Source organism: Ornithorhynchus anatinus, chromosome X1 (genome assembly GCF_004115215.2).
Source record: "Ornithorhynchus anatinus isolate Pmale09 chromosome X1, mOrnAna1.pri.v4, whole genome shotgun sequence".
NCBI classification, from domain to species: Eukaryota; Metazoa; Chordata; class Mammalia; order Monotremata; family Ornithorhynchidae; genus Ornithorhynchus; species Ornithorhynchus anatinus.
The window spans coordinates 119,302,132-119,374,220 of NC_041749.1; the positions used below are offsets into that span (position 1 = coordinate 119,302,132).

At 46.1% G+C, this 72,089-nt stretch overlaps 1 protein-coding gene and 1 non-coding gene across 2 annotated transcripts; one reads left to right on the forward strand and one right to left on the reverse strand.

The window, feature by feature from the left end:
• Positions 1 to 19,758: 19,758 nt before the first annotated feature.
• LOC103166189 (E3 SUMO-protein ligase PIAS3-like) lies at positions 19,759 to 37,644 on the reverse strand. The gene is made up of 16 exons (XM_029051156.2): positions 37,496 to 37,644; positions 36,803 to 36,957; positions 35,626 to 35,710; positions 35,323 to 35,364; positions 35,050 to 35,140; positions 34,800 to 34,907; positions 34,594 to 34,699; positions 34,356 to 34,429; positions 34,027 to 34,187; positions 33,801 to 33,934; positions 33,498 to 33,621; positions 33,255 to 33,364; positions 32,957 to 33,003; positions 32,318 to 32,500; positions 31,891 to 32,023; positions 19,759 to 19,823 (listed from the first exon to the last, which is right to left on the reverse strand). Exons 2-16 carry the CDS (start codon positions 36,918 to 36,920, stop codon positions 19,759 to 19,761), a joined length of 1,581 nt encoding a protein of 526 aa, XP_028906989.1. The 5' UTR covers positions 36,921 to 36,957; positions 37,496 to 37,644.
• Positions 37,645 to 50,358: 12,714 nt separating this feature from the next.
• Positions 50,359 to 50,496, forward strand: LOC114806789. Its single transcript, XR_003754851.1, has one exon. It is a non-coding gene; the product is annotated as a small nucleolar RNA SNORA7 (small nucleolar RNA).
• Positions 50,497 to 72,089: the final 21,593 nt, after the last annotated feature.

Consider the following 72,089-nt stretch of genomic DNA (forward strand, 5'->3'; position numbering starts at 1 on the left):
GAGCGGGAGGACAAATGAGGTAGAGAGTCAATCAAATGTGTTTTTTTTTCACCTGGCCTTGAATATAGCTTCTTGTTTGGTACAAGGTGTCACAAGTCACTAGAGGCACATAGCCTTGTCCTGTTAGTACCACCAACTCTGTTATGTTGTACTCTCCCAAGCACTTAGTACAGTGCTCTGCACACAGTAAGTGCTCAACAAATATAAATGATTGATTGATTGAGTTGCTCCACTTAAGAAATTTGACATTCACTCCAGGATATTTGGCCATTCCATGCCTCACTGTTTTCACAAGTAACACTTCTGACCTCTTAATAAGCAGTAGTAACACTAATAGTGGTATTTATTGAGCACCCACTTGGTGTATGCAATAAATAAATTGAGCCTAAGGAGAGTTCCTAAGTGCTAGAGTCGCCTGAAGGGGTGATACAGCTCAGGGTGCTGGGAAATGAATTGGGGGAAGCTTGTTACAGCAGGTGGGATTTAAGAGGGATTTGAAAGTGGGACAAGCTGCTATCTGTCTGATGTGGGCAGATGGAGAGAGTTCTAGGCCAGGGGAATAGCATGAGTGAAGGGATAGAGGTGGAAGGATTGAGAATGAGGTGCAGCTAGAAGGTCACTTGGGAGGAATGAAGACAGCAGGTTGGAGGATAGAGGCTGAAGAGAGCAGACAGGTAAGGCAGAGTCACGTGGTGGAGAGCTTTGAAGCTGACGATGAGGAGTTTCTGTTAGACACAGCGATCCAGTGGAGGGTTTTAAGGAGAAGAGAGATGGGAACCGAATGATGCATCAGGAAGACGATCTGTGCAACGGCAGCATGCAGAAGAGCCTGGAGTGGGGAGAGAAGCTGGGAGTGGTGAGCTAATGCCATAATCTAGCAGTGGCCAGACCAGAACTTGCCAGAACTTGAACCACATTGGCAGCAGTTTGGGTGGAAAGGAAAGGGTAAATCCAGGAGATGTGCAGGAAAAAAAAAAATCCATAGGATTTGGCACCAGGCTGAATGTGAGAATTGACACCAAGGGTGTGGGCTTCTTGGATGGGGAAGATGGTGGTGTTGTCGACTGAGATGGGAAAATCAGGCGGGGAATGGGTATAGGGGGAAAGATGACGTGTTCAGTTTTGGACATGTTGAGTTTGAAGTGCTGGTAGAATATTTACTCCTTTTCTTGGGTTGGTTTTTCTCCTGCACCTCATCCAAGTGTCTCCCAAAGCTGGAATGAGCCCACTTCATTGACTCAGTGAGGGCCCGGTTCTGCTGACAGCGGCAGTAGCTGTTTGGACTGGAAGGGGGCATTGTGGGGCAGGGAACGGGAGTTGCCAGCATTGTATTCTAGTTGAAAGTCAGAGCCTTGATTATTTGGAAGTCCATCTCATTAATCTCGCTGCCAACTCTGCTTATTAATGTATATATTACCTTGTCTACAATTATTCCCTCTGGTGGGGTTGGGGGAGGAACTATTTCTTTAGGCTAAAATTTTAGCTCACAAAAGATTCTCAAATATAAAGCCATGGTTACAGTTAAAGCTTATAGGGCAAATTGTTTAGGACCAAATAATTCAAGGAGTGGAGAAAGAGGGTTCTTCTAGATCCCTGGAGACCATTTCTTAGGTGATCTTTAATGGAAGAACTAGATCCGTGTTGTTATAGTAGTGAAGGAATTTATTGAGCACTTACTGGGCACAGTGCACTGAACTATGTGCTTGGGAAAGTATCACAGAAGCATAGGATGTTTTCCCTACCCACGATAGACCGACACTCTGATGGGGGAGGTTGACAAACTTTGTGATTAACAGGGTAATCAGAATGAATCAAATGGCAATCAATTAAAGTCTTATACCTAAGTGCTGAAGCAGGGTAGACCCATAGGATTGCCCAGGGATTCATCCAGAAGGAGAGCAGAGACTATAGGCCATGATAGGTTCTGTATTCAGCTCTTCCATCTTCCTTTTTGAACATTTTAATGATGGTGCTATCTTGGAAATTCTGAGACATTTCTTCAGTGATCCATATGTGGACAAAGAGCCTATGCAGGCACCTGAACAAAATATCCCCTCCAGTATTGTGCATTTAGCATCTATTTCATCAGGTAATAATAGTAATAACAACAATAAAATGATAATAATAATAATAATGAAATAGGATTTATAAAATGCTTATGGCGCTCAGTGCTGAATTAAGTACAAGATGATGAGCTCAGACACAGTCCTTGGTCCACACAGGGCTAAAAATCTTTGAGTTACAGAGAGCCGATATCTTAATCCCATTTTATGGATGAGGCAACTGAGGCCCAGAGAGGTTAGCTGATTTGCCCAAGGTCACACAGCAGGCCAGTGGCAGAGCTGGGCTAAGAACTAAGTTCTCCAAACTCTCCATACTAAATCTCTCCATTTTCGGTCCTGACCAAGTGCGACTAATCTCTCATCTCCCTACCCTATTCTCCCTCCTTTCTGTGTCATCTATGTATTTGGGTCCACCCTAAGCACTTTTATACTCCCCCACAGACCTTATATACATATCCCTATACTCTGCTGCTTCTCCTACCGGTAAGGGAAGCAGTGTTGTCTAGTGGGAAGAGCAGGGGCTTGGAAGTCAGAGGGCCTGGGTTTAAATCCCAGCTCTGCCATTTATCTGCTGTGTGACCTTGGGCAAGTCATTTAACTTCTCTGTGCCCCAGTTACCCCATCTGTAAAATGGGAATTAAGACTGTGAGTCCCATGTGGGACACGGACTTTGTTCAAACTGATTAGCTTGTATCTACCCCAGTGCTTAATACAGCTGCTGGCACATAGTAAGCCCTTAACAAATACTTTGGGGAAAAAAAGGGATTTTAAAGTTTATCTCCTCCTCTAGACTGTAAGCTCCCTAAGAGCAGAATTATGTCTTTTGTACTCACTCAAGTGCTATTTGCAATGTTGTGCACACAGTAGACTTCACTAAATACCACTGATTAATCAATTGATTGATATTAATCCTCCAACCCCCTTGTGGATTTATGGATTGGGTTATTTATGTCCATCCTCAGAAGTTATACGCATACATATATGTGACTGACCTTCCAGTTGTATTCATTATGATTCTATTGTTTGTGAATACTTCTTTGTTATCCCAGTTGGAGGGTAAACTCCATGTTACATGGAATTCCATGTAAGTTCCATCAGAACCATATATTGTGGTTCTGCTGTTCTCTCCCAGGTGCTTAATGTGGTAATTTGTACTCAGTAAGTGCTCAGTAAGGACCACTCCTTGACAATAGATCTGCATACCTGCATGCTGGCAGTGCAGGCTCATTGCTCTCCATCAGATGGGGAGATGATGAAAATTCTCCTACCTGGACTTTTCAGATCCTCTCATCCAGTCATGGAAGACTAGACTTGTTTTGTTTTGCTGTCTGTCTCCCCCTTTTAGACTGTGAGCCATTGTTGGGCAGGGATTGTCTCTATCTGTTGCCAAATTGTACATTTCAAGCGCTTAGTACAGTGTTCTGCATACAGTAAGCGCTCAATAAATACAATTGAATGAATGAATGAATGAACTAGGAGAGCTGCATGTGAAACTCCTTAGCTAAATGAGCCAGATGACTCACGATGGGCTGAAAGGCCAACATCTTTGGCCAGGTTTTCCTGTCAGTTTGGCAAAATGATAACAATAAACTAAGGAAAGTTCCAAGCTCCAGATCTCAGAATAGCCTCAGCAAACAAGCCAGATTTTCAAGAAAATGCATGAGTTGCTTAATATTTTTATTATCAACTCTCAAGATGTAGTCTTCTCTGTCTTGCTTGGACTCTGACATCAGCCACCTTTTCAGCTCCAACAGACTCTTTCCATAGTGTGTTTGGAAATAGAAAGTGATTTTTTCCCCCAGGTTTGCCCACGGTACTACCCCTTCCATGAGGAAAATCCAAGGAAACAACTATTGTTTTTCAAAGTAGCATCCCCTCTTCCCCACTCTGAAGTAGTGGCCACTCAGCTCAGTGAATCAATCAATCAATAAGATTTATTAAGCACCTATTGTGTGTGGAAGACTGTACCAAGTGCTTGGGAGAGCAGAATGGAGAATAAAGGCATTATCCCTCCCCTCAAAAGGTTTACAATCTAGCCGGGAGACAGACACTAAAATGTATTATAGGTAGGTAGCCTCAGTTACCTCATCTGTAAAATGGGGATTAAGAGTCTGAACCCCATGTGGGACATGGACTGGGTCCAATTTGACTAGCTTGTAACTGTTCCAGTGCTTAGTAAAGTGTCTGGCACATAGTAAGCACTTAACTAATGCCATTAAAAAAGTTGGAAAAAAAACAATAAAAGCTACAAATGGCATGGGAAGCAGCGAGGCCTAGTGGAAAAAACACAGCCCTGGGAACAAAAGGACCTGGGTTTGAATCTCAATTTTGTCACTTGCCTGTTCTGTGACCTTGGGCAAGTCCTTTTACTTCTCTGAGCCTCAGTTTCTTCAACTGTAAAATAGGGATTCAATCCCTGTTCTCCCTCCTACTTAAGACTGTGTGTCCTTTAGCCCTCTAGACTGTCACTCGTTGTGGGCAGGGAATGTGTCTGTTATATTGTTATATAGTAGTCTCGCAAGCGCTAAGTACAGTGCTCTGCACACAGTAAGCGCTCAGTATATATGACTGACTGACATAGGACTGGGACTGTGTCTGACCTGTTTATCTTGTTCCTCCCACAGAGCATAGCACAGTGCTTGACACATAAGCACTTAACAAATACCACAGTTATTATTATTTTTTAAATGAACCCTAATGGTCCAATGAACCCTGCTACCATCACGCTGATTGGAGGGAAAGATATGTCCAAGATAATCATGACATAGCCTGAGAATGATCTGCACCTCCTCTCTGAGGTAACTGGCATGCTAATCTATTCACTGGAGTTTCAAAGGCAGTATAGCATTCAGGCAGATCAATGCAAACATTAGCTCTACAGCTGTTTCAGACAGAAGCTTCCATTTATCCCTTATTAGCCAAGAACAATCCCGTTACCAGAGGGAAAGAGCCTCTGTTTGGCTTTCTTTAAGTAGCTGTCCAACTGACCTGTTTCTCTTTCCCTATCTCTCTCTGTGTCTTTCAGTCTCTCTGGGCTAGGCAGGCCATACAATAAGAGCACTTCTATGAGGACTTCCTGTGGGAAAGACACCTGCCACCAGGAGAGCTTCCAGCAGGGGAGGCTACTTAACTGCCCCCATGTCAAGAGGCAGAGTGGCCTAGTGGAAAGAACTCAGGGCTGGGAGCCAGACACCAGGATTTGAATCCCACCTATGTCACTGACCTGCTTTGTGACTTCAGGCAGGTCACTTTACTTGAGTCAGAGGTCCTGGGTTCTAATTCTGGCTCCACCACTTGTCTGCTGTGTGACCTTGGGCAAGTCACTTAACTTCTCTGTGCCTCTTCCCTCATCTGTAAAATGGGGATTAAGACTGTGAGCCCTTTGTGGGACAACCTGATTACCTTGTATCTTCCCCAGTGCTTAGAACAGTGTTTGGCACATAGTAAGCACTTAACAAATACCTTTATTATTATTCTCTAAACTCTAAGCTCATATTTAGACTGTAAGTTCTTTGTGGGCAGGGAATGTGCCTGCCAACTCTGCTGTATTTTACTCTTCCAAATGCTTAATAAGCTGCTCTGCACACAGGAAATGCTCAATAAATGCCATTGATTGATTGATTCTCTGGGCCTCAGTTTCCTCATCCATAAAATGGGGATAAGAAACTGCTTTCCCTTCTCAGATTGTGATCCCCATGTGGGAGAGGGACTGGCTCTGTTCCAATTGTATTATGTCTACCCCAGTATTTAGCATTTAATAATTGCCATTACCATTCTTGACTCAATAGGAATTAATAGGATTGGGGTTAAATTCTTCAAAGACAACACCGTATCTGATATTTTTTCAGTTCACATGCCCATATAATTGCTCCTCAAGTAGCTCATGTTACACCAGAGAGTTTGGTGTTGGGGAAAGAATGTGCCCTAATTCTTCCATGATACGCGATCCAAATTGAGTAATGAAAGGACATGTCAAAAGGTGATTTTGAAGAGGTCGACTTGCTCTTCCTGGTTTGCACCCCTTGCATCCAACCCCCCTGCCCTCCTGCTCATGCTCCAACCTGCCTCTTCCAGTCTCTGGTCTTCACTCTCACTTTTCCTTTTCACTCTGGCAGAAGAACAACGTGAGGATTTTCCCCATTCAGATGTCTTGGTATGGTGCCTTGAGCCCTTAGAGGAAAGGTGTCATAGAAAATCCCAGAAATAAATAAATAAATAACAAATAATAATGCTGTGTTCATGAATTGTAATATATTGTTGTCTCAAGAGATTGTCTTCCACTGGCTAAGCTGCTTAGACTTGGCAGAAAAGCAGATTTCCAAATGCAAGCTTTATTCCACCAGGAAAAATTAAGATATTAACTCCCAAGGTATTTATTATAACTGTGTTGAATTCCAGATACCTGCTTACCTGACAGAAGAGTGTAAAGAATCCCCTGAAATTACCTATCAGGTTCACAAAGTGAAGAAAGCACACGAACAGAAGTGGGGAGAAGTGGAGGTGGGCCCTGGGAAAGGGCTAATGAACAAAGAAAATAAGGAATACCTAGCTCTCCCATCTAATAATAATAATAATGGCACTTGTTAAGCTCTTACTATTTGTCAAGCACTGTTCTAAGTGCTGGAGTAGATAGAAGGTAATCAGGTTGAATACAGTCCCTGATATTATTTCCCACATGGAGCTCACAGTCTTAATCCCCATTTTACAGATGAGGTAATTGAGGCACAGAGAAGCTAAGTGATTTGCCCAACGTCACACAGCAAGGTGGCAGAGCTGGGATTTGAACCTAGGTCCTTTTCACTCTCAGGCCCGGGCTCTATCCACTAGACCGTGATGCTTCCCAAAGGGAATCAGGTTGGACACAACCCCTGTCCCGATTGGGGCTCACAGTCTTAATCCCTATTTTACAGATGAGGTAACTGAGGCACAGAGAATTTAAGTGACTTGCCTAAGGCCACACAAAAAAACAAGTGGTGGAGTCAGGATTAGAACCTAGAACATTCTGATCCTGGCCTAAGCTCTATCACTTCTTCCATACCCTCCCCTCCCCTCACAACGCCCTGTTTCCACCAAGGATCCTGTTGCCAGACAATCATTCCCCGAATTCCTAGCGATGTTCTGGCAGAGCTGAGTGGGTGGCTCCATGTCCTGGAGAAAGACTCTGTTGGCTTAAGGGTCCCTTGATTTTCAAAATTTTTCCCTTTCCCCAGACCTGCAGGGAAATAGCATATTGAAAAAAATGAATAAGGGAGGCTGTTGAGTTGACTGGCTCCCTGAAATAAATGGCAACCTTGTTTGGAAATAGAGAGGGAACAGTTCTCCTGAATTCTCTCTTTCTGGGTATTTCTAGATATTGAGGTTACCAATTGGTTTGTCCTGAAAGCCCCCGACTGCATCACCAACCCATCTCTTTTGCCCGTATGACCCAGGTTCGCTCAGAGAAAGTTGAATGGTAAGTTCTCACCCTAATGGGGCTGCCACCTTGCTGTGGTTCCATGGACCGGGCATGAGGATAGCCCACTTGGTCTCGGAAACTTTCTGTCTTGAAGAACAAATAACCAAAACATTCCATGTTCATTTCAAAGCATTTTTGTTCCTAATAGTTTCTATTCTGGGTCACATTGTATACTCAGAATGTTTTTCCAAGGCTATTAACTATGTCATGCTGGGCAATTTAATAAAGATAATTAGAAGGAAGTGCTACATTTTGTTTGAACCTAGAAAAGCAGATGTAGAGACGTCTCCTTGCGGGCTTGCCACACAGTTCAGCATTCTAGGTGATTCACATTGTGAGCCCCTAACAACAGATTTGAGAAACAAGGGAGAGAAATCCAGCCATCATTTCTGTACGATCATGGTATTTCACAGTTGGTCTTAGGGCATTTGGAAGCCTGGAAGAGTATACAACTCAACAGATGCCATGACTCACTGCCGGAGATCAATCAGCCCCGTCTTTTAAAGCAATATTTGTGGTATTTATCAAGCGCGTACTATGTGCTAAGCACTGTACTAAGCACTGGGCTAGATACAAGGTAATCAGGTCCTGGGGCTCACAGTCTAAGTAGGAGAGGGAAAACCCATTTTGCAGATGAGGGAACTGAGGCGTTAAGTGACTTGCCCAAGGTCATACAGTAGAGAAATAGTGGACCTGGGATTAGAACCCAGGTCTTCGGATCCCTAGGCCCAAGCTCTTTCCACTAGGCCATGCTGCTTCTCATGTAACATTTCTGGTCACAAAAAAAATGCTGAAGATAAATCGAAAGAGCTAATTTTTGGGTTTGAAGATGAAGTTTCACCCTGTTGAAAACTGGGAGTCGGTTGCTAAGGACAGAGCAGCATGGCACAATGCCTTCAAGAAGGGAATAACTCTCTGAGCAAACAGAAAGGGAGCATTTAATACAGTCCTTGGCACAAAGTAAGTGTTTAACAAATGCCTTCATCATTATTAGTAGTAATATCATTATAGAAAACAGGACCGGGAGATACAAATGTTAAATTCAAAAACACAACAAGGGACAGTCTTTTTGTATGCCCAGTGAGGCCAGGACTGTGGATCCCTCATTGGCCTTTCTGGGGAAACATTCACTCATTGGTGAACTTCACTGTCAATTATCCCTCAAGACTATAAGCGCATTGTGGACAGGTAGCATGTCTACCTACTCTTACATTGTACTCTCCCAAATGCTTGGTACAGTGCTCTGCACACAGTAAGCACTCAAAAAATGCTACTGATTGGTGATTGTCTTCAATTACAAGGCACACACTCTATATTTAGTAATAAAGGTAATAATAATAATAATAATAGTAATAATTGAGGTATTGGTTAAGCACTTACTATGTGCCAGACATCGTACTAACTGTTGGGGTAGATACAAACTAATTGGGTTGGACACAGTCCCTGTTCCACATGGGGCTCACAGTCTCAATCCCCATTTAACAGATGAGGTAACTGAGGCCCAGAGGAGTGAAGTGACCTGCCCAAGGTCACACAGCAGTCAAGTGGCAAAGCCGGTATTAGAACCCATGACCTTCTGACTCCCAGGCCCATGCTCTATCCGACAGGCCAAGCTGCTTCCCTATCTATTTCTTTCTATCTATCTATCTATCTATCTATCTATCTATCTATCTATCTATCTATCTATCTATTATATATACACATCTGTACATGTCCAAGAGCAGTGTTGCCTAGTGGAAAGAATACAAGCCTGGGAGGCAGAGGAACTGGGTTCTAATCTTCTCTGCTATGTGACTTTGGGGAAATCACTTCACTTATCTGTGCTTGTTTCCTCATTTGTAAATGGAGATTAAGACTGTGATTCGCATGTGGGACATGAATTGTGTCCAACCTGATTGGCCTGTATCTACCTCAGTTCTTAACACAATGCCTGGCACATGGTAAGGCCTTGACAAATATAAATTGTGTATATAATATATATGCACACACACATATATATATATATATATATGCACATATACATACACACACACACACACAGGCACACTCACATACACTTTGGCTTAGTGGCTAGAGCATGGGCCTGGGAGTCAGAAGGTCATGGGTTCTAATTCCGGCTCCGCCTCTTGACTGCTTTGTGACCTGGGCAAGTCACTTAATTTCTCAGGCCCTCAGTTACCTCATCTGAAAAATGTGGATTGAGACTGTGAGCCCCACCTGGGACAGGGACTGTGTCCAACCCAATTTGCTAGTATCCACCCCACAGCTTAATACAATGCCTGGCACGTGGTAAGCACTCAGCAAATACCAGAATTATTAATCCCAGCTCCGCCAGATGTCTGGACAGTGACCTTGGGCAAATCTCTTTGCTTCTCTGGTTCTCAGTTACCTCATCTGTAAAATGGGTATTAAGAAAGAGCATGAACCCTAAGTAGGACAAGGACTGTGTCCAGCCTGACTCTCTTGTATCTACCCCAGTACTTAAAACAGTACTTGGCACATAGTAAGCACTTAACAAATATCATAATTATTATATTTTCAGCATCAACGTGGTACAGTCCCCACAAGGATTTGCACTCTAATGGGGGGGACAAACATAAAAACATTTACAATGTTCCCTAGGGCCTAGTACAGTGCTCTGAACAGAGCACATGATAAATAAATTCTGCTGCTGTTGTTCATAATAATTGTGATATTTGTTAAGTGCTTACTATGTGCCAAGGACTGTTCTAAGCACTGGGGTGAGTACAAGATCATCAGTTTGGACAAAGTCCCCATCCCACATGGGGCTCACGGTCTTAATTCCCATTTTACTGATGAGGTAACTGAGGCATAGAAAAATGAAGTGACTTGCCCAAGGTCACGCAACAGACATGTGGCAGAACTGGCATTAGAACCCACATCTTCTGACTCCCAGGCCCTGCTTTTTCCACTAGACCACGCTGTTTCTCATGACAATGATCCTAAACTCTCCACCCCTAACTTTCCTTCTAGTAAGAAACAGTGTGCAAGCTTCTTCATGGGCAGGGATTGTGTCTACTAACTCTACTGTATTGTACTTACCCAAGCACTCAATACAGTGATCTGGATGCAGTAAGCGCTCAATAAATACATTGATTCATTGAATTTGTCATCCATGAATTTATCCCAACTCCTCTTGAACCTACTGAAATTTTCCTATGTGCAACTTCCCATGAGAACAAATTCCATATGCTCACCACCCACTGGGTGAGAAGTGTTTTCCTATGTTTGTTTTGAATGAGTAGGAGGAGTTTCGGGGGGTGAAAATTCAGAGAAGCTTATCTTTGCTGAGACACAGAGATGGGGCAACCCATTTCCGCCAGCATCCTGGGTCCATAGGCATTGGAAGCAGGATGGCCTAATGGAAAGTCAGGGCACCTGGGTTCTAATCCCAGCTCTGCCGCCTGTCTGCTGAGTGACCTTGGGCAACTCCCTTTACTCCTCTGGGCTTCAGTTTCCTCAACTGTAAAATGTTCTCCCTCCCCTGTAGACTAGAAGTTCCACATGGGAAGGGTGTTGAGTCTGACCTGATAATGGACACTTGATATTCGCCCCACCCCCAACCCCACAGCACTTACACTCGTATCTTTATCTTTAATTATATATAATAAATTACTTATTCATATTAATGTCTGTCTCCCCCACTAGATTGTAAGCTAGTTATGAGCAGGGAACGTTTCTGCTAATTCTGTTGTATTATACTCTCCCAAGCACGTAGTACAGTGCTCTGCACACAAAAGACCTCGATAAATATGATTTATTTATTGATTGATTGATTGATTAATCTTGTCTTTACCCCAGTGCATAGTACAATGCTTGACACATAGTAAGCGTTTTACAAATACTACAGTTATGGTTATATTTCTATTATTGGAGCACTGGCTTTTCAGAGATGGTTTCACAATGAGACAATTGCTGGGATCAGAGCTTTCAGATCTGTCCGGAGGTAGAAGTTTCTATCTGGGGTGGGGGATGGGGTGTGTCTGCCCAGTAAAATACCTGGCCTGACCCACGTATGCCCCCAGATCTGATGCTCCTGCATTTTCTGGTTTCTGTCAAATTATGAAATGGGTGACTATGGTGTATTGGACTTGCTATTCATTTCTTGTTTTTACTTTTCTGCTGGTTTTCTCAAGCAAGTGGACCCTTCCCCTTTGTCCCCCCACCACTACCCTCAGTAAGTCACTCTGAGTAGCAAATTTAGTGATGGCTTGCCACATGGGAGAGGGGCTGCATCGCTCCACCACTTGTCTGTTGTGTGACCTTGGGCAAGTCACCTCACTTCTCTGTGTCCCAGTTACCTCATCTGTAAAATGGGGGTTAAGACGACAAGCCCCATGTGGGACAGGGACTGTGTCCAACCTGATTAGCCTGTATCTTCCCCAGTGCTTAGAACAGTGCTCTGCACATAGTAAACGCTTAACAAATATCAACATTATTATTATTATTATCTGTTCTCCCCACCTTTCCTCTCACAGGTTGTACCAGTGACCACAGAAGACCAGGGGAGAGAGTGCAGATGGCTTAGTGCAAACCCTCACCACGGCTACTGAAACAACTCAAGGACATAACCCGCCTACGGTAGGATGCACCTTGCCCCTCTTCACCATTATTGTGGGAGCAGTGCTCACTTTCATTCATTCATTCATTCAATAGTCTCACTTTCATTAATTCATTCATTCAATAGTATTTATTGAGCGCTTACTATGTGCAGAGCACTGTACTAAGCACTTGGAATGAACAAGTCGGCAACAGATAGAGACAGTCCCTGCCATTTGACGGGCTTACAGTCTAATCGGGGGAGATGGACACACAAGAACAATGGCAATTAATAGAGTCAAGGGGAAGAACATCTCATAAAAACAATGGCAACTAAATAGAATCAGGGTGATGTACATCTCATTAAACAAAATAAAATAAATAGGGTGATAAAGATATATACAGTCGAGCGGACGAGTACAGTGCTGAGGGGGTGGGATGGGAGAGGGGGAGGAGGAGAGGGAAAGGGGGGAGAAGAGAGTTTAGCTGCGGAGAGGTGAAGGGGGGGTAGAGGGAGCAGAAGGAAAAAGAGGGGAGCTCAGTCTGGGAAGGCCACTTGGAGGAGGTGAGTTTTAAGTAGGGATTTGAAGAGGGGAAGAGAATTAGATTGTCTGAGGTGAGGAGGAAGGGCATTCCAGGACCGCGGGAGGACGTGGCCCAGGGGTCGACGGCGGGATAGGTGAGACCGAGGGACGGTGAGGAGGTGGGCGGCAGAGGAGCGGAGCATGCGGGGTGGGTGGTAGAAAGAGAGAAGGGAGGAGAGGTAGGAAGGGGCAAGGTGATGGAGAGCCTTGAAGCCTAGAGTGAGGAGTTTTTGTTTGGAACGGAGGTTGATAGGCAACCACTGGAGGTGTTTAAGAAGGGGAGTGACATGCCCAGATCGTTTCTGCAGGAAGATGAGCCGGGCAGCGGAGTGAAGAATAGACTGGAGCGGGGCGAGTGAGGAGGAAGGGAGATCAGAGAGAAGGCTGACACAGTAGTCTAGCCGGGATATAACGAGAGCCTGTAGCAGTAAGGTAGCCATTTGGGTGGAGAGGAAAGGGCAGATCTTGGTGATATTGTAAAGGTGAAACCGGCAGGTCTTGGTAATGGATAGGATGTGTGGGGTGAACGAGAGAGACGAGTCAAGGATGACACCGAGATTGCGGGCCTGAGAGACGGGAAGGATGGTCATGCCATCCATGATGATAAGGAAGTCTGGGAGAGGACCGGGCTTGGGAGGGAAGATGAGGAGCTCAGTCTTGCTCATGTTGAGTTTTAGGTGGCGGGCCGACATCCAGGTGGAGACATCCTGGAGGCAGGAGGAGATGCGAGCCTGAAGGGAGGGGGAGAGGACAGGGGCAGAGATGTAGATCTGCGTGTCATCTGCGTAGAGATGGTAGTCAAAGACTTGAATGGCAGGGGGACGGAGAAATGGTTGCAAATGCGCAGGAGAATTTCTCTCCATGACACTCACAGCCACAGATGCAGTCTTACTGTCAGCAGCATTGTCTTTGAACTGAAGGACAATCCGATTCCAGCTTTGGTTGTTGTCACTGTTAATTTATTGTTCCAACTTTACTGATAGGGTTATTTGTGGGTCCAGGATCAGTTCTCCCCTCCCCCTTTTTAGATTGCATGTTCTCTGGGGGCCAATGACAATGTCTGGTTAGCTATCCTCTTATCTGTCTCTAGCCCTCTCCACATAGGACACATTAATCAAACCTAATTACTCCTCCTTTTAATAATGGGGAAATATTTGGAAATGCCTGTCTAATGAGAGAGCAGCTATTAGGACTAAATGACAACATCATGTCCAATAATTCTGACTTGGGAGGTTGTGACAAAATGCAAAGTTTCGTGGTCTTTTCCCAAAGCAAAACCCACTGATAAACAGCCCTCTGTCCCTGCTTTCCCCAAGAAAATCTTGAAGAGGGAAGGAACAGTTGAAGTGAAAATGAAATGAATGCCTCTTTCCCCAGTGCATTTCAGTGTTTCTTGCACTACCAAATGAGAAATCGAGCAAATTGAATTTTCCTTGGAAAACAAGTTTGAAAATGAAAGTGACAGATTCTTGGTTAGCCACACTTTATTTTATTAAATTTCCAACTGATTATGATAATTTCAGGAATATAAATACTGCCAGTTTGCAGCACCTGGTTGAGACAGCCTCACTCAGTGTTTCACCTTTGATATTTGATTGAGGTTGGCCTGGATTCTACTACATAATACGGTTTAATATTTGGCCCATCTTATCCCATTGAAGGGCCATTGTTTTTTCTTCCTCACTAAAGGGTTATCAAATCTCATCATAAATCAAGGTACTCTAGGTAGCTTCTGGAGTGAGGAAGAGATTCTCTGTTTTTGAGTTTGAGTTCCTTGTTCAATTCTCTTTGAATTTTCAACCAATCGATCGGCCCATGCAATTCATTAATAATAATAACAGTTGTGGCATTTGTTAAAGACTTATTATGTGCCAAGCACTGTACTTAGCACTGGAGTAGATTCAAGAGAATCAGGATGGATACAGTCCCTGTCCCACATGGGGCCAACAATCTAAGTAGGAGGCAGAACAGGTACTGAATCCCTATTTAACAGATGAGGAATCTGGGGCACAGAGAATTGAAGTGACTTGCCCAAGGGGACCCAGCAGGTGAGTGGCAGAGCTGGGACTAGAGCCCAGATCCTTGGACTCTCAGGCCCATGCCCTTTCCACTAAGCCAAACTACTCTGTACTAAGCACTTGGGAGAGTACAATACAATAGAGTTCTTAGACATGATCCCTACACGCAAGGGGCTTGCAATCTACTGGAATAGTTTACAATCTATTGGAGTGTACAGTCTGCTCTTTCCTAATGATCTAATTTTGTTTGGATGAACCCCTTCAGGTTTGTCATTTTTTCATTCTAAATTCAAATGTGATTTCCACATCTGAGACTGGTTTCCATAAGTGTATTAAGCACGAGGTTCACCTTAATCGGTAATACTTAGCATTTGGGAGAGTACACTGGAAGTAAAATCCATGTTCCTGCCCTTGAGAAGTTTACAGGCAGATGGTGATCTTACAGTCGAGTAGACAGTGAGCTCCCCGTGGGCAGGAATTGTGTCTATCAACTCTTTTGTACTGTACTCTCCAAAGTGCTTAGTACAGTGCTCTGCACACCGCAAACACTCAATAAATACCATTGATTCATAGATTAATGCTATTTTGCAGGGTTTCAAAATTTCAACATCTCAAGCTCTAGTCAGCTTTTCAGACCAAGTCTTGGACAATGTATTAAGACTTTTTCTGCATTGATACAACACTTTTCTAGTGTTGTTTCATAGCAAAGGCATTAAACCTCATGTCAAAGTTCAAGCTGGTCACTTTTTTTAATGTAGTCCAATTAATATGAGCTTTTTCCTCATCTATCTATCAAAGAACAAAATCCTGTCATCATTCCTAAATCCTCCTCTAAGATTTCATTGATCCTAGCCTCAGAACAAGATTTTCAAAAATAGTATTACATGAAGATATTGTCTAGGAGAATTTGGCTAATCTCAACACTTCATTTTAGATTAGATCTAGTAGTTTTCAGGCTCCTATCCAGCTCTTGATCAGTCATTTTTATCAATGTTTACCTCTTAATTAAAAGGCAATCGTGGCTTTTGCTTCTTCAGGCTGTATCGCACACAAAATAAACTCCAAATATCTTTCATGATGATTCCATAGTAAAAGTCCAACATTTATTTCCAAAAAGTAAGGTTAGCCATATCCTTCTCTGAAATGGCAAATAACATGCCTATTTTCCTTAGTGGGTAACTATGCCATAATTCATATGATTTAAATACAGAAGTGAGAAGCAGCATGGCCTAGTGGAAAGACCACAGGACCTCGATTTGAAACCCAGAGTCACCACTTGTCTGCTGTGTGACCTTAGGCAAGTCACTTCACTTCTCTGTGCCTCAGTTACCTTATCTGTAAAATGGAGATTTGTGAGCCCCATGTAGGACAGGGACTGTGTTCAACCTGATTAGCTTATAACTACCCCAACATTTAGTATGGTTCCTAGCACATAAGTAAATGCTTAACACTTAGAGAAGCTCCTCATCTTCCCTCCCAAACCCGGTCCTCTCCCAGACTTCTCTATCACCGTGGATGGCACGACCATCCTTCCCGTCTCTCAGGCCCGCAATCTCGGTGTCATCCTTGACTCGTCCCTCTCGTTCACCCCACACATCCTATCCGTTACCAAGACCTGCCGGTTTCACCTCTACAATATCGCCAAGATCCGCCCTTTCCTCTCCACCCAAACGGCTACCTTACTGTTACGGGCTCTCGTTATATCCCGGCTAGACTACTGTGTCAGCCTTCTCTCTGACCTCCCTTCCTCCTCTCTCGCCCCGCTCCGGTCTATTCTTCACTCCGCTGCCCGGCTCATCTTCCTGCAGAAACGATCTGGGCATGTCACTCCCCTTCTTAAACACCTCCAGTGGTTGCCTATCGACCTCCACTCCAAACAAAAACTCCTCACTCTAGGCTTCAAGGCTCTCCATCACCTTGCCCCTTCCTACCTCTCCTCCCTTCTCTCTTTCTACCACCCACCCCGCACGCTCCGCTCCTCTGCCGCCCACCTCCTCACCATCCCTCGGTCTCGCCTATCCCGCCGTCGACCCCTGGGTCACGTCCTCCCGCGGTCCTGGAACGCCCTCCCTCCTCACCTCCGCCAAACTGATTCTCTTTCCCTCTTCAAAACCCTACTTAAAAATCACCTCCTCCAAGAGGCGTTCCCAGACTGAGCTCCTCTTCCCCCTCTACTCCCTCTGCCACCCCCCTTTACCTCTCCGCAGCTAAAGCCTCTTTTCCCCCCATCTCCCTCTGCTCCTCCCCCTCTCCCTTCCCATCCCCACAGCACTGTACTCGTCCGCTCAACTGTATATATTTTCGTTACCCTATTTATTTTGTTAATGAATTGTACATCGCCTTGATTCTATTTAGTTGCCATTGTTTTTACGAGATGTTCTTCCCCTTGACTCTGTTTATTGCCATTGTTCTTGTCTGTCCGTCTCCCCCGATTAGACTGTAAGCCCGTCAAACGGCAGGGACTGTCTCTATCTGTTGCCGACTTGTTCATCCCAAGCGCTTAGTACAGTGCTCTGCACATAGTAAGCGCTCAATAAATACTATTGAATGAATGAATGAAAGAAGCAGTGTGGTTCAGTGGAAAGAGCAAGGGCTTAGGAGTCAGAGGTCATGGGTTCTAATCCCGGCTCCACCACCTGTCAGCTGTGTGACTTTGGGCAAGTCACTTGACTTCTCGGTGCCTCAGTTACCTCATCTGTAAAATGGGGATTAAGACTGTGAGCCCCAAGTGGGACAACCTGTCAGCCTTCTCTCTGACCTCCCTTCCTCCTCTCTCGCCCCGCTCCGGTCTATTCTTCACTCCGCTGCCCGGCTCATCTTCCCGCAGAAATGATCTGGGCATGTCACTCCCCTTCTTAAACAACTCCAGTGGTTGCCTATCGACCTCCGCTCCAAACAAAAACTCCTCACTCTAGGCTTCAAGGCTCTACATCACCTTGCCCCTTCCTACCTCTCCTCCCTTCTCTCTTTCTACCGCCCACCCCGCACGCTCCGCTCCTCTGCCGCCCACCTCCTCGCCATCCCTCGGTCTCGCCTATCCCGCCATCGACCCCTGGGTCACGTCCTCCCGCGGTCCTGGAACTCCCTCCCTCCTCACCTCCGCCAAACTGATTCTCTTTCCCTCTTCAAAACCCTACTTAAAACTCACCTCCTCCAAGAGGCATTCCCAGACTGAGCTCCTCTTCTCCCTCTACTCCCTCTGCCATCCCCCCTTTACCTCTCCGCAGCTTAACCCTCTTTTTCCCCTTTTCCCTCTGCTCCTCCACCTCTCCCTTCCCATCCCCACAGCACTGTACTCGTCCGCTCAACTGTATATATTTTCGTTACCCTATTTATTTTGTTAATGAATTGTACATCGCCTTGATTCTATTTAGTTGCCATTGTTTTTCGAGATGTTCTTCCCCTTGACTCTATTTATTGCCATTGTTCTTGTCTGTCCGTCTCCCCCAATTAGACTGTAAGCCCGTCAAATGGCAGGGACCGTCTCTATCTGTTGCCGACTTGTTCATCCCAAGTGCTTAGTACAGTGCTCTGCACATAGTAAGCGCTCAATAAATACTATTGAATGAATTACTCTGTATCTACCCCAGCGCTTAGAACAGTGCTTGGTACATAGTAAGTGCTTAACAAATACCAACATTATTATTATTATTATTAACAAATACCGTAAAAACAAAAAAAAAGAAACGAGACATTTATGTATCACATTTTCTTGTCAGGCTGAGAGTTTGAGACATTACTACTGCTACCGCAGATTTGTATAACGTTGTTGGTATCTTTCTTGGACTATAATAATAATAATAATGTAACTTGTTAATCGGTTACTATGTTCCAAGGATTGTTCTAAGCACTGCAGTAAATACAAGTTAATCATGATGGACACAGTCCCACAGTCCCACTTGGGGCTTACACTCTTAATCCCCATTTTACAGATGAGGCCCAGAGAAGCTAAGTGACTAGCCCAAGATCACACAGCAGATATGTGGCATAGCCGGAATTGGAACTCATTTTCTTCTGACTCTATGAGTCAAAACGAGTATTTGGCTTTTGTACCATGAGCATGCCCGCATGTAAGCAACAAAGTCTCTAATGACTCCCACCTCAAAATGTGACTTCTTGGGCTCAGCTGATTATATTGGTCATTGCACAAGATGCAGGGGCTTTAGGTAGTTGAAGAAGACTATTTAAAAATGGGAAACAAAATCAAATACTAATATTATACACAGACATACACCCTCACATTCTTGATTCTCTATTCTGAGATGTCTCTTCTTACGGCATGAGGTAGTCAAAGGCTGATTGAATTTCATGCAATCAGTGACTCAGTAACTTGGCAGTTATCAACAAGTGATTTTTAAGGGTATGTCACTCTTAAACAGTATTTCAGTGTTTAATTACTTTAAGTAGTCAAAGAGTCCATCAATATAGATATATTTAAAGATGTCAAATGTGTTTTCCTTAAAAGGATACACCTTGGAAGTATCTAATATAGCATTGTTTGGTGCCAAAGAGCTTTTAGTAGGATGAGTTCTCACCTACACCTCTTCACTCATGTCAACGATTAGAAAGACAAAGTCATATGTTTTCAAACCATATGGAATAGTTGGTGGGGTCGATGATCGTCGGAGGTGAGGAGGAAGAAAAAGTGGTGTTGCTTACTGGAAGAGAGGATAGAGTTATAACAGGTAAGGAGGAACTTGAAATAAGAAGGGAAATTTCAAAGTAAAAGAGCTAAACAAGAAGGCTGGGGGCCCCAGAAGCAAATTTTTGACCTAGTATGTGCAATGTTTTATTGCTTGAAGATGTAGTTTTTGTAAAATATGACTCCCCAGATCCCCAGATGAATTTTTCATCCTGTTTCCTGATTCACCTTGACCTCACCCTCTCTGGAATTGGAGGACAACATCATCTGCCTCTGTGAAGGCAGTCGGGACCCGTGATAGGTTGCAGGTGAGAGGCAGCTGGAAATCAGCTCCCTGAGTTTAGTGACCAGATCTTGGACCTCACTGGGCCTGGGCAGATTTGAAGGAAGGAGGGAGTTCCAGGCAAGAGGGTGTGGCTCCCCACGAGGAAAGGCTTCATGAAAACTGGTATACCATGAAGCAGACTTGAAAGCAGAGGCAGATCCTGAATGTGACAAAGCCTAGAGCACAACAAGGATCAAGCATCCTGAGAGCCGTGCAGGGGGTGGAGAGGGTAGGAGAGAGTTTCTCTCACATTGCTCTGTTCAGCAATGTGTTCCGTTTGCACACATAGATAGTATCCCGCCATCAGTAACATCACCTTTAGAAACAGCTCAACAGAACACTGTATAAATAAAAGAGGCTGAACCATTCTACAGCGGTGACTTTAGTTCATTTTAGCTTGAAGAGATTCCAAACAAGTTTGTCCAACAGTGGCCAAGATAAACTATGTACTTCATTTGGGTGATCCAATATGATTCAAGTGGAATATAGTGCCCGAAAATTTTTGTTCAGCATGAATCCAACTAACAATCCTGAGCCTTTTCTAAAATGAAGATAGATCAAAGGTACTTATCTAGTGCCTACTTTGAACAGAGAACTGTACTAAGTGCTTGGGAGAGTCCAATAGAGTCAGTAGACCTTATCCCTACCTTCAAGGAGCTTAGAGTCTAGCATGGGTAACAGGCACTAAAATTAATTGCAAGCAGGGAAAAAGACAGAATTTGAAGATGTGTGAATGAGTGTTCTGGGATAACAAGATTAAAAAACCACGTCTGGGTCTCCATCCTTCCTTTGACCACACCCTCTCCCCTCCCCCGGCCTGGCCCCCAGCTCTACCCAGAAAAGCAAATGGGGACAAACCCAAAGTCTTGATGACTTTAAAATCAACACTAATTATTGTCTCGGAGTGAAAACGAGTGCTGTGGAGTGAAGGATTGTTCTATAAAACCAAAATGATCTAACAAGATGGCCCGGAACACTTGTTGCAAATTCCCGTTCCCACTGCAGATGAATGATTACCTGGGAAAAGAGCAATTGATTCTGCACTGGCTGCAGCTTTTCTTTATGAGACTGATGTACAGAACGCTCTTCCAGCCCTACTGGAAATTAGAGCAGACGAGGAGCAAATTATCCCAAGACACTTACGGGAAGACATTTTGGCAGATTTTGCACTGCAGATTTTAATAGAAAAGGAATGCATCTTTTGTCTTGGACAAAAGTGGCTTTTTAGTTGCAGGGAACAAATATACTTGGCAGTCAAAGTGTGTCAGTGTCTGGGAGCTGGAAGGAAAGCGAGCTGTTCTGTCTTGACTGTTTTCTGACTGCTTTATTTTTGTATCTATCAGGAATTTAACATTTAACGTAAACCATGTTCAAAACAGAACTCATCTTCCCACTCAAACCCTGTCCTCCCCTTAAATTTCCTATCACTGTAGAAAACACCACCATCCTCTCTGTCTCACAAGCCTTTGACCTTGGCATCATCCTCACCTCATCTCTCTCATTCAACCCACGTTTAATCTGTCACGCAATCCTGTCAGTTCTACCTTCACAACATCTTTAGAATCTGTCTTTTCCATTCCATCCCATCTGTTACCACACTCGTCATTTCCTCCCTTGATTACTGCATCAGCCTCCTCACTGGCCACCCTGCCTCCTGAATCTCCCTTCTCCAATCCACACTTTACTCGGCTGCCCAGATCGTTTTTCTGAAAAAACGTCCAGTCCTTTCATTCATTCATTCAATAGTATTTATTGAGCGCTTACTATGTGCAGAGCACTGTACTAAGCGCTTGGGATGAACAAGTCGGCAACAGATAGAGACAGTCCCTGCCGTTTGACGGGCTTACAGTCTAATCGGGGGAGACGGACAGACAAGAACAATGGCACTAAACAGCGTCAAGGGGAAGAACATCTCGTAAAAACCGATGGCAACTAAATAGAATCAAGGCGATGTACAATTCATTAACAAAATAAATAGGGTAACGAAAATATATACAGTTGAGCGGACGAGTACAGTGCTGTGGGGATGGGAAGGGAGAGGTGGAGGAGCAGAGGGAAAAGGGGAAAATGAGGCTTTAGCTGCGGAGAGGTAAAGGGGGATGGCAGAGGGAGTAGAGGGGGAAGAGGAGCTCAGTCTGGGAACGCCTCTTGGAGGAGGTGATTTTTAAGTAAGGTTTTGAAGAGGGAAAGAGAATCAGTTTGGCGGAGGTGAGGAGGGAGGGCGTTCCAGGACCGCGGGAGGACGTGACCCAGGAGTCGACGGCGGGATAGGCGAGACCGAGGGACGGCGAGGAGGTGGGCGGCAGAGGAGCGGAGCGTGCGGGGTGGGCGGTAGAAAGAGAGAAGGGAGGAGAGGTAGGAAGGGGCAAGGTGATGGAGAGCCTTGAAGCCTAGAGTGAGGAGTTTTTGTTTGGAGCGGAGGTCGATAGGCAACCACTGGAGTTGTTTAAGAAGGGGAGTGACATGCCCAGATCGTTTCTGCAGGAAGATGAGCCGGGCAGCGGAGTGAAGAATAGACCGGAGCGCGGCGAGAGAGGAGGAAGGGAGGTCAGAGAGAAGGCTGACACAGTAGTCTAGCCGGGCTATAACGAGAGCCCGTAATAGTAAGGTAGCCGTTTGGGTGGAGAGGAAAGGGCGGATCTCGGCGATATTGTAGAGGTGAAACCGGCAGGTCTTGGTAACGGATAGGATGTGTGGGGTGAACGAGAGGGACGAGTCAAGGATGACACCGAGATTGCGGGCCTGCGGGACGGGAAGGATGGTCGTGCCATCCACGGTGATGGAGAAGTCTGGGAGCGGACCGGGCTTGGGAGGGAAGATGAGGAGCTCAGTCTGGCGGGCCGACATCCAGGTGGAGACGTCCCGGAGGCGGGAGGAGATGCGAGCCCGAAGGGAGGGGGAGAGGACAGGGGCGGAGATGTAGATCTGCGTGTCATCTGCGTAGAGATGGTAGTCAAAGCCGTGAGAGCGGATGAGTTCACCGAGGGAGTGAGTGTAAATGGAGAACAGAAGAGGGCCAAGAACTGACCCTTGAGGAACTCCAACAGTTAAAGGATGGGAGGGGAGGAGGCTCCAGCGAAGGAGACCGAGAATGATCGGCCAGAGAGGTAAGAGGAGAACCAGGAGAGGACAGAGTCCGTGAAGCCAAGGTGAGATAAGGTATGGAGGAGGAGGGGATGGTCGACAGTGTCAAAGGCAGCAGAGAGGTCAAGGAGGATCAGAATGGAGTAGGAGCAGTCCTTGTCTCCCCACTCCTCAAATCCCTCCAATGCTTGCCAAAGAGAAACTCCTTACCATCAGCTTTAAGGCACTCAATTAGCTCTCTCCCTCCTACCTAACCTTGTTTATCTACTACTGGAACCCAACCTGCACTAATTGCTCCTCTAATGCCAACCTATTCTCTGAACCACAGTCTCGTCTATCCTGCCATTGACCCCTTGCCCTCGTCCTCCCTCTAGCCTGGACCTACCCCCTCTGTAGAAGACAGACCACAGCTCTCCCCACCTTCAGTGCCTTATTAAAATCATTTCTCCTTCAGGAGGCCTTCTCTGGCTAAGCCCTCATTTCCTTACACCCTCTCCCTTCTGCATCACCTACCCACTTGGATGTGAACCCTTTAAGCAGTTTATATTCACCCCACTCTCAGCCCCAAAGGACTTCATGTCAATATCCTTACTCCCTGTCATTTCTCCTTCCTATAATGTATTTAATGTCTGTCTTCCGCTCTATACAGTAAGCTCATTGTGAGCAGGGATCATGTGTGTCAACTCTATTGTGTTGTACCCTCCCAAGGACTTAGTGTAATACTCTGCACACAGTAGGTCTCAATTGTTTGATCGATTGATGTGACAAGCACCATGCTAAGCAATGCAACCAGACTGGACATAGTTCTTTTCCTTTCCCTGATGCTCACGGTCCAAGAGCTAGGGAGAGTGGGTGTTTTTATCTCCATTTTGCAGATGAGGAGACTGAGACCCAGAAGATCAACGACAGAGCTGGAACAAGCTTTCTGGCTTAACATCGATGAAGTGTGCTTCCATGAAAACTCAGCAGGGGATCCATCCCCAAATGTAGGCACAGATCGTCCACATATCTGGTCAAGGCCAGTCTGGTCAGTTAAGCCAATCGTTGTTTGATATCAGCTAAATTCAGCAAAATGTATTACACTCCAAGCCTTGCTGTTTTCAGCCACAGTCCGACCGCCCAAAATATAATTCAGCCTCCGAAGTAGCATTGGTCAAAGGATTCCTAGAATGAAAGATATGTTTTATTCATTCAATAGTATTTATTGAGCGCTTACTATGTGCAGAGCACTGTACTAAGCGCTTGGAATGAACAAGTCGGCAACAGATAGAGACAGTCCCTGCTGTTTGACGGGCATACAGTCTAATCGGGGGAGACAGGCAGACAAGAACAATGGCAATAAATAGATTCAAGGGGAAGAACATCTTGTAAAAACAATGGCAACTAAATAGAATCAAGGCGATGTACATTTCATTAACAAAATAAATAAGGTAATGAAAATATATACAGTTGAGCAGACGAGTACAGTGCTGAGGGGATCACTCCCTTGGTGAACTCATTCGCTCTCACGGCTTTGACTACCATCTCTACGCAGATGACACGCAGATCTACATTTCTGCCCCTGTCCTCTCCCCCTCCCTTCAGGCTCGCATCTCCTCCTGCCTCCAGGATGTCTCCACCTGGATGTGGGCCCGCCACCTAAAACTCAACATGAGCAAGACTGAGCTTCTCATCTTCCCTCCCAAGCCCGGATCTCTCCCAGACTTCCCTATCACCATGGATGGCACGACCATCCTTCCCGTCTCTCAGGCCCGCAATCTCGGTGTCATCCTTGACTCGTCTCTCTCGTTCACCCCACACATCCTATCCATTACCAAGACCTGCCGGTTTCACCTTTACAATATTGCCAAGATCCGCCACCCGCCCTTTCCTCTCCACCCAAACGGCTACCTTACTGCTACAGGCTCTTGTTATATCCCGGCTAGACTACTGTGTCAGCCTTCTCTCTGATCTCCCTTCCTCCTCTCTCGCCCCGCTCCAGTCTATTCTTCACTCCACTGCCCGGCTCATCTTCCTGCAGAAACGATCTGGGCATGTCACTCCCCTTCTTAAACACCTCCAGTGGTTGCCTATCAACCTCCGCTCCAAACAAAAACTTTTCACTCTAGGCTTCAAGGCTCTCCATCACCTTGCCCCTTCCTACCTCTCCCCCCTTCTCTCTACTGCCCACCCCGCATGCTCCGCTCCTCTGCCACCCACCTCCTCACCATCCCTCGGTCTCGCCTATCCCGCCGTCGACCCCTGGGCCACATCCTCTCGCGGTCCTGGAATACCCTCCCTCCTCACCTCCGCCAAACTAATTCTCTTCCCCTCTTCAAAACCCTACTTAAAACTCACCTCCTCCAAGAGGCCTTCCCAGACTGAGCTCCCCTTCTCCCTCTACTCCCTCTACCGCCCCCCCTTCACCGCTCCGCAGCTTAACCCTCTTTTCCCCCCATTTCCCTCTGCTCGTCCCCCTCTCCCTTGCCCTCCCCTCAGCACTGTACTCATCTGCTCAACTGTATATATTTTCATTACCCTATTTATTTTGTTAATGAAATGTACATCGCCTTGATTCTATTTAGTTGCCATTGTTTTTATGAGATGTTCGTCCCCTTGACTCTATTTATTGCCATTGTTCTTGTCTGTCCGTCTCCCCCGATTAGACTGTAAGCCCGTCAAACGGCAGGGACTGTCTCTATCTGTTGCCGACTTGTTCATTCCAAGCGCTTAGTACAGTGCTCTGCACATAGTAAGCGCTCAATAAATACTATTGAATGAATAAAACATATCTTTTAAAAGCCTGCACTATTTGATTTTCATGCTCCTCCAGATCAAAATGGAATTGCTAGGAGGAACACAGATCAGCAGTGTTTGAATTATCAACTGTTTCCCAGCAAATCCCCCTGTTGTAGCTTCCCATTTAGGAATATCTATATTTAATCGTTCTCTCTTTTTTTTCCCTCTCTCTCTCTCTTTCTCTGTCTCTCTCTCTCTTCCAGTCACTTTCTTCACCCCCATTTTCCCTTCTCTCGCTTTCCCTCTTGCCCTTCTCTTCCCCTCTCCCCATCCCCTTTCTCACCAGACTACTAAAAATATTTCAATCCTTCTACTTGTCTTCAGCTATCTGCATTGAGGATAGCGAAGTATTTCTTCAGCATTCAGAACCTGGATCTAGAGAAGATGATTCTGATCTAATTTAATTTAGTGTTTTCTGTATTAATGAGAATAGATTGCGATGGGAGTTGTAAAACTGCCGCCTCCAGAATTTCCAACTGCCAAGAAGCATATCTCAATATTAGCAACTAACGGCCAAGTTTTGCCTTCTTTCCCTCTTATGCAACTCCAGGGCCCTTTGTGTCCTGAAATATTCATAATTAATTCCCATTTGCAGTCACACATGACTGTCTTGGGGCAAATCTGGCTCTGAGTGGTGGATTTGGCGGAGAGAATTTGGGCCCAGTTTTGCTTGCCTGGTGGGGCTTTCCCTCCATAGAGAGTGGCTTCCAAACCTGTTGACACTTGTGTTATTTGGCAAGAAATATGTAGCTAAGTATTTCAGCTCACCTCAAGTATCCTATTCAGAGAGAATTCTAATATCAAATTGGTAATTTACCCTTCCAAATAAATAATAATAATAATAATGGCATCTCTTAAGTGCTTACTATGACTATGGGCTTTCCTTTAGGGCAGGAATCTGACCACCCCTCTTGGAAAGATGTCTTTGTATATCCGTGGCATTTTCCCAAGTTTGGGAAGTTAGACTTTAAAAGGTATGCTAACCATGGTCAATAGCCTAAAGAACCAACAGCTTCTCAAAGAGAAGAACTCTCTTGTATTTCATGTGAGGACAAGCACACGGTGGAAGGCAGGAAGAAAAAGAGCCCATGGCTTAGAGAATTTGTGCAGAAAGGCTCTAAAACACAGTTCTTATGGCCCACCAGTCTTATCCTCTAATTCCTCATCATCTATGCTGTTTCAGTCAGCACAGTGACTGGATTAATTTGACTAAGCCCATTCACAAATGACAAAATCAATCCCTTCCTTTCAAAGTCATTAAATATATAGCATCTGAAACTTTCTGGTTAGTTTTCTACTGTTTTGGATGGATTTGTTTCCGCTAGAAACTGATCAAGTGGCTATTTTGGTGGGGGTTAGGGGGCATTTTGAAGTTGATGAGTCCCAAAAAGAAGTTAAATGCAACCTATCACACCTCTGGGAAGGAAATTGAAATTAACCTGGTACTTTATTTCTGTGACATTCATGAGGTGAAAGAGAATTTTGCAGCAGTAAATGATTGCAAAGTGTTACCCGGGAAGACAGAAACAATGAAGCAGAAGTAAAATGGGCCCTGGGATTAAGGGAGCTCTCATGCAGCCATGTGCAAAACGTTGGAAATTAATGTGGTATTGTTTAGCTAGCAGCTGTCAACTTACTGTAATTTGCAAAATGCTTGTTTTCTTCTGAGCAGCACATTAGAAATCATCTTCTTTTCTGAGGAATGACGAAGTTAATCCTGTCTTGCATTCCTTTCCCAAGAAAACAACGCTGCTGGCTGTTGCTGCATTTGTTAGCTCTTCCATTAATGTATAGGATATCAAATGGCATCCGATGAATTTCAGGAAGGAACTTAGCAACTGCCGGATTCAAGACAGGAATCCACTAGACCGGAAGCCCCTTGAGGGCAGGGATCATGTCTACGAACTCCATGGTAATGTCCTCTTCCCAATGCTTAGTCTACTCCTGTGCACAGAGTAAGTGCTCAGTACATACCAATGATTGATTGATTGATTGAATAACCGCATGGCATCATCACTGACCTATTTATTATTTTGTCTGGTGCTGACTGATGCCTTCCAGCGAAACTTGCTTGGCATCGTGGGCAAAGTCCAAATGTCCTTGGGTTTGATAAGATGCCATCCCTCTCCACATTAGTCAATAGGATTTTTTGAGTGCTTACTGTAATCAGAGCACTGTACTGCACACTTGGGAGAGTCCAATGATTCCTGCCTTCAAGGAACTTCCAATCCAGCAGTGAAGACGGACACTGAAAGAGAACACAGTAGGGTCTACACTCTAAACTCATCCTCTGAGACTGTAAACTCATTGTAGGCAGAGATTGTGTCTACCAACTCTGTTATATTGTTATATTGTACCCTCCCAAGTACTTAGTACAGTGCTTTGTACAAAGTAAGTGCTCAGTAAAAAAGACTGATGGATGGATTTACTGAGAAACGATGGTGTATCAAGGCATGTGCATAAATGTTATGATGGGTTGGGGAGGTAGGAGTGAGAATCCAACTGCTTAGGTGACACCGTAACGGTAAAGTGCCTGTAAGTAGGAGGGAAAATAGGGTGGGGAAGATGAGCGATTGATCAGGGAGGGTTTCTCTGGGGAGAGGAGATTTCAAAAGGGCTTTGAAGAAGGCGAGAGCAGCGGTGGTCTGCCGGATAAGAGAAGGGAGGTACTTCTACCACTCCCTTCTTCATTGTCCTTGCACTTGAATTTGCACCCTTTATTCGCCCCCTCCCAGCCCCCGACCCTGCACTTATGTACGTAGCCATAGTTCATTTATATTAATGTCTGTCTCTCCTTCTAGACTTTAAACTTGTGAGCGGGGGATGTGTCTACCAACTCTGTCATATTGTACTCTCCCAGTGCTGAATACAGTGCTCTTCACACAGCAAACATTCAATAAATATGATCAATTGGTTGGAGGGGAGGCATGAGTAAACGGTCAGCGGTAACAGAGAAGAGAGGGGGCCATGGGGAGTACTTAGGCCTGAGAGGAAGAAAGTATGTGATCTGGGATGTCATGGGAGAGGAGTGATTATAGGTGGGGGAGAAAGAACTGATTGAAGGCCTTAAAGCCCTTGGTCAGGAGTTTCTGCTTTAGTTGGAAATGGATGGGCAATAACTGGAGGTTTCTGCGGAGTGGGCAATCCCAAAATGAGGTTTTAGAAAAATGATCAGGGCAGCAGTGTGAAATATGGACTGGAGAGGGGAAAGGCTGGAGTCAGGGAGGTCAGTGAGGAGGTTGAAGCAGTAGTTGGTTGTCGGGTTCTGAATGGGGCTTGGACCAATGTGGTGGCAGTTTGCAGGGAGAAGAAGAGGTGGATTCTGGAAATGTTGTGAGGGGAGTTGGGGCAGATGGAATATGGAGATTGAAAAAGAGATGGAGACCATATCTCTATCAATTTTAGCCTTGCTGTTAGCTCAGTGGAAAAGGCACATAACTGGGAATCAGGAGACTTAGGTTCTAGTCTCAGATTTGCCTGCTGGGACTGTGCCATAGCAGGAAAGGTTTCTGTTTGTTTTTTTAAATGGTATTTGATAACTAGCTTTTCATTGGCTGTTGAGCAGGAAGTTGACATCCCTCGTTCTCCAATGGTCTCTGTTCATCATTCTTAGTCCCTCCTCCAAAGATCCGTTGCTCTCTGCCTTGTGGCCCGATCAGCCATCTTAAAGCCAAGTGGCAGGACGTTGGCAGGGGTCCCCCCAGAGTCTCAAGGCGCTGGGGAAACACGGGGAGCTAGGGTGAATGCTGAGCTGTATAGGGCAGGGGTCTGAGGGGTCCTGAGGAGCCCCTGAGGGCTGCACCCCGGGCTGCGACACTGTGTGTGTGTGTTTGTTTTGAATCTCCCTCCTGCCCTTGTCGGGAAGGGGAAGAAACTGGGGAGGAGGAGCGGGAATGGGCTTGGCAGCCCGGGGGGGTTTTTGGGTGGGGGCCCGGGTTAGATGCGGGCAGCCCGGGGATGCCCCAGGGTAGCAAAGGCTCCATGCACCGGCCTCCCTCTTAGAGACCAGAGAGAACTCACCCCTCTGCCCCAGAGCCCAAGTCTGAGGACCCCGAGGAGGAACACTTATTATGTGTCAAGCACTGTTTTAAGCCCTAGGGGAGATACAAGCTAATCAGGATGGACACAGTCCATGGCTCACATGGGTCACACAGTCTTAATCCTTGTTTTACAAATGATGGAATGAGGCCTAGAGAAGTGAAGTGACTTGTCCAAGGTCACACAGCAGACAAGTGGAAGAGCTGGGATTAGAACCCAGGTCTTTGGACTCCCAGATCCATGCTCTATCTATAAGGCCACACTGCTCCTGACCATATAACTGCCCAGGGCATCCCATGAGGTGGACAGGTGCAGTGGGAATCCAGAAAAATGGGTGATAGCCCCAGGTGGCGAAAGCTGCAACCACTACCAGGGACACTGTCTGCTGGGTCATGGCTCTCTTTGGTTGAAAATGCCTCCTGCCAGTCAACCTTTGGCTGAATTTGGCAGTGTCCTGCTGCCCTCACCACTAACTCACTCACTGCACTTCGTGCCCCAGCAGAAATATACCCAAGAGGGAGGAGAGAGTGCGAATGACGCCACACAAACCAACAGCACCGATTCCTCAGCTCAGGTCCTCGGTCCTGAAATGTCCAGGCCTGTGGCTATTTCTCTGTGCATGGCAGGCAGCTCCGCGAGACGGAGCCTCCGGTGCGGGGTAGGAACATTTGCTGGGGGCGGGGCGGTTTCATTCCCGTTCCACCCATGTGGACGGCCCCTCCTCCTCATGAGCCGGTTCTCACCTCGGCTCCCCCGTGGGACCTCTAGGTCGTTGCAGAGGAGGGATCGATAGATCAATTGATTGGATGGAATGACTTTTAGGCTATCCACCTGCTTCTCCATCTTGGAGCTCCCTTTTCTTCAATGGCTCCTCCCCATCTGGGGCACTTCACTCCACCCAGTGTCCTCTATCAAGTGGAACGGTTCCAACCCCTCGCTTCCACACCTTCCGCCTGTCTGGAAGCCCCTCCTCCATCAAATCTGCCAGATCCCAGCTCTCCCCATCTTCATCCATCCGCCTTCCTGCTACTCCCCCTGAGATCTCTTTTGTTCCCTCTCCCGACAAAGAGTTTGTGTCTTCCTGTCCCTCCCATTAGATTACAAGCTCCTCGAGGACAGCACGAGGCCCGGCTGCTCCTCCGACAATGGGGTCCCGAGGCCCTCCGCCGGTGAGAGAGACCGTCCCAGGCCCCCCGGGCCACGTGGGCCCCCATTGCGCCCTGCTCCAGCCCGGCAGGCAAAGAGGCGGTTGGCAGACTGACGGGCGGCAGCTCCTGCCATCCCAGATTCCGGAAGCCCACAGCCACCTGGAGTCTGGGGGGCTGGGCGGGGGGGAGGGGAGAAGATAGTGGCCACGGCTCCCACAGCCTGGTGAAGCGGAATCTGCCACACCGCCTGCCCCGATACCCAGCCCTCTATAACCAGATCTGAGGGTTTCCCCACCAAGCCTGTAAAGACCCAGAATGGTGGCTTGTGTGACCTGGTGGCAGGACCTTGGGCCAGGGAGTTAGGAGACCTGGGTTCTACTCCTGGCTCTACCACATGTATTCTCTATGCGACCTTGGGCACGTCACCTGACAGTGCCTCAGTTTCCTCATCTGTAAAAATAGGGACTAAATACTTGTTCTCCCCCTTGCTTAGACTGCAAGCTCCAGGTGGGACATGGACTTTTTGTAGATGATCTTTAGGGATCTACCCCAGTGCTTTAGAATGAAGATTGGCATGTGGTAAGTGCTTAACAAGTGCCACAATTATCCTTATTATTTAGGATTATTAGCTCTGTGAAGCTCTTCCCCTCCCAGTCCCCATCCCTGCTAAAATCCCTGCCCTTTTTTCATACCCACGCTCACAATGAAGACTCAGTACCTCCATTTCTGTAATGTTTTCCATTTTATTAGGTGGTGAAAATATCCACATTCAGTAAAATCTTAAACAGATTCAATGGTTTTCTAACAGACCCCTGGCCAACAGCCTCAAATGGCGATGAGGAAATGAGGGAGGGGGTGTGGGGTGGAGGGGCTAGGGGATGGAAAGACTGCCCCATTCCCACTCTCTGAACAAGATTTAACAGACCAGGCCCAAGATATGGCACCCGAAGGAGGTGGCAGCAGGGGGTGGGGGGCACAAGGAACTTAAATCTGGGGTGGACTGGGATGTGGGGTGACAAGCCCCAGTAACTTGCGGAGGAGGGAGGAAGGATCGGTGGAAGGCTGGGAGTCTGGAATCTGTCCCCCTGCCTTTACTGACATCTATGTTCCTCCGAATCAGAGCCATGCCGCGTGGAGACAATCCCTCCTGCATGAATGGACTGACCAACGTTTACCCTGGAGGACGAAGCCCTACCCGCCTGGGTGAAGATAGCTCCAGTTTTCGGGTCGGCTGAGGCCACGTAGGTAGGAGGCATAGGTGGCATGGCCTCGGCTCCTCGCCACTGCCCCCCGAGGGTGCTCACCATGGCTACGGTGGGAGACAAGATCTGAACCATGGGAGGGAAATTGATCAACGGAGGGGGCTGATATCCAGCCACCTGCCGGAAAGTGGGGACACCCCTTCCCCTTCCTCCCCCTTCCCTGAGAATATTGACGGAAGCTTGCTGGCTGCTGGGGTGATAGATCCCACAGGGGAGTGGAGGTGGCAGCCATTCGGCATAGGGCCCTGAGGCTAGGGCCTGGGCTGGGATTGGGGCCAGGCCCGGGCCTAGGGGCGGGGCCGGGGTCGGGGCCGGGCCCAGGGGCAGGGCCGGGGCCGGGCCTATGGCTGGGGCCGGGGCCGGGGCCGGGGCCAGGGCCGGGCCTAGGGGCGGGGCCATGGCCGGGCTTAGGGCCGGGGTCAGGGCCGGGCCTATGGGTGGGGCCAGGGCCGGGGCTGGGGCCGGGGCCGGGACTGCAGGGCGCCAGGTCAGGTTGTAGCAGTAGTCACATCTGGTCTGAGAGGTGAAGGACCAGTCGTAGGGCTGCGGAGGATGAAAGGAGGTGACAGGCTGAGACCATGGCAGGGAGGCGCAGGAGCAGTGAGCCTGAGAATCCCTGGCTAGGGTGCCCCCATGCATCCTCCTTTCCCCAACACACACACATGCCCACCCTACCCCCAGCATTCTTCCTCCAGCCCAGACACTTGAAGCAAGAACCTTCTCCTCCCCTCTAGCTGCCCACAGTGGGAGAAGGAATTGACATAAGCGGGGGGGACAGGGGAAGGGAGGGGAGGAAGGGAAAGGGGTGGTGAGGGAGGGGAGGGAAGGTCTCTATCAGTGGAGGCCCAGAACCAGACAGCCCAGACACTGCTCCTCCCCAGCCTCAGTTTTTCCTGCTCTACTAGAGCAGCCTGTGGTGAGTAGGGGAGGGGGTGTCAAGTGGATCCCAGGAAAGCCGAAAACCAGGGGATCTACAGCAGAGAAGGGGACCGGGCTCACCGGTTTAATGATATTACAGCGAGATGGGACATTCAGGTCATGGAATGCTGAAAAATGCAAAATCAAACCCAGGTCACATTAGCCCCCAGAGCCATCCACCTCCACCTAATTAATCAATCGATTAATTCCACCACCCTGCCACAGCAATGCCCATGGGAGCAGACACACACACATGCACAAATACACAAGGAGGGATATATGCACAGACTCCTGTTCATAGACTGGGCACATAGACTTGAACATAAGCACACACAGACCTGTAGACACCTGACAATCCACCACTTAGGCTCCCACGTACCCCTTGTGGAGATTGCCTCCGGGGAAGAAAGCGGGGATCTAGAATGCTGGAGGTTTCTGCCCTGGGGCAGGCCCCAGAACAGGCCTGAGGGCTGCTGATGTCTTCTCGCCCTGGGGGAGGGGAAAGGGGTGTTGGGGGTTGGGGAGCAGGTCTTTGGCACCATCCCCCGCTGCCCCCTCTTCATCCCTGCCCTTGGGTCCCTTGTAGGGAATGGAGTAGTAGGGGACAATCCTGGGGCCTTACACTATCATGGTCATGGAGGTCGGGGTGTCCACCGTGGTGGCTGGAATCTGCAGCTCTACGTTGGACAACCTGCAGTCTCTCGGGGCAGTCATAGGGATTTCACTGTTGCTGGCAGGAGGAGGGCCTGCTGGCAGGAGAGAGAGAGAGAGAGAGAGAGAGGACTGAATCCCCCCACCCAGCACAGAGTGTTCCCCTCCCACTCAGCCAATTGGAGGGGATGGGGCTCTCAACCAAGTTCGATATGGCCCGGGAGCTCAGAGGTTGGGCTGAGGGGGCCACAGACTGGGCCCGGGATAAACTCACCTTGGAGGCCACTGGGGCCGGGGGCGTTACTGTCATCCGTGTCTCTCCTGGGCTCTACTGGGTACCAGGACCCATCAGGCAGGAGCTCAATATCTTCACAGTTAGGACTGGTGTTGAGGATGTCGATGAAGAACCTGGAAGGAGAAGGGTCAGAGAGAGGTCGGAGGGGAGTGGGTGGAGAAGGTGGGGGGGAATCGGAGCAAAGGGGCAAGGACAGTCTTCTTACTCATCCACCAGCAGATTTCTGAAGTATGCTCTTTTGACACAGATCGGGCATCTCCATGTCTCCTTATCCTCGTTCCATTTCAGGTACTGGATCGCATCGAAAGTCTGCAGATGGGAGCAGGACAGCGCGCGGCAGGGCACGGACACACGGGTCCCTCCCAGCTGGGTGTAGGTGAGGGGAGAGAGAGAAAGGTCAGGGGGTCACTGACTTCGAGGCCACCGCCCCCCCCCCCCCCGTCCCTCTTCAGGATTTAGATGCTCATCCCCCTCCTTCACTCCACCAGTGGTTCCAGCCCCCATCCCATGCTTCAGCGACCCGCCTGCACCCACCGGGCATATGAGGGAGATACGGAGGCTGCTGGGGGCAGGTTCTTCTTCTCCATGGGATGCCAGCTTCTCCCGAACTGAAAAGAAGCCAGAGAGAGGAGACCGCGGGGGTCGGGTCAGCCTGAGAGGCCTTGGGCTCTGCCGGGGTTGAGGGGCTATAGGGCCAGGTGACCAGCAGGCTCTCGCCTAGAAGGGGACGGGGGTGGGGGCTGTGGGAGGATGAGGAGGAAGGGTCACTCACTTATGGCCCGTGTCTTGTTTGCAGGGAAAACATCCTTTGCTCTCAGCTCCTGTAGTAAATTGTCTGTGGTAAGAGGCTTCACCCAGCAGACAGACATGGCGTATTCCTGTGTGGTGGCCAGGAGTGGGCATGAGAGTGATCAGGGTCGTGTCCCACCCCTGACTTCCACATGAGAGCCCCACGGTTCCCACTCCAGCACTACTCACCCGCCTATCGGTCAGTGACCAAGTGGCCTTTATGACGTTGTGCTCCACGTCCGAGAAACGCACCAGATCCGTGATGTTGATGGGGCGCTGATTGGACTCTTTCTCTTTCTTCAGGGGGCGAGAGGGTGGTGAATGGTGGTCAGGGACTCCCTCCACTCCCTCCACCCTCCTCCCCAACCGCTCCTTCCTCTCCCATTCCTTCCTCATCCACGTAACAGGGCCACAGCTGGGTGTGGGATCTGCCACTCACCAGAACGAAACACTTTTTCCGGTTGACCGTGACATTCAAGTGTCGAGGAAGATGATCGACTTGAGGATGTTGGGGTCGCCATAAACAGAACCTGTGGAGTCAAGGGGTGGTCGGGGGAGGGGAGGGGCCCAGACAACAGGGAAGACCATCACCCCACCCCCTTGCCCACCACACCACCCTCCTGGAGCTGGAGCGGGACCCCGTGGGGACAGAGCCACTGAGAATCCACCCAACCCACCCAGGGACCCCGAGGAGGGGAAGGGGTGGCCATACCGCAACTGCATTTGCAATGTCTTATCATCCAGCGGCACCTCACTGCAGACACGGAAATGGGGAAGGGTATGGGGAGGGGTCGGTGATACGGGGTACCCCAGAGAGCTGCCCTCCCCTCCCAGCCCAATCCCGGTGGTGGCCGCTCTCCATAACCAGGCTGACACGTGAGGGAACCCCATGGGGGAGAAATGTGGCTGTAGGTGAGGAGAGAAAGCAGAACAGGGTGGAGACCATGCTTGGTTGTGCAGTGCGGGGAGGGAGAGGGGATGGACCACTGGTATCAGATTTCAGGCTCATGGATACCTTGTCCTGAGGATATCGTCGAAATCTTCTCGGCGGGCCATGAAACCCATCTTTATTTTCCTACATATCGCAGAATTCTTAGGCACTGGCGAACAGATACAGAGAGGAGTTGGGCGGAGAGTGGGGCAGAAGGGATTACAGACCAAGTCAAAACATTTTTCCAGTTCCCTAGTCATGAGACCCCTTGGGGAGTTGTCAGGAGACCAGAATATTGATGGGTCAGCCTTCACAACATCACTAAAATCCATCCTTTCCTTTCCACCCAAACGGCTACCTCATTAATCCAAGCCCTTATCCTATCCTGCCTTGATTATTGCATCAACCTCTTTGCTGACCTCCCTGCCTCCTGTCTCTCCTAACTCCAGTTCTAACTTCACTCTGCCGCCCAGATCATTTTTCTACAAAAATGTTTTGTCCGTGTTTCCCCATTCATTAAGAACCTCCAGCGATTGCCCATCCACTTCTGCATCAAAAGGAAACTCCTTACCAAAGGGTTTAAGCACTCAATCACCTTGACCCCTCCTTCCTTACCTGGCTGCTTTCCTACTATCGCCCTGCTTGCACACCGCCCCTCTAATGCCAACCTACTCACCGTACCTCGATCTCCTCTATCTCGTTGCCAACCCCACACCCACGTCCTGCCTCTGGCCTTTAATTCCTTCCCTCTTCATATCCGACAAATGATCGCTCTCCCCATCTTCAAAGATTTATTAAAACTGCATCTCCAAGAGGCCTTCCACAACGAGGCCCTCATTTCTTCTTCCCCTACTCCCTTTGCCTCACCCTTTGCACTTGAATTTGCACACTTTATTCAACCCTCCCTCAACCCCACAACACGTGTATATGTGTCCATAATTTATTCATTTATATGTAAGCTTGTTGTGAATGTAGGCTTGTTGTGGACGGGCAACGTGTCTCCCAACTCAGTTATATTGTATTCTCCCAAGACCTTAGTATGATGTTCTGCACCCATTAAGTATAATATGATCTACTGATTGATTGGCATAGTGAGTCCAGGTAGCTGGGAAGACACCAGAAGTAGGAGAAAAGGGGCTTTAACGGATTAATAGACGCTTGGGGCTTCCGGCCTACTGGAAAGGGAGGGGGAAGGACACCTGGGAGGGGAAGGGATGGAGTGGGGAGAAGGAGAATAGAGGGCCAGAGCCTGCAGCCTCACCCAGTTTTGTGGGTTTTGCTATCTCAAAACAAACTCTGTAGAACATCAGTGGCTCCATCTTGACAACGGGCTGGGTGGATGAGACACTGGTAGGATCCTCATCTTTCTCTGCATCCATATTTATTGATGGCCTCACTTTTGCCTTCCGGCAGGGTCTGTGGAAGCAACATGGACAGCAGAAGGAGTTAGGCATTGGGAGCAGGAGTTGAGGCACGACTTGGGGAAATCAGGGGATCCCAGGCCGGGAGGGGCGTCGGGTGAACACCCCCAACCCACTGGGTCTGCTGGATGACTGGCAGTCGCCAGAGGGGAGAAGCACTGAGGGCGGGGCCTCTGCCCCTCCTGGCTGTGGCTGGGCCCCACGGGGCTCTGCCCCCTCACAGACCCCAGCTTTCTGGCCCCAGTCCACAAGGGGCGGTGCGGGGTGGGGGGGCAGAGATGTGAGTGGGGTGGTCAAGGGACACTACTCTCCCCTCCACAGCCCAGAGAGTAGAGATCCTGGGCCCAGCCAGGCTGAGGCCAGCCTAGAAATGCCTCTCAACTGCCTCAGGCCTTCATAGGTCAGGGTCTCAGGGTATCTCAGGGGGTCCTGCACTATGGGGTTATGCCGCTGGGACAGAAGAGGAGGATGAGAGCTGCGGGACAGGGAGGGACAGTGAAGGTCACAGCAGGAGGGCATTTTGGGTAACTTACTTTCCAGTCAGTTACTCCCGTCTGCCTAGCAGTTCTGTCAAACGTCGAACCAGCTGGCTCCAGCTATCATCGACCTTAGGCCCCGCCAACAGGGTAGCTATTGGCTCAGATTCTCAAGACACAGGATCTCTCAGCCAATAGGCGAGGAGGGATGGGGGCCAGTAGGAGACTGTTGCTAGGCGTGTCTAGAATTCAGCCTCTACAGTTGGTGCCCATTGTCACGAGACTGTAGGGAAGCCATTGGTCTAGCCCCAGGTTTGGGGGGGGGGGTGGGGGGGGTGGAGGGGGGTGCGGGTGGAGGAGGGGTGGAGGGAGGTGGGGGGAGGGGTGCGAGGAGTTCTGGGAGCTGTGGCTGTTCAGAGAGGGGGAAGGAGTGCTCTTCAGAGTCTGGAAGGTTCCAGATGATGGGAAGGGATTGTTTGAGGTAGAAAGGTATGAGGTAGAAAAAGTGTGGCCTAGTGGAAAGAGCCCAGGCCTGGAAATCAGAGGACCTGGGTTCTGATCCCAGGTCTGCCACCTACCTGCTGCGTGATCTAGGGCGGGTCACTTAATTTACCTCAGTTTTCTTATCTTTAAAATGGAAATTAATTTCCACTCCCACCTACCTGGACTGTAAGGCCCATGTGGGACAGGGACCGTGTCCAAACTGATAACGTGGCCTCTACCCCAGTGCTTAGAACAGTGCTTGTCACAATGTAAGCACTTCACAAATCACACAATTATAATTGCTATTAAAATACAACAGAGTTGGTAGATACGTTCCCTGCCAACCAGTAGTTTACAATCCTTTTTTCTTTTAAGGGTTTTTGTTGAGCGCTTACTGTGTGCCAGCCATTCTACTGTAAGCTATTAAACACTGGGGTAGGTACGGGATGATTAGGTTGGACACAGTTCATGTCCCATATGGGACTGGTCTGCTGTCTGCCCAATAGTCTGAGTGCCCAATAGACACTCAGAAGAGTTCTCTGCACACAGTAAACACTCAGTAAAAGTGCTCTGCATGCAGTATTAACTAAGTGCAGTGTTCTACCTATAGTAGATGTCCAGTACTGTGTAAAGAACAACTCTCTCCACACAGTAGGTCCTCATTCCAGTGCTCTGCACACAGAAGGTTCTCAGTACAGGGTTCCTCAATAAATCAATAATATTTATTGAACATTCATTCATTCAGTCATATTATTGAGCACTTACTGTGCGCAGAGCACTGTACAAAACGCTTAGGAAGTACAATTCAGCAACAGATAGAGACAATCCCTACCCAACAATGGGCTCCCAGTCTAGAAGGGGGAGACAGACAACAAAACCAAACAAGCAGACAGGCATCAGTAGCATTATTGTATATAGAGATTTGCCCTAAGCACTTGGAAGAGTGTATTATTTTTGGTAGACACAATCCCTGCCCTCCAGGAATTTACATCAAGGCTAATGTCAATAGAGCTGGCATCCAGCAGCAAGACATCCAAGGAAATACATCCTCCTCAGACTCAGAGGTTGGGAAATAGCAGCCTGGTCTCTCATCCTATCTGTCACCCTTGCCAAATATATATATTTGGCACAGTATATATATGGTATTTGTAAAGCTCTTGCTATCTGCCAAGCACTGTACTAAACTTTGGGGCAGTTATAAAATAATCTTATCAGACACAGTCCCTGTCCCACATCGAGCTCACAATCTAAGTTGGAGAGAGTAGGATTTAATCTCCACTTTACAGATGATGAAACCGAGGCACAGGGAAGCTAAGTGATTTGCCTAAGGCCATATAGCAGACAAGTGATTGAGCTGGGATCACAGGTCCTATGACTCCCATACCTGGGCTTGTTCCTCTAGGACATGCTGCTTCTCCTACTTAACTAACTCTTGATTTGAGCCGTTGTTGAGCTGTTCACGCTGAGGTATTGTGGTCCAGGCAGGCCTTCAGTATGGCACTCCCCATGGACCTGGACCAGCAGTTGGTCGAAGAGATTTAAGGAGGAAGTGCCCTAAGCCCGAGACGTAGGGCTTCTAAGAGACAGACACGATTGTCTAGCCTGTGTAAAGATGGAGGTCACTGTAAAGCCCAACCTCCATTTCCTCCCAGTTCCCCTCTCTGAGCAGGAAGGCCTGCTTGCTGATGCTAACAAATATTAAAAGAATTACATTGCGAAACCTGAGGTCTGCTTACTTAGCCTTTAATGATTCCCTTAGATAATCGGAGAGAATTTCCCCAACTCAGTTTCCCGAGCTGAAGTGAAAAATCACATATTCATCTCGACTCCATACGACACAGCTAACGATTTCATTAAGCAGAGCCAAGCAAGTCATTTTCTGACTTATCCTTAGACTCAATTTTAAATCGATCCCTCAGTTAATCGACAATGTTGACTGAGATCCAGCTGGATGCAGTGCACCAAATACAACAGAAGTGCAAGACCTTTTCCCTGTCTGCCAAGAGCTTTCAGTTTCATGGAGCTCACCAGTCTGAGAGGGCTCATCAATCATTGGAAATGACCAGTCCCTGCCCTCTAGGAGCTTTCGGTCGACTCGGTCTGTGCCGATGCATGTGGGAGGAGTGTGGCTGGATAAGTAGAAAAATGAGTGCATCTCATCATAAGCTGAGACATGCAGAGAGGAAAATGCTCTGCCTTATGTAGTATTGGCAGGGCTATTCTGATTCTCTTTTGAGGTCTTTCGGCACAGCCTTGGGGCCTAAGCAGTCAATCATTTATAGAGTAGCCCAACTTAGCGACAAAATGCCTATGCTAATTGAATCAAACCATGGTATTTGTTGAGCGCTTTCTGTGGGCAGAGCACTATACTAGGCACTTGGGAGAGTGCAATACAAAGAGTTGGTAATAATAATAATTACGGTTAAGTAGCCAGGCTCCTTAGAATCAGTCAGTCAATGACATTCATGCTTGCTATGTGTCAAGCATTCTTCTTAGCTCTGGGGTAGATACAAGTTAACCAGATTGGATACAGCCCCTGTCCTACATGGGGCTCACGCTCTTAATCCCCATTTTACAGATGAGGCAACTGAGGCACAGAGAAGTGAAGCGAGTTGCCCAAGGCCACACAGCAGACAAGTGGCAGAGCTGGGATTAGAACCCATGTCCTTCTGACTCCCATACCCATGCTGTGTCCACTAAGCCACGCTGCTTCTTCTTCTGGACGAGGTAGTCGCATCTCCTGCCCACAATGAGCTTACAGTCTAGAAGCAGAGACAGGCATTAATATAAATAAATAAATTAAGGATATGTACATAAAGCTTGTTGTGGGCAGGGAATGTGTCCGTTTATTGTGATACTGTACTCTCCCAAGCACTTAATTCAGTGCTTTGCATACAGTAAGTTCTCAAATACAATTGAATAAATGAATGAAATTCTATGGGGCTAAGGGAGGGGTGAATCCCAACTGCCCAGGGGGTTTGGATCAAAGTGCCTAGACGATGCAGAAGGGAATGAACGAAAAGAGGCCAGAAAAGGTCCCGGACTCTATTTTCATGGACACTGTGGCAGAGATTGTCGTGAGCAGGGAACTGTACAGAGCACTTGAGAGAATACAGCAGAGCAAGTAGACATGATCCCTGCTAATTTACTATCTAGCAGGAAGGTCACCACCTAGCAAGGTGCTTAGAATCTAACTGCCTCTCCTCCATCTTCTAGCAGACCCTTTTCTCAGCCGCCACTTCTTGCTTGCCCCTTCCTTTCTTCCTTGTCCCAGAGTCTCCCAGCATTTTTACCCTTTGCCCGGTCCCACATGGCAGGGTAGTGACTCGACCTCCTGTAAGTGAATGTTACCACTACACCTAGGAAGCTAAGCTCCTTAGAATCAATCACTGGCATTCATCGAATGCCTCCTATAGCAGAGTACTGTACTAAACACTTGGGAGAGTTCAATACAATAGAGTTAATAGATATGATCCCTGCCCTCGAGGAGTTTACAAAAGGGTGACAAACATTGAAATAAATTACAGATAGGGGAAATAGGAGGAGAATATGGCCTTACTAAAATCCCATCTCCTCCAAGAGGCCTTCCCCAACTAAACCCTCATTTCCTCTAATAATAATAATAATAATAATAATGTTGGTATTTGTTAAGCGCTTACTATGTGCAGAGCACTGTTCTAAGCGCTGGGGTAGACACAGGGGAATCAGGTTGTCCCACGTGGGGCTCACAGTCTTAATCCCCATTTTACAGATGAGGGAACTGAGGCACAGAGAAGTTAAGTGACTTGCCCACAGTCACACAGCTGACAAGTGGCAGAGCTGGGATTCGAACTCATGAGCCCTGACTCCAAAGCCCGTGCTCTTTCCACTGCGCCATGCTGCTTCTCTACTCCCTCTCCCTTCTGCATCACCCTTGCACTTAGATCTGCATGCTTTAAGCACTTGATATTCACCCCACATTCCGCCCCACAGAACTTCCATCCATACCAGTAATTTATTTTATTGTGTCTCCCCCTCTAGACTGTAACCTCACCGTGGGCAGGGAACATGTCTACCAACTCTGTTGTTTTGTACTCTCCCAAGCTCTTAGCACAGTGCTCGGCACACAGTAAGCACTTAATAAATACCACTGGTTCATTGAGGGGGATGTGGGGGGGAGAGGGAGGGTGAGGTCCATCTGCTCAGCACCCAGGGCCACAAACTTACTTCCTCTAGAAGTTCCGTACCCTGCAAAACAGAGTCAGAAAAGGTAAGTCTACCAAAACGTGCGAGTCTGCTTATAGGCCTTCATCGCTTTCACTGTGACGCAAAGTACAGATAATGAAGAGTAATTCATTCTAAAAGCTTCTATGGAGTGCCCTTTTTTTGGTGGACTGTTTTAACTTCTAATCTGAAAGGCGCTGGCACTGAGTACATTTTAAAAGCTCGCATCAGATTACCTGAAATTAATTTACTTTTTATAGTTTATTTAATCTAGTATTGATTGAATTAGCATTTGGATTAATGACCTTTTAAATTCAAAGGGACCTGGCAGTTGTCTAGAAGGCTGGCTGGGATGACAGTTGAGAGACTGTAATAGTCAGGGTGCAGCTTATTTCATAGATAAATTAATGATTGTGTAAAGCAAAGCAGTGTTGAAAATTAGGCCTTTAAAATGATATCATCAGGACGCGATCAATAGCAATAAGGAAGATGAGTAGCTATACCCTTTGTCCTCTTGAGATTGGAACGATCCGTCTTTGCTAGACTGCTCTGTGGAACCTTAAAGGAATCTTGCTTGGCAGCTGAAAATATGAAATTGTGAAACATAAATCATATGAAGCCTTGCACATTTTGCTTATGACTCTTATTTCCTTCCATTAGACTGTGCCATTCCTGTTATTGTGTAAACAGAGGTGACAGGAATGCAGTTAACCTAATGCGAGTGAATCCCAGAATGAGATTTGGGCTACTGATTACATTGTTGAGGTGGCAAAAATGCCCCCTCTCAGTCATTTGCAGGGGAGGAGGGGCGGGGGGGGGGGGGGGGGGGGGGGGGGGGAGGGGGTCTTCAAGACATGGAAGACATCTCCCAATTCATTTGTACATTCGACTTGAAAGAGCACCTACTGTGAGGAGAGCACTGTGTTTGGGAAAGCATAGGGAGAGTATAAAATGTGACCCCTGCCCTCATGAAGTATACTGTTTAATGAGTATTTTTTAATGTAATGCCACCACTGCCTAACTCAGAAAGAAGAAAACCTGGCTGGGTCAAATGAGTTGGGACTAGAGACTTGAATGGATGCTAAATTTCACAACCATACCTGACCCATCCCAGAAGACCACCACCCACCCTGACCCACCCTAGGCTCACCAGAAGGGTCTCCTAACCCAGTCTGGTCTTTATGTACCTTTGCGGACATCCCTGGTGGATAGGGCCGGGAAGCTTCTGGGGAAGTGGTTCTCTCATTAGGGGGAAGAGGGAAGAAGCAGGTACTTGATCGCCAGCTGTCTCGGACTCTCCCAAACGCTTAGTGCAGTGTTCTGCACACAGTAAGCATGAGCAGGGAATGTATTTACTGTTATATTATACTCTCCTAAGCGCTTAGTACAGTGCTCTGCACACACAATTAAATACAGTTGACTGACCTAACAAATCTCCCTCCACCGTTTTTCTCCCAGGTAAATAATCCTAACTCTTTTAAGGATTTCCATGAGTCCCATAGCCCTGCAGTTTGGGGGTATTTTCTACTTAAGGTTGGGAAGGGACTTATACACCTGAGTATTTTGTTTTTTGGTTTTTATTTCAATCCAGAACTTCAAGCACTTATGCAAATAAATAAATGAAAACAGAATAATTTCTTACGAAAATGGAAAGTCTCTGGAATAAGTTCAGACAACTTCTTCAGGCTTCTTTATACATCAGAAGCAGCATTGCCTAGTGGAAATAGCGTGGGTCTGAGAGTCAGGAGGCCTGGGTTCTAATCCCTGCTCAGCCATTTACCAGCTGTATGACCTTGGGGAAGTCACTTCACTTCTCTATGCTCAGTTTCCTCATCTGCAAAATGAGGATTCGACACCTGTCCTCCCTCATACTTAGACTGTGAGTCCTATGTGGGACCTGATTATCTCGTATCTACCTGAATGTTCAGTACAGTGTTTGACACATAGTAAGTGCTTAACAAATGCTATTATTATTCTTATCAAATAAATGAATTCCTGCTCAACCACATGAAAATTCATTCTACCACACACTGTTGGGGAGGGATGGGGATGGGTGGATTGTTCATTCATTCATTCATTCATTCATTCTTTGACTAGATAAATCCCTTTGAAAATCAACAGTGAAGGAGTGTAATCTAATGGATAGAGCACGGACCTGAGAGTCAGAAGGACCTGGGTTCTTATCCCGACTCCATCACTTGTCTACTTTGTGGTCTTGGGCAAGTCACCTCACTTCTCTGTGCCTCGGTTACCTCATCTGTAAAATGGGAATTTGGACCGCGATCCTTATGTGGGGACATGGACTGTGTCCAACCTGATTATATTCTATCTCCCTAAGTGCTTAGTATAATGCCTGCTACATAGTAAGTGCTTAACAAATACCATTGAAAAAACCAGAAACAAAACAGAGTACTCCCCAATGATTCTGGCCAGAAAGAGAGTTGGGGAGAGACAGTTCAGAGCTGGCTAATTCTCGATCAGCAGCATCACGGTTTGGTTTTTGCATGGTGGCCAAAGAGGCAGCTCGCATGGTAGTATTTGGGGAGTCAGTGCCATATATCTGACGAAGTTAATCAAACTGGGACCTAACGGTCGTTCGACTGAAAAAATCTCCAGGGCCTCGACTGGCCTGAAGGGCCTTAGCAGCACTGAGGAAAGGCTCTCAATGCGAGATGATGAAATGGAGCTGAATGTTTCCCCTCACTGGCTGAGATGGGATGGCAGGTCCAATGATGGACGAAGAAATCCACCGATGGAGAAGCACGACACGTCTTCCTATCCGACCCCAAGATTTTTCCTCCAACCTAGTTTCATCTTGGCCCTGGAAACGCCCGTGGCCTTTGGATGGCGTTGTAGGGAGCGCCGACAAAGCGAAACACTGAAAATCCTCTCCAACTCCACGAAGAGATCCATCATGTGGTCGGGGTGGGACAAGACGCGTCCAAAACTCTATATTACCGAGTGAGCAGATGTACAAGGAGTGAGAGGAAAATCAAGGGAAAATGGTTGCCGGGACGACAAGACGTGCCAGCCAACTCTGCAGCAAACTAATCACAGGATGTCCCCAGGGGCCTTTGTATAGCCACAAGCACAGGCAGAGATGGAGCCCAGCCATCGATCCAGCTGTTGCTCTTGGAACAGGGCAGGTGTTCCAGAGGCTGGATTCTGTCTCCCGCCAAACAGAAACGTGTGTCTGCTCACTACATAAAGTTCACACGAAATAGAACCCAAGGAAAGGTTGTGGCAAAAGTAATTATTTGGCGAACACACGCTGAAGATGCTAGGAATTAGACAACCCTTCTGCTATCCATGGATAGTTGGCTGTATCTTACAATCTACCCTGTTGTTTCTGAGTAATTTTCTTTCTGCTCATCTAAGAACAATCTTGCTTGCAAATAGCACCTGAATTATTATTATTTACCATCTGCTTTAGCAGATTTGACGGGCAAGGAGAAGAGATTGGGACTGTCCCAGACTTTTCAATGAATTCAAGGAAATAGAGCTATTAAGTGGGTGCAATTGAGGTCCAGCTGAGATCCATTCAGCAGAGGTACATGTTTGGTAGTTCTGCCACTCAGGGGTTGGATTAATCTTCCCAGTGGTACTCAGGAGGGAGGGAAGTGGAAAGGGGGAGATTAGATTGTGGAATTATAATAATGATGGTATTTAATAATAATAATTATTATTTCTGGTATTTGTTAAGCACTTACTATGTGCCAGGCACTGTACTAAACACTGAGGTGGATACAAGCAAATTGGGTTGGATATAGTCCCTGTCCCACATGGGGCTCACAGTTTCAATCTCCATTTTACAGATGAGGTAACTGAGGCACAGAGAAGTTAAGTGACTTTCCCAAGGTCACAAAGCAGACAAGTGGTGGAGCTGGGATTAGAACCCGTGACCTTCTAACTCCCAGGCCTGTGCTCTATCCACTATGTCATAAGCACTTATTATGTTCCAGGCACTGAACTAAGCGCTGGGGTGGATACAAGCAAATTGAGTTGGACACTGTCCCTGTCCCACGTGGGGGTCACAGTCTCAATCCCCATTTTCCAGATGAGGGAACTGAGGTCCAGAGAAGTGAAGTGACTTGCCCAAGGTCACACAGCAGAAAGTATCAGAACTGGAAGACATTTGGCCTAGCAGAAAGAACACAGGACTGGTAATCAGGGGGTTCTAGTCCTAGTTTAAGCACTGGCCTGCTATAGTGTGGTGAGCCCAGAACAAGCTGCCTTTTTAGTTACTGTGTGTGATCCCGTGAACAACAAGGAGGAAGAGACTTTACGAAGGCTGCGATGGGCTCTACCTGGGACAGTTACTTGCTGGCCTGTGGGGGTGGAGCATGGAGGGAGCTGTGGCCTTCACTCCCTGTTCTACCCAGTAAAGGGCCTGGACCAATCCATGAATGCTATAAAGGGCCACAGCTGTGACACCTAAGGCAGATAAAGAGATCACCAGGAGGCAGCACACAGGTTGAGGAGCAGAAGCAGCAGGAGAGCAGCAGAAGGCAGCAGTACTTGGAAGCAGAAAGGAGAAACATGACAGAATGGGCTCCTTTGACCATAGACTGCTATTGGACCCTTGGTGGAGTATGTATATGTCACTCCCTTGCACTCTGGTAAAACTAAGTAAAACATTTTCCACAGTAACCTTGGTGATCAGAGGTGTGGTTTGACTTCTACTATGAGACACCGAGGCTCCCTGGGTCCAGGAAGGTCCTGGTTGGTGCCAACCCGGGGCTCACAACACACAGGGCACCAGGCAAGTTGTTTGGTTACTTAGCCTTCTTTCCGCATCTGTAAAATGGGAGTGCTGACACCTGCCTCTTCCTCAGTCAATCAGTGGGATTGATTTCTTGCATCTGCCTAACTGCTTAGTACAGTGCCTGGCAGATAGCAAGCACTTAACAAATACCTTAATTAGTATTATTATCATCATCACTGAATCCTTAACTTGGGTGCAGAGCACTGTACTGAGTGCTTGGGAGGGTACAATGGAGTTGGTAGACATAGAGAAGCAGCGTGGCTCAGTGGAAAGAGCCTGGGCTTCGGAGTCAGAGGTCATGAGTTCTAATCCCGGCTCTGCCACTTGTCAGCTGTGTGACTGTGGGCACGTCACTTAACTTCTCTGTGCCTCAGTTACCTCATCTGTAAAATGGGAATTAACTGTGAGCCTCAAGTGGGATGACCTGATTACCCTGTATCTCCCCCAGCACTTAGAACAGTGCTCTGCACATAGTAAGCACTTAACAAATACCAACATTATTATTATTATTATGATCCCTGCCCTCACGGAGTTTACAATCTACTGGGGACAAAATGAGGTAATTGACACTTCGCTCCTCTGGTGCCGCTAACCTTCTCACTATGCCTCGGTCTCGTCTGTCCCACCGTTGACCCCTGGCCCACATCCTTCCTCCGGCCTGGAATGTTCTCCCTCCTCAAATCCGCCAAACTAACTCTCTTCCCCTCTTCAAAGCCCTGAGAGCTCACCTCCTCCAAGAGGCCTTCCCAGACTAAGCACCCTTTTTCCTCAGCTCACCCCTCTGCATCACCTTGACTCTCTCCCTTTGCTCTTCCCCCTACCCCACAGAATTTATGTATATATGTATATGTCTATAATTCTATTTATATTCATGTCTGTTTATGTGTTTTGATCTGCATATATCTATAATTCTATTTATTTATATTGATGCCTGTTTGTTTTGATGTCTGTCTCCCCCCTTCTAAACTGTAACCCCAGTGTGGGCAGGGATTGTCTCTCTTTATTGCAGCACTTTGCTTTCCAAGCGCTCAGTACAGTGCTCTGCATACAGTAAGTGCTCAGTAAATATGATTGAATGAATGAATGACTCTCCCTCTTTTAAAGGCTTATGGAAGGCATATCTCATCCAAGAGGTCTTCCCAGACTAAGTCCTGCTTCTCCTCATCTCCCACTCCCTTCTTTGTCACCCTGATTTGCTCCCTGTAAACCCCGCTCCCAGTCCCAAAGCACTTGTGTACATATCTGTAATTTTATATATTTGTATTGATGTCCTTCTCCCCCACTCTAGACAGTAAGCCTGTTGTGGGCAGGGAATGTGACAGTTTATTGCTATACTGTACTTTCCCAATCACTTAGTACGGTGCTGTGCACACGGTAAGTGCTCAATAAGTACGACTGAATGAATGAAGTAAAAGGATATTCATTCAATAGTATTTATTGAGCGCTTACTATGTGCAGGGCACTATACTAAGCACTTGGAATGTACAAATCGGTAACAGATAGAGACAGTTCCTGCCCTTTGACGGGCTTACAATCTAATCGGGGGAGATGGACAGACAAGAACGATAGGTGTACAAGTGCTCTAAGAAGTGGGGTTGGGGTGACTATCAAAGTGTTTAGGCCATGTGAAATTAAATGCATAGGTGACACAGAAGGGAGGGGAAATGGGGTGGGCAGAGAATATGTCTTGTTCTTCTAGTATACTTTCTCAAGCACTTAATACAGTGCATTTCACCCAGTGGGTGCTCAATAAGTACTATTACAACTACTGCTCTATTTCTGGGCCCCTTTCTAATGATAGGTTAGATATCATCACCATTAGATCAATAAGCTTCCATAGGCATGGCCTTTGGAAGCAAGAAAGCAAAGAAATGAGAATATGTTAATAATACTAATGTGATTAATAATTATACCACCCGCTTTTATTTTTCCAAAGCGCTTTCATGTTACTTATTTTATCTTCACAGCGTCCCTGGGGATTAGGAAGAGGCAGGCATTATTTTATCCCCATTTTAAAGATGATGAAACCAAGGCCCAGATGAGTTAAGGGAGTTGCCCAAAATCACAGCAGGTCACTAACAGAACTGGTACTAGAGTCCATGTCCTCTGACTCCTGGTTCATGCTCTTTTCTGACTGAATTATCTCTAGGTCCTAAGAGCATAAGTACATTTTTTTGTATCTTTGTAGAGCTGAAAAATCTCATAATGTAATGTGCTCCTTTGTAGCCCTTAAAGGAAAATGGGCTTCTCTGAATACATGTCAAACACTCTGCTTAGGTGTCTTTTAGAGAGTTTGTGTCTCAAGCATGTCCTTTCAATTCATTGAGTCAAAGTCCCTAAGTGAACTGAAAAAGGTACATTTCTTCATTCCAATCAAGATAAAGGAACTGTTTACCACATCTGTAGGGAGAAATTTAATGTGTGTGTTACGTCGCATGGAGTGCATTTATCTTCACTGTTTTGTCTACATGCAGTATGGGTGTACTTTGGCTTTCTGAAATCCACTAGAACACCAGTCTTCAGTTAACACAGTTAATGATATAATTTTTATTTTTCAAAGGGAATGTTGATGTTCCTACTAGCTTTCTAAAGATGTTTCAAATGTGGTTGTGAAGTCATTCTCTTTCCAATTAAACAGTGGGGGGATTCAATTACAAGCTGTAGGAAATGCAAAGATGGTGTCAATAAACCAGCAGTGGAAAGCAGGGTGGTTGTCTGGTTTGCAAACATTATCATCTTGAGTCTTAAAGGTGGATGTTTTGAAATTATGTAACTGATATGCTCCCTGCAGCAGGCAAGATTAGCTGAATACCCAAATTGGCCAAGCCTGTGGCTATTTTTCTTACTGCCTTCAATCGATGGTATTTACTGGGTGCCTACTCAGTGCAGAGCACTGTACTAGACTGTAAGCCCCGTGTGGGTAGGGATTGTCTCTCTTTACTGCCAAATTGTACTTTCCAAGCACTTAGTACAGTGTTCTGCACACAGTAAGCACTCAATAAATGAGATTGGATGGATAAATGAATACTAAGTGCTTGGGAGAGAACAACGGAGTTACAATCGACATGATCCCCACTTTCAAGGAGCTTACAGTCTACCAGGGGGCCTCCTTCTGATCATCATTCTGGTTTGTTGTTCATTCATTCAATAGTATTTATTGAGCGCTTACTATGTGAAGAGCACTGTACTAAGCGCTTGGAATGTGCAATTTGGCAACAGATAGAGGCAATCCTTGTCCACTGACAGGCTCATAGTCTATTGAAATTGTCCATCAATTTTGTTCTTAGAAATGGAGGCTGAGATCTGGCCGTTGAAGTCTTCTACTCTGGTGTCCTTAGGGGCTCTCAAAAGGCCAATGTTGTGGGCACCTTCAGCAAGGGGTACCATTAGGTCACCTGTAGGGTGGAAGCTCCTTGAGGGCAGGGACTGTGTCTACTAACTCTATTATATTCTCCCTAAAGCTTAGTACCACCTCTCAGGGTCATACATGGAGAGTTTTCAGTCCTCTACCAGTCTTGACTATGTGAGGGAGAGTCAAGCAGAAGCATACCCATTCCATTCCTAGCTAGGGCAGTGGCTAGCAAGCGGAAGGCAATCTGCTACATGTCAAAACTCACCCGTGCTGGGCAGCAGCGGCAGGGAAGAGAGTCGAGACTCGAGTTGGCTGCGTGGAAGGCAGTGATGGTAAACCGCTTCCGGATTTTTACGAAGAAAACTCTATGGATCCACTACCAGAACGATTGCAGATGGAGGTGGGGCGTTCTGGGAGAGATATGTCCATGTTGTTGCTATGGGCTAGAGACGACTTGATGGCACAAGATAAGACAAAGCTTACTTAGTACAGTGCTCTGCACACAGTAGACTGTAAAGTCATTCATTCATTCATTCAATAGTATTTATTGAGCGCTTACTATGTGCAGAGCACTGTACTAAACGCTTGGAATGAACAAGTCGGCAACAGATAGAGACAGTCCCTGCCGTTTGACGGGCTTACAGTCTAATCGGGGGAGACAGACAAGAACAATGGCAATAAATAGAGTCAAGGGGAAGCCTTGAGGGCAGGGATCATGTCTTCTAACTATTGTACTCTCCCAAGTACTCAGTACGCATAACGACTAACTTTAGTGTGCTCTTCCAAACACTCAATATATCTGTCTACCTACTCTATTGTTGTCTCTCAAGAGCTTAGTAAAGTGGTCTGCACAGAGTAGACTGTAAATTCCTTGAAGGCAGGGATCGGGTCTACTGTTAGTTCTGGAAGATACGATCTCTGGGTGGTCAGTATTGCATAGCTGCAATGAGGAGGTACTCAGACTCAGAAAAGTGTTGCTTCATTGCCATCATGTATCAAGGAAGGTCACCGCAAGGGTCGCAAACCAATGGCTGGACAGTGTCGTGGACAGCGTCACCTGAAGAATAAGATAGATCATCACAGATTACCCACTTACATACACCCTCCCTCAGGTCCATAGGTTGCTGGTGTTTCCACTGCACGGGGTGTCTATTGGTCCTCTCTTTGCAATCTGTGTCCTTCCATGATTAATCATTCTTGTTCCTAATCCTCTTCCCCAACCCAGTAAGCGATTGTTTCCTCATGCCAGCCTCTGTCCCCTAATATAGTCACTTCCCTGCTCACAACGAGCTGACAGTCGTGCAGTCTACTCCAAGGTCCCTTCGAACACAGATCTCTTCTGAGCCAAGGAACTCATTAGTGGGAACGGCAGGAGGAGGGAGGCTGGTACGGAAAATGAAAATGCTGGACATAGAGGCTGGTTTCACGGGGCCTGAGTGACCCAGGGTGAATGTAAGCAGAGGAAAGTTTGGAAACACAGCTAAGTTGATTGAATCTGCAACAACAACAGCGTGTAAAAGGAATATCTCCCAGAACCCATTCTCCTCCACCACTCAATTCTCCCATTACACAAAACTTTTTAATATCTATTTCACAAACCAATTTTCTCCAACTCTAAAATTGAGTAGTTCCATAATAAAATCATTTTAATAATCTGTTCCAAAATAGGGTAGTGAGATTTTGAATACCCTGGCTATATCTACCTTTATTTCATCTATTATTTCCTTTGTTCACATATAAACTATCATTTCAAAGAAGTTCAGATTGTTTTGTTACTTGTTATATGTCTCTTATTAAGAACTTCAAACTTTACTATTACAGGGAAAATTGGATGGAGAAAATCAATCTATTACAAATTGAATCATTCATTAACTCAATTTTAAAAGGAATAATTCAATTTCACTAAAGAAATTCTTACATTGATATTGCAAAATGAAGGGAGATGTGTAATTAAAAACCACTGCATTCATATGCACATTTATCTTCTTTTTTTCCTCTTTTATCCATTCCTGTAAATTCCTAGAAGATCATTTAATTAAAATGGGGAAAAAGGACATAACTCAAACCAAGAGTTATTCAAGAGACTTTCATTCAGCACCGGATGGGAGAGACTGGTCAGTGATGCCAAGGTTTCTCTGCCTAGAAATGGCATCACATTCTTGTTGTGACTTCAGTCTCCATGTAGTTTCCAGGGCAGAAAGTGTCTTTGGGGAGTAGGAGGTACAAATAGAAAATTGGGAGAAGTCACGTGGCCTTGTAGAAAAAGCCCGGGCCTGAGTGTCAGAGGACCTCTGTTCTAATCTCAGTTCTTCCATTTGTCTGCTGAGTGACCTTGGGCAAGTCACCTAACTTTTCTGGGCCTCAGTTTCTTGTCTGTCAAATGGAGATTTGATTATTCTCATTCTCCACAGACTCTGAACTCCATATGGGATAAGGACTGTGTCCTACCTGATGATCTGATATTTTAACCCAGCGCTGAGTACAGTGCTTGGCACACAGTAAGTGCCAAAAATGTCTCTTGTGTTGTACTTTCTCAAGTGCTTAGTACAATGCTCTGCACTCAGTAAGTGCTCAATACATTCCATAGATTGGTTGATTGATGCTCTTCCATGAGGCAATGGGGCCAAGTTATTGGACCTGGATTCTAATCTGTTCTCTGCCACTCGTCTGCTGTGTGACCTTAAGCAAGTAAGAGCTTAACAAATACCATGATTATTACTTTAACTTCTCTGTGATTCAGTTACCTCATCTGTACGATGGAGATTAAGACTGTGAGCCCCATATGAGACGTGGTCTGTGTCCAACTTGATTAGCTTGTATCTATCCCAGTGCTTATTATAGTGCCTGGCACATAGCAAGCGCTTAACAAATACCAAGAAAAAAAAGTCAGGGAAGGAGTGGATGGGAGAGACATCTGAATCCATTAGAATGGAAGCTCCTTGTGGGCAAGCCTCATGGCTTGTGTTTCTATTTTATGTCCCAAGTGTGTAGTACAGTGCCATGCATCCAATGGACTATCAATAAATGCCATTACTTGTGCAACTACTATTATATTAGTATTACTAATGCCACTACTACTATTCAACTGTGTTTACTGTGTGCAGAGCACTGTACTAAACATTTGGGAGAGTATAATATAACAAATTCCCTGCCCACAACTCAACTCCTGCTCCAGCTAGTACTACTACTGTTCTACTACTACTACTAACTACCACTCGTTCTACTGCTACTATTGCATATGCAATTCCTTTAAATATTTAAGGCCCCAGATAGACACTCTGTCCTCAAGAGTTCAGGTATTTTCAATGGACAAGGATCTCTTGGCTAGGATTCCTGGGTAATGAAGGCCACAGTGTCCAAGTAATTTATGGGGGCAGACTTATGCAGGGAGAGGTTGACAATTAATAGCCCTTTTCTCACCGAACCTCTGAATTGCCTTTTAATTTCCAAAATTTACTTCACTTTATTGTAGCTTCACCAATAAATTGTTATATCCCGTCTGGTACCTGTATTTATCGAGAGCTGGTGTCAGCCACTTCCTTTAGCATGGTCTGTCCATGTATTAAAATGCAGATTGCATCGATTTGCTATGAGAAAGTGCAAAGGAACAGGAAAGGTTTCTAACGATTTTCTCAATTGAACTACACTGTATCGTTTTGGAGACGTTCAAAATGCAAATGAAAACAAATGTGATCCAGACTCCTCTTAGGGTGGTTCTGGGAGTCAAAATACCTCATCGTCTATGAGAATGATATACATTATGGTGTTAGTTAAATGCTTACTCTGTGTCAAGTACTGTTCAAAGAGTTGGGGTAGATACCAGTTAATCAGGTTGGACACAGTCCCTGTCCCATGTAGGACTCACAGTTTAAAGGTAAGGGAGATCTGGTATTGAATCCCCATTTTACAGATGAGATAAGTGAAGCCCGAAGAAGCGAAGTAATCTGTCCAAGGTCACATAGCGGGCAAATAGTGGAGCCGGGATTAGAACTCAGGCCATGTGACCCCAAGACCTGGGCTCTTTCCACTAGGCCATGCTGCTTCTCTTAAGGACGATGAAGGACATGGACTCACCCTTCAGAGTGAAACCTCCGCAGCTTTTTGAACCAATCATTCATTTAATCATATTTATTGAGCGCTTACTGTGTGAAGAACACTGTACTAAGTACTTGGGAGAGTACAGTGTAACAATCACATCTGAACATGACCAAATAGGACTAGATGGATTCCTCAGCACAACATACTGTACTTGGAAGAGTAAGAAGGAGGTTAACATTTCAGTTGGAGGAAAGAAATGAAGGTTAAAAAAATAGTCCTCCGTAAGACCGGAAGTTCCTCCGTTGGAGTGGATCCTCTTTGTGGGCAGGGAATGGGTCACTTTTTTGTTTTTACTTCCCAAGAGCTTAATACAGCACATTACACTCAGTGGTGTTATGTGCTATTGTCTCTACTGTGAGTCCCGAATTCCAGAGACAGCTGATTTTCCTACCATGTGAGTAAAAACCCAAATTCAATTAGCAATCCTCCCAGTTTGAGTTAGAGAAAGTCAGTAGAAGGTAGTGAAAATAACTTCGCTAAATCGGTGGAAATGTAATGATTCTGTAAGCTTCTCACTAAGACTGGAAGTGCCTTGAGGGCAGGGATCTTGTCCAACTCTACTGTCCTTTTTCAAATGCTTGGCAAAGTACTCTGCCCACAGGAAACTGTATTAACTCTACTGTACTCTTCCAAGTATTCAGTACCTGTAGAAACAGCGTGGTCATATGGATAGAGCACAGGCCTGGGAATCAGAAGCACATGAGTTCTTTTCCCATTGATTCACTCAATCATATTTATTGAGTGCTTACTATGTGCACAGCACGGTACTAAGCACTTGGAATGTATAATTCGGCAACAGATTGAGAGTCAGAGGCTGTCGGTTCCAATTCCAACTCTGCCACTTGTAAGCTGTGAGACTTTGGGCAAGTCATTTAACTTTTCTGTGCCTCAGTTACCTCATCTGTAAAATGGAGATTAAGATTATGAGCCCCATGTGGGGCAACCTGATTGCCTTGTATCTACCTCAGCGCTTAGAACGGTACTTGGAACATAGTAGGCACTTAAATACCATCATTATTATTGTAATTACTATTACTGTGTGCAGAGCACCAACTCTAAATGTTTGGGAGAGCATGATGCCAGTTAGGAGCATCTGCATGATTTGGAGGGGAATGGGACACCACAGGAGGTTTTGGAGGAATGGAGGCTAGAACTGCAGTTTGCTATTCTAACCTCCTGACCAGCCTTAAGGAGCCGTCTGGCAGAGAGAGAAAATAGCCTGGCCTTTCCATCCTCTCACCCTCTGCCCTCCTGGGGCCTGGCAGTCAAGGGATATGTGGCATAGTCAGTTAAGTAATTTGCCCTAGGTCCCTCAGCAGTGTGGTGACCTAGTAGAAAGAGCACGAGCCTGGGAGTCAGAGGACCTGGGTTTGAATCCTGGCTCCACCACTTGTCTGCTAGGTGACCTTGGGGAAGTCACTTCACTTCTCTGGGCCTCAGTTTTCTCATCTAATAATGATGGCATTTGTTAAGCACTTACTATGTGCAAAGCACTGTTGGGGATTCAATGCCTGTTCATCCACCCACTGTGAAACCTGTGTGGGACAGGGACTGTGTTCAACCTGATTATTTGGTATGTACCCCAGCACTTAGTAAACTCATCTCAAAACTGTCAGTTTCTTGTGGGCAGGGAACTTTTTTACGGACTCTGTAGTATTATTCTCTCCCAAGCGCTTAGTGCAGTGCTCTGCACTCAGTAAGCACTTGATAAATACCACTGATTGATTGACCGATTGATTGGCCCAGTAAGCAAAATTAAATACCAGGATTAAATACTACCATCAAGTGATGGAGCAGGGATTTGAACCCAGGTTTCCTGATTCCCATTCCTGGTTTTTTCAAGCAACAACCAAGGGAACAGCTGTTCATGGGGGCTTCCAATCCTGGCAGCAGCAGCAGCAAGTCCACCCACATGAGCCCCCACCTCCTGCTCCCAACCCGAAAAATCAGCTCGTTAATATGGAGAAAGGAATTCCTTGTGATCCGGGGCTATCAGCCACATTATGTTTTTGGTTCCTGACTCTTCAGCTTCCGAGGACTGGCCTGCTCTGCATCTCAAAGCCACACCCACCCACCCGTCGATCCTGCCATCTTGGAAAAGGCCGTCTGTACTCTCTATCACCTGACCTGCTACAGTTACACTTTTTTAGGGCAGAAGAATCCTTCATTCATTCAATAGTATTTATTGAGCGCTTACTATGTGCAGAGCACTGTACTAAGCACTTGGAATGTACAAATCAGTTACAGATAGAGACAGTCCCTGCCCTCTGACGGGTTTACAGTCTAATCGGGGGAGACGGATAGACAAGAACAATAGCAATAAATGGAATCAAGGGGAAATTTAAATAGAATTAAGGGGAATAAATAGAATCAAGAGTTAAAGGCATTCCACCAGTTAAGGAAAATATCACTAAAAGCAAGAGGTTACAACTCATCGCACCTCTCCTCATCATATGCTTGAGTAATTTCTGGCATGGCTGGAATGCTCCACATGGTTGCAATCACAGCCAGCAGGACAGGAAGTGGCTGCCCTTCATGTATTTAATCCCATAGCTCTTCTACCTCAATATACGAGAACTCCTGGAGAAGTTACTTTCTCTGCTGCATTTTCCAGCCAGGTGTTTCAACAAATCCTGCTTCTTATACTTTGGCTCCAGTTCCCTCTAAACCCCCTTGGAAACAAAGCCGGAAACAATAGCAAAAAAGACCCTCCTCCCCTCACTCCCACAAAGCCCCGCTTAGAAATTCAGGAGTTGAATTTAAGACCGGTTGATCCTCCATTTAAAGGGAAAATTAAAACTCACAGTTTTGCAGAGTTTGAGCAGTAACTGCCATGAGGAGGTTTGGAAGGCAAATCAAGAGCAGAGGCTCTCTTTATCTCTAGATTGGAAAAACCTACTCTCGCCCAGGGAATGGCTTCAAAATAAATAGGATGAAGAAGCTTAGCAAAAATAATTGAACTATGGTAAAGAAATACCAATGTTATTTTAATTTTTTTTTTCAAAATTACAGGTAGATATGAACTAGAGGAATGAGAAGGAGTGTTGCCAAGTGGAAAGAGCACAGGCCTGGAAGTTAGAGGTCCTAATCCCGGCTCCGCCATGTACATGCTGTGTGACCTTGAGCAAGCCACTTAACTTCTCTGCCTCAGTTACCTCATCTGTACTATGGGGATTAAGATTGTGGGCCCTAAACAGAACAGGAACTGTGTCCAATCTGATTATCTTGTATCTACCCCCAGAGTTTAGTACAGTAACTGGCACATATTAAGCACATAAATCCCATTTAAAAATGCTATTCTGTGGGAATAATATTCCCTCACCTACTAATAGTAATAATGATGATAATGATTGGTAACCGATAAGTGCTTACTTTGTGCCAAGCACTGTGCTAAAAACTGGGCTGGATACAATCTAATCAGGTCAGATACAGTCCCTGCCCCTCATAGGGATCAGTCTACAGGGGAGGGAGAACATGCATTTATTCCCCATTTAACAGGTGAGGTAAATGAGGCCCAGAGAAGTGACGCTGTTTTTCCGATTGGTTGTCTACAGGGTCTGTCTCTCTTAGGATAATTGCTTCACTCTTTTCCTTTGGTGGTGAGGTTGGAATGAGAGATTCCAAGCAAAATAATTCTGGCTGGGCTCTTTCCTTCAGGTCAATTGATGCACTCTTCTGTGGAATAGGGACTCCGGTGGATCATGGATCCTAAGAGGGAGGGAGAAATAGCACTCTTTCCTTTTAAAATGGTCCATCAAATATAGAAATCCTAAATGGTTTTACCAAGGTCTGTGTCCTTCAGAAAGAAGATGCCCCTTCGAATTCTCAAGCCGCGAGGAGCAGCCTACATAAGCCTACTGTGTCTTTAATCAGGTCTCATTAAATCAGCTCTCCTCTCCTACACTTCTCATGCCGGCAAACCTCCCGGCATTCCCAGTGGCTTTTGTTACGATGAAAAAAATCTTCCTCCAAAGGTACATGGCAGTCATTTATTTGGTAGAATAATTTCAAACTACTTAAGCTTATTTCAATTGATACTAATTTTAGAGGTGTGCATTTGTATATTAAAATTCAAGAAGTTGGTTGAGCTCCTGGCTCACCTTCAGGGCAAAACAGTGCAAGATAAGGTTCTGTAAGATAATTTGTCTCCTAATTGCCATGTGTTTGCTGAAATACAATTAAAGTTATTGCTCTAATATTAACATCAACATCCTGATTGCTGTATGGAAATATGAATATGTATTTTTCTGGCTCCTCTCCCAAGTATCTCTTTAGGAACTCTTTTTCTGAACCTGGAGCTTTTTAACCATGGTGTTTTCATTTGTCCCCTGATGAGGATGCCTTGTCTGCTGTAAGAACGCATAGAAAGATTTGTGTTTAGGTGCACAAATTGGAATCTATCAAAGTGTGAGAAGTCAATCTCACATCTGGAGTGTTCAAGGTTAGCCTTTTCCTGCTGCTGATAATTGCTTGAAGTAATGATTCTTGGATTAAAATAAACAAGAAAGTGGAATGGTAAAGAGGATGATAGAGTAGCAGTGTGGCCTAGTGGAAAGAGGCCAATGCTGAGAGTCAGAGAACCTGAGATCTGATCCTACTCGACCATTTATAATAATAATAATAATGGTGGTAAATAAATAATGATATAGTATTTGTTAAGTTCTTACTATGTCCCAAGCACTGTTCTAAGCGCCGGGATAGATACAAGGTTATCAGGTTGTCCCACGTGGGGCTCATGGTCTTAATCCCCATTCTACAGATGAGGGAACTGAGGCACAGAGCAGTGAAGTGACTTGTCCAAGGTCACACAGCTGACAATTGGTGGAGCCAGGAGTAGCACCAATGACCTCTGACTCCCAAGCCCTTGCTCTTTCCACTAAGCCACACTCCTTCTATTTGTTAAGTGCTTACCATGTGCCAGGCACTATACTAAGCGCTGGGCTGGATACCAGCAAACTTAGTTGGACACAGTCCCTGTCCCATGTGGGGCTCACAGTCTCAATCCCCATTTTACAGATGAGGGAACAGAGGCCCAGAGAAGTGAAGTGACTTGCCCAAGGTCACACAGCAGACAAGTGGCGGAGCCAGGATTAGAACCCATGACTTTTGACCTGATTCCGTTCCCAAATTGAACATTCCAAGCCACTTAGTACAGTGCTCTGTACATAGTTAGCACTCAATAAATGCTATTGAATGAATGAATGACCCCCAGACCCAGGCTCTCTCCATTACACTATGCTGCTTCTCTTACAAATTTGCTATGTAACCTTGGGCAAGTCATTTTTACTTCCCCATGCCTCAGTTTCCTGCAAAATATGGATTCAATACCTGTTCTCCCTCCTACTTAGACTATGAGTCCCATGTGGGACAGGGAACATGTCCAACCTGAATTAATTTTTATTAGAGAAGCAGCGTGGCTCAGTGGAAAGAGCACGGGCTTTGGAGTCAGAGGTCATGGGTTCGAATCCCCGCTTGGCCACTTGTCAGCTGTGTGACTTTGGGCAAGTCACTTAACTTCTCGGTGCCTCAGTTACTTCATCTGTAAAATGGGGATTAAGATTGTGAGCCCCACGTGGGACAACCTGATTCCCCTATGTCTACCCCAGCGCTTAGAACAGTGCTCGGCACATAGTAAGCGCTTAACAAATACCAACATTATTATTATTATTATCTACCCCAGCACTTAGAACAGTGCTTGACACATTCATTCATTTGATCATATTTATTGAGCACTTACTGGGTGCAGAGCACTGTACTAAGTGCTTGAGAGACACTTTTGAACACATTCCTTGCCAACATAGTAAGTGCTTAACAAATACCATAAAAAAGAAGGACTTATCAGCCCTACTGGTGGAATGCTCCTGCATTCTTCCTTAACTACAGGTCTCAAGAGGGAGATAGTGTGTGCTTAATATAGTAGTCCACACACAGTAAGTGCTCAATAAATAACATTCATTCATTCAGTCGTATTTATTGAGTGCTTACTGTCAGAGCACTTCTACCGAAGCCCAAATTTATGATTTTCTCCTCTACTAGACTGTAAGTTCCTTTCAAGAGGGTAAGTTGATTTTTTTTATTTGCAGTGCCATAATGAATTAAGACTTGTGAACTAGAACTTGGGAACTTACCTACATCCTACTTTGACACTCATTTATAGCTCTATTTATTTATTATTACCATTGTAACTGTAAATATTTTTATGTCTGTCTTCCCTGTTAGGGTGGAAACTCCTTGTGGGCAAGGGATGTGTCACTTCATTGTGTACTTCCCAAGCACTGACTAGAGGGCACTGCCCAAAGTGAATGCTCAATAAATACTTCTTCTTCTTCTACTTACTACTATTACTACCACCATTACTATTGATGACTGGTTGATCATTCCATCTGATAGGCACGCAGCATGGCCTTGGGAAAGAGTACCGGACTGGGAAGTGCGACACCCTGGTTCCAGTTAAAGCTCTACCTCTGGCCTGCTGTGGGACCCTGGGCAAATCACTGAACTCCTCTGGGCCTCAGTTTCCACACCTGTTAAATGCAAATAAGATCCCTTCTCTTTCTTCCTCTTAGACTGTGGGGTTGTGATTGTGTCAGTTCTTTGGATCATCTTTTGTCTACCCCAGTGCCTGGTGCGTAGGAAGCATTCAAGAAATACATACCATCTCTGGATCTTGGATGAATCCTGGTCCAGTCTTCACTTGGCCAAGCTAGTGGGCATTCTAGAGGACTGCCAAGGCCACTCAAAGACACCCCTGGATTGTCTTTGTCAGCATCCAGACAACCTCCTTGACCTCAAAGGCATCAAAGAATAGGAAACTCCTCATTTCCCAAATATTTGCTACCAAACCTGTGACTGACCATTCCAAAAGAATAATAATAATGTTGGTATTTGTTAAGCGCTTACTATGTGCTGAACACTGTTCTAAGCGCTGGGGTAGACATAGGGGAATCAGGTTGTCCCACGTGGGGCTCACAGTCTTCATCCCCATTTTACAGATGAGGGAACTGAGGCACAGAGAAGTTAAGTGACTTGCCCACAGTCACACAGCCGACTAGTGGCAGAGCTGGGATTCGAACTCATGAGCCCTGACTCCAAAGCCCATGCTCTTTCCACTGAGCCACGCTGCTTCTAGAAGAGAAACTCAAATGCTCAGCTCATCTAGGACATGGACAGAAGAAGCCCATTTCATCAGCACAGTCTGGCAAGTTAGCAGCACTAAAGTTTGCAACTCAAATTTGTTCTCTCTTCACCTGCTCCTTTCCTTTCTCTCTATCTTCCTCTATGTCTTTCTACCTCTCTCTGTCTCTCTCTCTCTCTTTCTCTCATGGATTTTTCTCTTTGAAGTAGAAGTATCTACTATACCTTCTTGTTCTACTACTGCTTTTCCACTTCCTCCTACTCCTGTTTCTCCTCCTGCTCGTTTCTCCACTCCTCAGCATGGGCTTTGGTAGAACTTTGTGAGAAGCAGTGTGGCTTAGTAGATAGAGCACGGGCCTGGGAGTCAGAAGGACCTGGGTTCTAATCCTAGATCCTCCACATGTCTGCTGTTGGGTAAGTCACTTCACTTCTCTGGGCCTCAGTTACCTTGGTTGTAAAATGGGGATAAGAGTGTGAGCCCCATGTGGAACAGGGACTGTGTCCAACCTGATTAATTTGTATCTACAATGACAAGTACCATAGTAATAATGATAATTATTATGATTAGCTATCCTATCCTGAAGGTCATGGCAACAGGGAGAATTCTGGCCAGTCTTCAGACCTGCTGCTTCCCTCCCACCAGCTCATCCCCAGCCCACTTTCTTCTCCCACCACTCACTTCCTCCCAAGTGCTCACTTAGTACAGTGCTCTGCATACAATAATCACTTGATAACTATTATTGATTGATTGTGAGGTTTTGAGGTGTGTCCCTGGGAGAGCAGGACACAGGGAAGGCTTTGAGCCTTGATACTTGTTGTCTGCCTTTGGTAGGATTGGAGGAGAAGCTCCAGGACCTGGAGAGCCACAGGAGGGAACTCTGTATATGGGCAGGCAACATGTCTACCAACCCAGTTACATGTTCTGCGCATAGTAAGCACTCAATAAATACCAATGATTGATTTGTCCTCTAGCTTCCTGCAACCAGCCCTAGGGAGTGGGAGGTGGTAGGCTAGTCCCCAGTGACACCCCCTCACCTTCAGGGTGATGGCTAGGCTTGATTTAATAATAATAATGATAATAATAATAATGATACCATTCATTAAGCGCTCACTGTGTACCAAGCATCGTGGCTCACTGGAAAGAGCACGGGCTTTGGAGTCAGAGGTCATGGGTTCGAACCCCGGCTCTACCACTTGTCAGCTGTGTGACTTTGGGCAAGTCACTTAACTTCTCGGTGCCTCAGTTACCTCATCTGTAAAATGGGGATTAAGACTGTGAGCCCCACGTGGGACAACCTGATTCCCCTGTGTCTACCCCAGCGCTTAGAACAGTGCTCGGCACATAGTAAGCGCTTAACAAATACCAACATTAACAAATACCAACAAGCATTGTTTTAAGCGCTGGGGTAGATACAAGGTAATCAGGTTGTGCTACATGTGCTCCCAGTCTTAATCCCCATTTTACAGATCAGGTAACTGAGTCATAGAGAAACTAAGTGGCTTGCCCAAGGTCACACAAGAGACAAGTGGCAGAGCTGGGATTAGAATCCACAGCCTCCAACTCCCAAGTCCATGCTTTTTCCAATAAGCCATGCTGGGGGGGTGGTTGCAGCAGTAGGGTTGCTAGGCAGAGATACCCAACCTCCCAATTAAACTGTGAGCCCGTCATTGGGCAGGGATTGTCTCTATCTGTTGCCGAATTGTACATTCCAAGCACTTAGTACAGTGCTCTGCACATAGTAAGTGCTCAGTAAATACTATTGAATGAATGAATGCCAGTCTTGGGAAGGGAGGGACCAGAGGTCCTTAGGACCCAGCAGAAGCTACCAAGGGTCCCAGTGTTCCTAAAGTGACTCCAAGGCCTTTTTCGGCTAGAATTTAGGCCTGAGAACTCCCAGTAGCATCATACCCTTTGACTGGCCAGGGGATTTCCCCTCAACAGAGGCATGGAGGCGTTGCCTTCCTGTGTAATTGTAGGGTGGGAGAGCCCAGTTGATGACATTATTTTGTAATTGCCCCAAATTACATATTAACTTCATTGCTGTTAACATTTGCATTTTCCTGTATTTGTGCCATTTAAGCCTTGGAATGGTCATTACTGTGAAGTTTTATCTGAAACCCATTACCATCGATGACCTGCATAAGTCAAGTTGTTCATCATGTGGTTCTTTACCATTGTGAAATATTCACTGAGTGTCAAAGATTGGCTTCGGCGATCTCCATCCCAGGTGTCGTTTTTTAGGGTACAGATGGAAAACAATAGTTCCCCATCCCTGTTCAACTTGTGTTTGTCTAATATTGATTTTAAGCAAGGTGATTTATGACAGTGAATGAAGGAATTTGATCTTAAACAATTAAATGCTTAAAAATCTACATGCTACATCATGGAGGGGGTGGGGGGTGGGGACACAACTTTTCTTAATATAAGTTTTCGAGGATCTTTCCAAACCACTCATCCATATGATAATGGCCTTTTTTAAGCGCTTAACTATGTGCCAGGCACTCACTGTCACACTGTGCATCATCATCTAAACTCCATCTTCTCCCTACATGCACCCAAAGCTTGATTCCAGTGACTGTCTGGAATAGAAAATAGACTCCTAGGCTGGGGAGGCCTGTGTGCAGGGGAATGATTTGCTACTGAGCGGGCCCCAGTCTCACCCAAGACTATTTCACCAGACATCCACACACTGGCTAAACCCTCGGTCAATGAAATGAAATGGGGATGTCACTCGCCTGCTGTGTGACCCTGGATGAGTCACTTCATTCATTCAATAGTATTTATTGAGCGCTTACTATGTGCAGAGCACTGTACTAAGTGCTTGGAATGAACAAGTCGGCAACAGATAGAGACGGTCCCTGCCGTTTGACGGGCTTACAGTCTAATCGGGGGAGACGGACAGACAAGAACAATGGCACTAAACAGCGTCAAGGGGAAGAACATCTCGTAAAAACAATGGCAACTAAATAGAATCAAGGCGATGTACAATTCATTAACAAAATAAATAGGGTAACGAAAATATATACAGTTGAGCGGACGAGTACAGTGCTGAGGGGATGGGAAGGGAGAGGGGAAGGAGCAGAGGGAAAAGGGGAAAAAGAGGGTTAAGCTGTGGAGAGGTGAAGGGGGGGGTGGTAGAGGGAGTAGAGGGAGAAGAGGAGCTCAGTCTGGGAAGGCATCTTGGAGGAGGTGAGTTTTAAGTAGGGTTTTGAAGAGGGGAAGAGAATCAGTTTGGCGGAGGTGAGGAGGGAGGGCGTTCCAGGACCGCGGGAGGACGTGGCCCAGGGGTCGACGGCGGGATGGGCGAGACCGAGGGACGGTGAGGAGGTGGGCGGCAGAGGAGCGGAGCGTGTGGGGTGGGCGGTAGAAAGAGAGAAGGGAGGAGAGGTAGGAAGGGGCAAGGTGATGTAGAGCCTTGAAGCCTAGAGTGAGGAGTTTTTGTTTGGAGCGGAGGTTGATAGGCAACCACTGGAGTTGTTTAAGAAGGGGAGTGACATGCCCAGATCGTTTCTGCAGGGAGATGAGCCGGGCAGCGGAGTGAAGAATAGACTGGAGCGGGGCGAGAGAGGAGGAAGGGAGGTCAGAGAGAAGGCTGACACAGTAGTCTAGCCGGGATATAACGAGAGCCCGTAGCAGTAAGCTAGCCGTTTGGGTGGAGAGGAAAGGGCGGATCTTGGCGATATTTTAAAGGTGAAACCGGCAGGTCTCGGTAATGGATAGGATGTGTGGGGTGAACGAGAGAGACGAGTCAAGGATGACACTGAGATCGCGGGCCCGAGAGACGGAAGGATGGTCGTGCCATCCACGGTGATAGGGAAGTCTGGGAGAGGACCGGGTTTGGGAGGGAAGATGAGGAGCTCAGTCAGATCTCTGGGCCTCAGTTTCCTCATCTGTAAAGTGGGGTTTCAATACCTGTTGTTGCTCCCCTTTAGATTATGAGCCCTATTTGGAGAAGAGACTGTAACCAGCCTGATTAGGTTGAACCTACTGTGGGACAGGGGCTGTGTCCAACCCAGTGATCTTGCTTCTACTCCAGTGCTGAACAAATAACACAGTTATTATCATTATGATTCTTGTGGCATGTTAGAGTTCTCTACCAAGGCAGCACCTCCCCTATCCCTCACACATCACTTTTAAATGCCAGCGAGCTTCTCCTCTGCTCTAAATGCTCTTTAATCCAAGCACTCCCAGGGACTCTGTTTGTAACTGGCCGCATCTCTGGGAGGAGCATTTGTCAGTTCAGCTTATACCCAGGTTATCTACATTCAAATAGAGCATCTTCTCATATGCCACTCTGAGAAAGTGCAATGATGGGAGAGTTCCAAAAGGAGAGGGCAGACCTATGAAATCCAGTAATATAGACATTCAGGTCTCAGGTGAAATTGTTTGGATTTTTTTTTTCCTGCTGAAGATCCTTTAAAATCTTATTTCTCAGTGAGTAACTTTGTCTTTATGGCACAAAAGGTAATTCCCATACCTAATATTTGTTTCTAAGCACATGTGAATATCCTGCTGGGTTATATATGAGATTTTTTTATGAATATGACACAAAATGAAACTTCCATTTCTAGAATTAAAAAAAGGTAAATTGACTTTTTTGCTCAAGTGAACCGTTTTGGGGGTGGGGGGAATGAGGGAAGGATTAGATGCAGTGTATTAATACCCACTGCATATTCAATTGTAATTGTAACTGTTCTACATTAAAAAAAACACCAAACCCAAAATAAAACACACCTCCTGTTCAAAGAGGAAACAGATCAGTTGTTGTCTTCTCCTGAAGCAAAACACTAACGTCTTTTTGTTTCAAATCACGAAAACTGCTGAGGATTAAGTTTTCAGCTCTCTGGCGAGTAGTCGTTATATTTCTGGATGTACTACATTATCTCTTTTATGTCATGATAAAGGGGTAGCTGACACAGTGGCCCTTAATCATCCATGTTTTCTTTAGTCTTTTGGGCCCATTGTCATGAAGTTCCTCAGTGGATAAATAGGGCTCATTCACTGACATGTGAGGGAGCGTGCTGAATGACCTTAGCTAGCCAATATCAGGAATGGCATTCATGTCAGACGGAAGATAATCATCGGGCTCTGAATGGATAGCACTCTGAGGCTGAAAAGGGAGCAGCTTATAAAGGAGGTTTCTCGGGTGGAGGGGCAGAAAGAAGATGGAAAATTGAACATTCATGAGGCTGGTCCTCTTAAATGTGTTCCTAGTCACGCATTGCCAATGCAAAACTGCAGCTGAATGGGGCATTGATGAAAAGGAATTACTAGTAATTGAAAAGGGTCAGATTCTGTTATCTTATCGGCACACTTCACCATTTTTCCTTAAGTGAAAATCAGGAACATTTCATGGTGTCTACCGAAAACTTTCCACTGCCTCCTCTGTCCTCCATCCGTTGAAAGTCTTCTCTTGGATGTCCTGTCAGAGATGAGTAAATGTCACCAAATTGGAACTCGGGTCCCACTGAACTCAACATTATTCCCAGTCAGGCTGAATTTTCATGTACTTACTGCCTCAATTTGCTTGTTTCCTAAAGGACGATCCTTTCTTCTCTGGCCAGGCAGGGGAAAGAGTTAGCAGGAATAAAGAGGTTGATCTGGGGAGTGGTCCCAGTCCTACAGACCACAACTCTCCCTTCTAAAATCCCATATCCTGAGCACTCCTGCCATCCTCAGAATTTAAGTCAACATGCATATTCAATTACGTATTCAACACCTTCATTCTGACCTCCTTCATGCTGTTTCATGTTGCCTCCTTTTTCTTCCTCTCATTCTCATGATTTACACCCAACTGACATCTGCCTAGATCACCCACTACATTGTAAATCCCTTGAGGGCTTGACCCATGACTCTCACTCAAAAATATTCTCCCAAGCATTTAGTATTGATTGAGCACTAATTGTGTGCAGAGCACTTTACTAAACCCTTGTGAGAGTACAATATAACAGAATTGGTAGACACATGTGTAGTTGGTTGTAGTAGTCCATTTCTTATTTTGAAATTTTCATCACAGATTTCCCTAATAATTTAATCCAAACTGCTTGTCGTACAGGCTCAGTGCTCTCCATCTGCAAAATGGACTGTGAATTCAGAAAGGAAAATGGAGCAACAGTGAGAATGAAAGCCGCGGGTAAGTCTATCAAAAATCAAGAAGTGTGTTGTAATTAAAATTGCTAGATGTTCTGTCCAGCATGATTCTGGCAATGGGGGAATTATCCTCATGGCTCGAATTTTCACCTCGTCTTCCCCCTGCTTATGAATAGTTCAGTGTCGATCTCCCCCATTCGAGTGGAAGCTCCTTGAAGCAGCAGGGCATAGTGGCCAGAGCACAGGCCTGGGAGTCAGAAGGTCATGGGTTCTAATCCCTGCTCCACCACCTGTCTGCTGTGTGACCTTGGGCAAGTCACTTCACTTCTCTGGGCCTCAGTTCCCTCCTCTGTCAAATGAGGATTGAAAATGTGAGCCCCTTGTGGGACAGGGATTGTGTCCAATCTAATTTCCTTGCATCCATCCTAGCGCTTAGTACAGTGGTGGCCACATAGTAAGCACTTAAAAAATACCATTATTATTATTATTATGTTGGTCTACCCCATTCAAGTGGAAGCTCCTTGTGGGCAGCAGCTGTGTCTTTGGCTTCTGTTATGCTTCCCAAGTGTGTTGCATTCAGCAGGCAACTTATAAATAGCATTTCTCCTCCTCCTCCTCCTCCTCCCCCTGCTACTCCTCTTACTACTAACTGAGCAACTCTCTGCAGTACTACCAGGAGGATTTCACTGTACCAGAATCCCAAGTTCTACCAGGAGGATTTCACTGTACCAGAATCCCAAGTTTCTCCTCAATGCTTTCTCACCACACATGCTCAAATACCCATGTTTCCTTCTGTAAGTTGCTGTTTTGTGGCAATTTGTGGGGATTCAGAACACTTTTGGTCCAAAGCATCATATCCAACAGACATTTACTTTCCCCCTTTCAAGGCCTTATTGAAGGTGCATCTCCTTCGAGGCCTTACCTGACTAAGCCCTCTTTTCCTCTTTTCCCACTCCCTTCTGCATTGCCCTCACTTGGTCCCTTTATTCATCCCCACAGAAACCTAAGTACCTATCCGTAATGTATTCATTTATATTACTGTCTCCCCAACTAGGCTGTAAGCTCATTGTGGACAGGGAATGTGTCTGTTTATTGTTATTTTGTACTTTCCCAAGTGCTTAGTACAGTGTTCTGCACACAGTAAGCACTCTGTAAATACGATTGACTGACTGCCAGCCAAACCCTCCTTTTTCTGTGCCTTGCATTAGATCCGCGAGGGAGTAGAAGGGAGTAGAAGAGATGTGGGATTGGGGGGAAGCCCAGGAATACAGGCCACTAGGGGCATTACCCTGAAAATGGCCTGAAAGAGGTCACGCACCTTCTGAAAATGGCCAACTTGCTTACAGAAAGGTAGGTGAGAGTTGGCATCCTGCAATCTGAGATTCATCCTGAGAAGCTGAAAACTGAAAAATCTTTCCACGGCTCAGCCTAAATAACCACTTGCCTGTGACTGAAAAACCCTTTAAGCCCAGTGGTGTCATAGTCACTCCTTTTATTAATGCTGCTTGGGCTCTGGTCATATTTAAGGAGTGCCTAAATTGGCTTTCTTTAGCACAATATCATTCTAATGTGCAAACCTAATGGCTAAATTGACGGTTGTTAAAATATTCTAAAAAGGAGTAACAAATCCATTATATTAAGCAGTATTTCATGTGGGAGAGATAGAACGATTCGGATGTGTCACAGTAATAGCAATTCTTTGGGAATGTAATATAATACTTTATTTTCATATCACAGGACACTTTACAGGGTAACTTAATAGAGTACAGGATACTATTAAGGTAAGACTTGTAAGAGGAAAGCTCAGGGATCAGGGATTATAGAGAGGGGCAGGAATACAAATGAAAGAGTGATCTCCGGCTGGGAAAAGTCACAGGGAATAAGCCAGAAATGTAGGTACGGAGTGAGTGATAGATTGAAGATCATCTAAGTAGGAAAGCCTTCCCTGACTAATCTCTCATCTCCCCATCCTATTTCCCTCTTTCATGCATTCATTCATATTTATTGAGCACTTACTGTGTGCAGAGCACTATACTAAGTGCTTGGGAAAGTACAATACAACAATAAACAGTGACATTCCCTACCCACTTTGTTTCTCCCCCCTACTTGTCAGCTGTGTGACTTTGGGCAAGTCACTTAACTTCTCTGCACCTCAGTTACCCCATCTGTGAAATGGAGATTAAGACTGTGAGCCCCACGTGGGACAACCTAATCACCTTGTATCCACCCCAGTGCTTAGAACAGTGCTTTGCACATAGTAAGTGCTTAACAAATGCCATTATTATTATCATTACTTGATATTTGGGGAACGTGTCTACCAACTCTGTTATATTCTTCTCCCTCAAACACTTATTACAGTGCTCTGCACACAGAAAGCACTCAATAAATACCATTGATTGATAGATTGAAATATTTTAACATGTGTCTCCACTGCTTGATTATGACTTCTTTGAGGGCAGGGATTGTGCCTATTTACTAGTACAGGTCTCTGCACACAGTAAGCCCTCAATAAATACTTTGGATTGATTGAATAAATGAGAGAGTACTGGAGACCAAGGGGAAACCAAGAGAGTAATTTGGAAAATGGATTTCATAAAGGAGAACCAGTGATGATGAAAGACAGGACTGATTTTCCAAGGGTGAGAGAAAGGCTGTTGTTTTTAGTGACAAGATTTCAGATTACAGAATTTACAAGTGGGCATATGGTTTGGGGGGAAGGAGCGGAAGAGAGGTCTCTCCATAACAAGGAGGTGGATCGAAAGGGTGTGTTGAAAAGCAATACAACAATAAGAGGATAAAGTTATACCTTCTCCTGGCAAAGGTCCAGAAGTGAGAATCAGAAGGTTTGGGGATAAAATGGGGCATTGGAAATGGTGCCCCAGTTTCAGTATGGTTGTGACGGACCCAGATTGATGTATATGGTGGGGAGTGGTAATGCTGTTTGGCAATGGTCTGCATGTTAGGCAATTCTAATCTGTGACCCCTACTGTGAGACACTGAGAATTTAAATACAGTTCCCCAGAGTCTTGGTCTCCCCTCTAGACTGGATGCTCCTTGAGGGCAGGGATGGTGTCTACCAATTCTAGTGTACTCTCCCACGTGCTTAGTGCTGTGTTCTGCATTACCATTGATTGAATGACTGAAGATTCTTGTGCTCAAGAACTTTGCAATCTAACTGGGAAGCCAGAAACTCTAAGTGCTGTGGGGGGAAAGAGGGTAAAGACTCAAATAAGCATAGATGACTCCTAAATCTATTGTATATAGAAATGATGGTCCCAATGTCCCCATTGTATATAGAAATGATGGTCCCAATGTCCCCACCCTCATTTTACCTTGAGATAATGGCATCAACATTATCTAGTTTCCTGGACAACTCTAATCTGGTTAAATACTTGAATAAGTAGGGGTAAATGGTTTCCCTTTCAATGTTGGAGGTAAAGGAGGACTTGGAAATAACAGGTTTCTAAGCAGTCACTGGGTAATTGATGGATAAATACATAAGAGAAATCATGAGAAGTGGTAAAAAACAGAAAGATGAGGACAAAGTGAAACAACCCTCTAGATCAACCTCACTCTCGACTCTTCCACCTGCTCACTCATGCTGCTCCCCTGGCTTGGAACTCCTTTCATCCCCATTTCAGACCAATCCCACATTCGGAGCCCTCCTGAAATCCCGCCTCTTCCAACAAACTTTTCCCAAATAATTTCCCCACTCTTTGATCCTTATCATCCCTTCAGCCACCTCAAACATTTATGGACCCTCTTTAGCATTCAAGTATATATGTTAATATTTTTATATTTGTCTCCCCCATTAGAGTGTAAGTTCCTTGTGGAAAGGGAACATCCACAGTATATCAGTGGAAAGGGCATAGGTCTGGTAGTCAGAGGACCTGGGTTCTAAATACTGGTCTTGCCACTCAGCTTCTGTATGACCTTGGGCAAGTCACTTCACTTCTCTATGGCTCAGTTTCCTTCTATTTTCCCCTTTTCCCTCTGCTCCTCCACCTCTCCCTTCCCATCCCCACAGCACTGTACTCGTCCGCTCAACTGTATGTATTTTCGTTACCCTATTTATTTTGTTAATGAATTGTACATCGCCTTGATTCTATTTAGTTGCCATTGTTTTTACGAGATGTTCTTCCCCTTGACGCTGTTTAGTGCCATTGTTCTTGTCTGTCCGTCTCCCCCGATTAGACTGTAAGCCCGTCAAACGGCAGGGACTGTCTCTATCTGTTGCCGACTTGTTCATCCCAAGCGCTTAGTTCAGTGCTCTGCACATAGTAAGCGCTCAATAAATACTATTGAATGAATGAATGAATGAATGAATGAATGAATTCTATTTACATTGTGGAGCCCCATGAGGGACAGGACTGTGTCTGACCTGATTATCTTTATATCTACCCCAATCAATCAATCAATAGTATTTATTGAGAACTTACTGTGTGCAGAGCACTATACTAGGTGAACAATACAACAGAGTTGATAGACACATTCTCTGCCCATAAGGAGTTTACAGTCTAGAGGG

Excerpts from the sequence above, each read along its gene's own strand:
- LOC103166189 (XM_029051156.2), bottom strand. The coding sequence starts at position 36,920 with ATGGATGCAGAGAAAGATGAGGATCCTACCAGTGTCTCATCCACCCAG. Across the intron at positions 33,004-33,254 it reads GGAGGCAATCTCCACAAGGG|CATTCCATGACCTGAATGTC; the intron begins GTACGTGGGAGC and ends TGCATTTTTCAG. Across the intron at positions 32,501-32,956 it reads GCTGTAATATCATTAAACCG|CCCTACGACTGGTCCTTCAC; the intron begins GTGAGCCCGGTC and ends CATCCTCCGCAG.